At 39.7% G+C, this 71,555-nt stretch overlaps 1 protein-coding gene across 3 annotated transcripts; it reads left to right on the top strand.

The window, feature by feature from the left end:
* The first annotated feature begins 43,364 nt into the window (after positions 1–43,364).
* LOC130916319 (alpha-1,3-mannosyl-glycoprotein 4-beta-N-acetylglucosaminyltransferase C-like) lies at positions 43,365–70,879 on the top strand. Of its 3 annotated transcripts, none has more exons than XM_057836953.1 (6): positions 43,365–43,511; positions 43,582–43,765; positions 44,597–44,673; positions 67,229–67,374; positions 67,617–67,764; positions 69,334–70,879. In XM_057836953.1, the coding sequence occupies exons 4-6, from the start codon at positions 67,240–67,242 to the stop codon at positions 70,497–70,499; spliced, it is 1,449 nt and encodes a 482-aa protein (XP_057692936.1). In that variant the 5' UTR covers positions 43,365–43,511; positions 43,582–43,765; positions 44,597–44,673; positions 67,229–67,239; the 3' UTR covers positions 70,500–70,879. The 3 variants fall into 3 exon arrangements, with proteins under 3 accessions (XP_057692936.1, XP_057692934.1, XP_057692935.1); XM_057836951.1 differs by having other exon boundaries at positions 67,614–67,764; positions 69,334–70,876; XM_057836952.1 differs by having other exon boundaries at positions 43,375–43,511; positions 43,641–43,765; positions 67,614–67,764; positions 69,334–70,876.
* Positions 70,880–71,555: the final 676 nt, after the last annotated feature.

The raw sequence follows: 71,555 nt of genomic DNA, 5'->3' as shown, positions 1-71,555 counted from the left end.
AGTACCCCCCCTTACAAAAAAGTCAAAAATTGACTTTTCTCAAAAGTCAACTTTTTGGGCATATTTGGGCTCTGCCGAGAGTCCTGACATGTTTTTAGAACGTTTCCCAGCGCTTCTTGGCCCAAAAGTGATTTTTGACCGTTTTTGAAATTTTGAAAAATGCGTAAGTACCCCCCCCTTACAAAAAAGTCAAAAATGGACTTTTCTCAAAAGTCAACTTTTTGGGCATATTTGGGCTCTGCTGAGAGTCCTGACATGTTTTTAGAACGTTTCCCGGCGCTCCTTGGCCCAAAAGTGTTTTTTGACCGTTTTTGAAATTTTGAAAAATGCGTAAGTACCCCCCCTTACAAAAAAGTCAAAAATTGACTTTTCTCAAAAGTCAACTTTTTGGGCATATTTGGCCTCTGCCGAGAGTCCTGACATGTTTTTAGAACGTTTCCCAGCGCTTCTTGGCCCAAAAGTGATTTTTGACCGTTTTTGAAATTTTGAAAAATGCGTAAGTACCCCCCCTTACAAAAAAGTCAAATATGGACTTTTCTCAAAAGTCAACTTTTTGGGCATATTTAGGCTCTGCCGAGAGTCCTGACATGTTTTTAGAACGTTTCCCGGCGCTCCTTGGCGAAAAAATGATTTTTGACCGGTTTTGAAATTTTGAAAAATGCGTAAGTACCCCCCCTTACAAAAAAGTCAAAAATTGACTTTTCTCAAAAGTCAACTTTTTGGGCATATTTGGGCTCTGCCGAGAGTCCTGACATGTTTTTAGAACGTTTCCTGGCGCTCCTTGGCCCCAAAGTGTTTTTTGACTGTTTTTGAAATTTTGAAAAAAAGCTTAAGTACCCCCCCTTACAAAAAAGTCAAAAATATACTTTTCTCAAAAGTCAACTTTTTTGGCATATTTGGGCTGTGCCGAGAGTCCTGACATGTTTTTAGAACGTTTCCCGGCGCTCCTTTGCCCAAAAGTGTTTTTTGACCGTTTTTGAAATTTTGAAAAATGCGTAAGTACCCCCCCTTACAAAAAAGTCAAAAATTGACTTTTCTCAAAAGTCAACTTTTTGGGCATATTTGGGCTCTGCCTAGAGTCCTGACATGTTTTTAGAACGTTTCCTGGCGCTCCTTGGCCCAAAAGTGTTTTTTGACTGTTTTTGAAATTTTGAAAAAAAGCTTAAGTACCCCCCCTTACAAAAAAGTCAAAAATATACTTTTCTCAAAAGTCAACTTTTTTGGCATATTTGGGCTGTGCCGAGAGTCCTGACATGTTTTTAGAACGTTTCCCGGCGCTCCTTGGCCCAAAAGTGTTTTTTGACCGTTTTTGAAATTTTGAAAAATGCGTAAGTACCCCCCCTTACAAAAAAGTCAAAAATGGACTTTTCTCAAAAGTCAACTTTTTGGGCATATTTGGGCTCTGCCGAGAGTCCTGACATGTTTTTAGAACGTTTCCCAGCGCTTCTTGGCCCAAAAGTGATTTTTGACCGTTTTTGAAATTTTGAAAAATGCGTAAGTACCCCCCCTTACAAAAAAGTCAAAAATGGACTTTTCTCAAAAGTCAACTTTTTGGGCATATTTAGGCTCTGCCGAGAGTCCTGACATGTTTTTAGAACGTTTCCCGGCGCTCCTTGGCCCAAAAGTGTTTTTTGACCGGTTTTGAAATTTTGAAAAATGCGTAAGTACCCCCCCTTACAAAAAAGTCAAAAATGGACTTTTCTCAAAAGTCAACTTTTTGGGCATATTTAGGCTCTGCCGAGAGTCCTGACATGTTTTTAGAACGTTTCCTGGCGCTCCTTGGCGAAAAAATTATTTTTGACCGTTTTTGAATTTTTGAAAAATGCGTAAGTACCCCCCCTTACAAAAAAGTCAAAAATGGACTTTTCTCAAAAGTCAACTTTTTGGGCATATTTAGGCTCTGCCGAGAGTCCTGACATGTTTTTAGAACGTTTCCTGGCGCTCCTTGGCGAAAAAATGATTTTTGACCGTTTTTGAAATTTTGAAAAATGCGTAAGTACCCCCCCTTACAAAAAAGTCAAAAATTGACTTTTCTCAAAAGTCAACTTTTTGGGCATATTTGGGCTCTGCCGAGAGTCCTGACATGTTTTTATAACGTTTCCTGGCGCTCCTTGGCCCAAAAGTGTTTTTTGACTGTTTTTGAAATTTTGAAAAAAAGCTTAAGTACCCCCCCTTACAAAAAAGTCAAAAATATACTTTTCTCAAAAGTCAACTTTTTTGGCATATTTGGGCTGTGCCGAGAGTCCTGACATGTTTTTAGAACGTTTCCCGGCGCTCCTTGGCCCAAAAGTGTTTTTTGACCGTTTTTGAAATTTTGAAAAATGCGTAAGTACCCCCCCTTACAAAAAAGTCAAAAATGGACTTTTCTCAAAAGTCAACTTTTTGGGCATATTTAGGCTCTGCCGAGAGTCCTGACATGTTTTTAGAACGTTTCCCGGCGCTCCTTGGCCCAAAAGTGTTTTTTGACCGTTTTTGAAATTTTGAAAAATGCGTAAGTACCCCCCCTTACAAAAAAGTCAAAAATGGACTTTTCTCAAAAGTCAACTTTTTGGGCATATTTAGGCTGTGCCGAGAGTCCTGACATGTTTTTGGAACGTTTCCCGGCGCTCCTTGGCGATAAAATGATTTTTTACCGTTTTTGAAATTTTGAAAAATGCGTAAGTACCCCCCCTTACAAAAAAGTCAAAAATGGACTTTTCTCAAAAGTCAACTTTTTGGGCATATTTAGGCTCTGCCGAGAGTCCTGACATGTTTTTAGAACGTTTCCCGGCGCTCCTTGGCCCAAAAGTGTTTTTTGACCGTTTTTGAAATTTTGAAAAATGCGTAAGTACCCCCCCCTTACAAAAAAGTCAAAAATTGACTTTTCTCAAAAGTCAACTTTTTGGGCATATTTGGGCTCTGCCGAGAGTCCTGACATGTTTTTAGAACGTTTCCCAGCGCTTCTTGGCCCAAAAGTGATTTTTGACCGTTTTTGAAATTTTGAAAAATGCGTAAGTACCCCCCCTTACAAAAAAGTCAAAAATGGACTTTTCTCAAAAGTCAACTTTTTGGGCATATTTAGGCTCTGCCGAGAGTCCTGACATGTTTTTAGAACGTTTCCCGGCGCTCCTTGGCCCAAAAGTGTTTTTTGACCGGTTTTGAAATTTTGAAAAATGCGTAAGTACCCCCCCTTACAAAAAAGTCAAAAATGGACTTTTCTCAAAAGTCAACTTTTTGGGCATATTTAGGCTCTGCCGAGAGTCCTGACATGTTTTTAGAACGTTTCCCGGCGCTCCTTGGCCCAAAAGATTTTTTTGACCGTTTTTGAAATTTTGAAAAATGCGTAAGTACCCCCCCTTACAAAAAAGTCAAAAATGGACTTTTCTCAAAAGTCAACTTTTTGGGCATATTTAGGCTCCGCCGAGAGTCCTGACATGTTTTTAGAACGTTTCCTGGCGCTCCTTGGCGAAAAAATGATTTGTGACCGTTTTTGAAATTTTGAAAAATGCGTAAGTACCCCCCCTTACAAAAAAGTCAAAAATGGACTTTTCTCAAAAGTCAACTTTTTGGGCATATTTAGGCTCTGCCGAGAGTCCTGACATTTTTTTAGAACGTTTCCCGGCGCTCCTTGGCCCAAAAGTGTTTTTTGACCGTTTTTGAAATTTTGAAAAATGCGTAAGTACCCCCCCTTACAAAAAAGTCAAAAATGGACTTTTCTCAAAAGTCAACTTTTTGGGCATATTTAGGCTCTGCCGAGAATCCTGACATGTTTTTAGAACGTTTCTTTGCGCTCCTTGGCGAAAAAATGATTTTTGACCGTTTTTGAAATTTTGCAAAATGCGTAAGTACCCCCCCTTACAAAAAAGTCAAAAATGGACTTTTCTCAAAAGTCAACTGTTTTGGCCTATTTGGGCTGTGCCGAGAGTCCTGACATGTTTTTGGAACGTTTCCCGGCGCTCCTTGGCGAAAAAATGATTTTTTACCGTTTTTGAAATTTTGAAAAATGCGTAAGTACCCCCCCTTACAAAAAAGTCAAAAATGGACTTTTCTCAAAAGTCAACTTTTTGGGCATATTTAGGCTCTGCCGAGAGTCCTGACATGTTTTTAGAAAGTTTCCTGGCGCTCCTTGGCGAAAAAATGATTTTTGACCGTTTTTGAAATTTTGAAAAATGCGTAAGTACCCCCCCTTACAAAAAAGTCAAAAATGGACTTTTCTCAAAAGTAAACTGTTTTGGCCTATTTGGGCTGTGCGGAGAGTCCTGACATGTTTTTAGAACGTTTCCTGGCGCTCCTTGGCGAAAAAATGATTTTTGACCGTTTTTGAAATTTTGAAAAATGCGTAAGTACCCCCCCTTACAAAAAAGTCAAAAATGGACTTTTCTCAAAAGTCAACTTTTTTGGCATATTTGGGCTCTGCCGAGAGTCCTGACATGTTTTTAGAACGTTTCCCGGCGCTCCTTGGCCCAAAAGTGTTTTTTGACCGTTTTTGAAATTTTGAAAAATGCGTAAGTACCCCCCCTTACAAAAAAGTCCAAAATTGACTTTTCTCAAAAGTCAACTTTTTGGGCATATTTGGGCTCTGCCGAGAGTCCTGACATGTTTTTAGAACGTTTCCCAGCGCTTCTTGGCCCAAAAGTGATTTTTGACCGTTTTTGAAATTTTGAAAAATGCGTAAGTACCCCCCTTACAAAAAAGTCAAAAATGGACTTTTCTCAAAAGTAAACTTTTTGGGCATATTTAGGCTCTGCCGAGAGTCCTGACATGTTTTTAGAACGTTTCCCGGCGCTCCTTGGCCCAAAAGTGTTTTTTGACCGGTTTTGAAATTTTGAAAAATGCGTAAGTACCCCCCCTTACAAAAAAGTCAAAAATGGACTTTTCTCAAAAGTCAACTTTTTTGGCATATTTGGGCTCTGCTGAGAGTCCTGACATGTTTTTAGAACGTTTCCCGGCGCTCCTTGGCCCAAAAGTGTTTTTTGACCGTTTTTGAAATTTTGCAAAATGCGTAAGTACCCCCCCTTACAAAAAAGTCAAAAATGGACTTTTCTCAAAAGTCAACTTTTTGGGCATTTTTAGGCTCTGCCGAGAGTCCTGACATGTTTTTAGAACGTTTCCTGGCGCTCCTTGGCGAAAAAATGATTTTTGACCGTTTTTGAAATTTTGAAAAATGCGTAAGTACCCCCCCTTACAAAAAAGTCAAAAATGGACTTTTCTCAAAAGTCAACTTTTTTGGCATATTTGGGCTCTGCTGAGAGTCCTGACATGTTTTTAGAATGTTTCCCGGCGCTCCTTGGCCCAAAAGTGTTTTTTGACCGTTTTTGAAATTTTGCAAAATGCGTAAGTACCCCCCCTTACAAAAAAGTCAAAAATGGACTTTTCTCAAAAGTCAACTTTTTGGGCATATTTAGGCTCTGCCGAGAGTCCTGACATGTTTTTAGAACGTTTCCCAGCGCTTCTTGGCCCAAAAGTGATTTTTGACCGTTTTTGAAATTTTGAAAAATGCGTAAGTACCCCCCCTTACAAAAAAGTCAAAAATGGACTTTTCTCAAAAGTCAACTTTTTGGGCATATTTAGGCTCTGCCGAGAGTCCTGACATGTTTTTAGAACGTTTCCCGGCGCTCCTTGGCGAAAAAATGATTTTTGACCGGTTTTGAAATTTTGAAAAATGCGTAAGTACCCCCCCTTACAAAAAAGTCAAAAATTGACTTTTCTCAAAAGTCAACTTTTTGGGCATATTTGGGCTGTGCCGAGAGTCCTGACATGTTTTTAGAACGTTTCCTGGCGCTCCTTGGCGAAAAAATGATTTTTGACCGTTTTTGAAATTTTGAAAAATGCGTAAGTACCCCCCCTTACAAAAAAGTCAAAAATTGACTTTTCTCAAAAGTCAACTTTTTGGGCATATTTGGGCTCTGCCGAGAGTCCTGACATGTTTTTAGAACGTTTCCCAGCGCTTCTTGGCCCAAAAGTGATTTTTGACCGTTTTTGAAATTTTGAAAAATGCGTAAGTACCCCCCCTTACAAAAAAGTCAAAAATGGACTTTTCTCAAAAGTCAACTTTTTGGGCATATTTAGGCTCTGCCGAGAGTCCTGACATGTTTTTAGAACGTTTCCCGGCGCTCCTTGGCCCAAAAGTGTTTTTTGACCGGTTTTGAAATTTTGAAAAATGCGTAAGTACCCCCCCTTACAAAAAAGTCAAAAATGGACTTTTCTCAAAAGTCAACTTTTTTGGCATATTTGGGCTCTGCTGAGAGTCCTGACATGTTTTTAGAACGTTTCCCGGCGCTCCTTGGCCCAAAAGTGTTTTTTGACCGTTTTTGAAATTTTGAAAAATGCGTAAGTACCCCCCCTTACAAAAAAGTCAAAAATTGACTTTTCTCAAAAGTCAACTTTTTGGGCATATTTGGGCTCTGCCGAGAGTCCTGACATGTTTTTAGAACGTTTCCCAGCGCTTCTTGGCCCAAAAGTGATTTTTGACCGTTTTTGAAATTTTGAAAAATGCGTAAGTACCCCCCCTTACAAAAAAGTCAAATATGGACTTTTCTCAAAAGTCAACTTTTTGGGCATATTTAGGCTCTGCCGAGAGTCCTGACATGTTTTTAGAACGTTTCCCGGCGCTCCTTGGCGAAAAAATGATTTTTGACCGGTTTTGAAATTTTGAAAAATGCGTAAGTACCCCCCCTTACAAAAAAGTCAAAAATTGACTTTTCTCAAAAGTCAACTTTTTGGGCATATTTGGGCTCTGCCGAGAGTCCTGACATGTTTTTAGAACGTTTCCTGGCGCTCCTTGGCCCCAAAGTGTTTTTTGACTGTTTTTGAAATTTTGAAAAAAAGCTTAAGTACCCCCCCTTACAAAAAAGTCAAAAATATACTTTTCTCAAAAGTCAACTTTTTTGGCATATTTGGGCTGTGCCGAGAGTCCTGACATGTTTTTAGAACGTTTCCCGGCGCTCCTTTGCCCAAAAGTGTTTTTTGACCGTTTTTGAAATTTTGAAAATTGCGTAAGTACCCCCCCTTACAAAAAAGTCAAAAATTGACTTTTCTCAAAAGTCAACTTTTTGGGCATATTTGGGCTCTGCCTAGAGTCCTGACATGTTTTTAGAACGTTTCCTGGCGCTCCTTGGCCCAAAAGTGTTTTTTGACTGTTTTTGAAATTTTGAAAAAAAGCTTAAGTACCCCCCCTTACAAAAAAGTCAAAAATATACTTTTCTCAAAAGTCAACTTTTTTGGCATATTTGGGCTGTGCCGAGAGTCCTGACATGTTTTTAGAACGTTTCCCGGCGCTCCTTGGCCCAAAAGTGTTTTTTGACCGTTTTTGAAATTTTGAAAAATGCGTAAGTACCCCCCCTTACAAAAAAGTCAAAAATGGACTTTTCTCAAAAGTCAACTTTTTGGGCATATTTGGGCTCTGCCGAGAGTCCTGACATGTTTTTAGAACGTTTCCCAGCGCTTCTTGGCCCAAAAGTGATTTTTGACCGTTTTTGAAATTTTGAAAAATGCGTAAGTACCCCCCTTACAAAAAAGTCAAAAATGGACTTTTCTCAAAAGTCAACTTTTTGGGCATATTTAGGCTCTGCCGAGAGTCCTGACATGTTTTTAGAACGTTTCCCGGCGCTCCTTGGCCCAAAAGTGTTTTTTGACCGTTTTTGAAATTTTGAAAAATGCGTAAGTACCCCCCCTTACAAAAAAGTCAAAAATGGACTTTTCTCAAAAGTCAACTTTTTGGGCATATTTAGGCTCTGCCGAGAGTCCTGACATGTTTTTAGAACGTTTCCTGGCGCTCCTTGGCGAAAAAATTATTTTTGACCGTTTTTGAATTTTTGAAAAATGCGTAAGTACCCCCCCTTACAAAAAAGTCAAAAATGGACTTTTCTCAAAAGTCAACTTTTTGGGCATATTTAGGCTCTGCCGAGAGTCCTGACATGTTTTTAGAACGTTTCCTGGCGCTCCTTGGCGAAAAAATGATTTTTGACCGTTTTTGAAATTTTGAAAAATGCGTAAGTACCCCCCCTTACAAAAAAGTCAAAAATTGACTTTTCTCAAAAGTCAACTTTTTGGGCATATTTGGGCTCTGCCGAGAGTCCTGACATGTTTTTATAACGTTTCCTGGCGCTCCTTGGCCCAAAAGTGTTTTTTGACTGTTTTTGAAATTTTGAAAAAAAGCTTAAGTACCCCCCCTTACAAAAAAGTCAAAAATATACTTTTCTCAAAAGTCAACTTTTTTGGCATATTTGGGCTGTGCCGAGAGTCCTGACATGTTTTTAGAACGTTTCCCGGCGCTCCTTGGCCCAAAAGTGTTTTTTGACCGTTTTTGAAATTTTGAAAAATGCGTAAGTACCCCCCCTTACAAAAAAGTCAAAAATGGACTTTTCTCAAAAGTCAACTTTTTGGGCATATTTAGGCTCTGCCGAGAGTCCTGACATGTTTTTAGAACGTTTCCCGGCGCTCCTTGGCCCAAAAGTGTTTTTTGACCGTTTTTGAAATTTTGAAAAATGCGTAAGTACCCCCCCTTACAAAAAAGTCAAAAATGGACTTTTCTCAAAAGTCAACTTTTTGGGCATATTTAGGCTGTGCCGAGAGTCCTGACATGTTTTTGGAACGTTTCCCGGCGCTCCTTGGCGATAAAATGATTTTTTACCGTTTTTGAAATTTTGAAAAATGCGTAAGTACCCCCCCTTACAAAAAAGTCAAAAATGGACTTTTCTCAAAAGTCAACTTTTTGGGCATATTTAGGCTCTGCCGAGAGTCCTGACATGTTTTTAGAACGTTTCCCGGCGCTCCTTGGCCCAAAAGTGTTTTTTGACCGTTTTTGAAATTTTGAAAAATGCGTAAGTACCCCCCCTTACAAAAAAGTCAAAAATTGACTTTTCTCAAAAGTCAACTTTTTGGGCATATTTGGGCTCTGCCGAGAGTCCTGACATGTTTTTAGAACGTTTCCCAGCGCTTCTTGGCCCAAAAGTGATTTTTGACCGTTTTTGAAATTTTGAAAAATGCGTAAGTACCCCCCCTTACAAAAAAGTCAAAAATGGACTTTTCTCAAAATTCAACTTTTTGGGCATATTTAGGCTCTGCCGAGAGTCCTGACATGTTTTTAGAACGTTTCCCGGCGCTCCTTGGCCCAAAAGTGTTTTTTGACCGGTTTTGAAATTTTGAAAAATGCGTAAGTACCCCCCCTTACAAAAAAGTCAAAAATGGACTTTTCTCAAAAGTCAACTTTTTGGGCATATTTAGGCTCTGCCGAGAGTCCTGACATGTTTTTAGAACGTTTCCCGGCGCTCCTTGGCCCAAAAGATTTTTTTGACCGTTTTTGAAATTTTGAAAAATGCGTAAGTACCCCCCCTTACAAAAAAGTCAAAAATGGACTTTTCTCAAAAGTCAACTTTTTGGGCATATTTAGGCTCCGCCGAGAGTCCTGACATGTTTTTAGAACGTTTCCTGGCGCTCCTTGGCGAAAAAATGATTTGTGACCGTTTTTGAAATTTTGAAAAATGCGTGAGTACCCCCCCTTACAAAAAAGTCAAAAATGGACTTTTCTCAAAAGTCAACTTTTTGGGCATATTTAGGCTCTGCCGAGAGTCCTGACATTTTTTTAGAACGTTTCCCGGCGCTCCTTGGCCCAAAAGTGTTTTTTGACCGTTTTTGAAATTTTGAAAAATGCGTAAGTACCCCCCCTTACAAAAAAGTCAAAAATGGACTTTTCTCAAAAGTCAACTTTTTGGGCATATTTGGGCTCTGCCGAGAGTCCTGACATGTTTTTACAACGTTTCCCAGCGCTTCTTGGCCCAAAAGTGATTTTTGACCGTTTTTGAAATTTTGAAAAATGCGTAAGTACCCCCCCTTACAAAAAAGTCAAAAATGGACTTTTCTCAAAAGTCAACTTTTTGGGCATATTTAGGCTCTGCCGAGAGTCCTGACATGTTTTTAGAACGTTTCCCGGCGCTCCTTGGCCCAAAAGTGTTTTTTGACCGGTTTTGAAATTTTGAAAAATGCGTAAGTACCCCCCCTTACAAAAAGTCAAAAATGGACTTTTCTCAAAAGTCAACTTTTTGGGCATATTTAGGCTCTGCCGAGAGTCCTGACATGTTTTTAGAACGTTTCCCGGCGCTCCTTGGCCCAAAAGATTTTTTTGACCGTTTTTGAAATTTTGAAAAATGCGTAAGTACCCCCCCTTACAAAAAAGTCAAAAATGGACTTTTCTCAAAAGTCAACTTTTTGGGCATATTTAGGCTCCGCCGAGAGTCCTGACATGTTTTTAGAACGTTTCCTGGCGCTCCTTGGCGAAAAAATGATTTGTGACCGTTTTTGAAATTTTGAAAAATGCGTAAGTACCCCCCCTTACAAAAAAGTCAAAAATGGATTTTTCTCAAAAGTCAACTTTTTGGGCATATTTAGGCTCTGCCGAGAGTCCTGACATTTTTTTAGAACGTTTCCCGGCGCTCCTTGGCCCAAAAGTGTTTTTTGACCGTTTTTGAAATTTTGCAAAATGCGTAAGTACCCCCCCTTACAAAAAAGTCAAAAATGGACTTTTCTCAAAAGTCAACTGTTTTGGCCTATTTGGGCTGTCCCGAGAGTCCTGACATGTTTTTGGAACGTTTCCCGGCGCTCCTTGGCGAAAAAATGATTTTTTACCGTTTTTGAAATTTTGAAAAATGCGTAAGTACCCCCCCTTACAAAAAAGTCAAAAATGGACTTTTCTCAAAAGTCAACTTTTTGGGCATATTTAGGCTCTGCCGAGAGTCCTGACATGTTTTTAGAAAGTTTCCTGGCGCTCCTTGGCGAAAAAATGATTTTTGACCGTTTTTGAAATTTTGAAAAATGCGTAAGTACCCCCCCTTACAAAAAAGTCAAAAATGGACTTTTCTCAAAAGTAAACTGTTTTGGCCTATTTGGGCTGTGCGGAGAGTCCTGACATGTTTTTAGAACGTTTCCTGGCGCTCCTTGGCGAAAAAATGATTTTTGACCGTTTTTGAAATTTTGAAAAATGCGTAAGTACCCCCCCTTACAAAAAAGTCAAAAATGGACTTTTCTCAAAAGTCAACTTTTTTGGCATATTTGGGCTCTGCCGAGAGTCCTGACATGTTTTTAGAACGTTTCCCGGCGCTCCTTGGCCCAAAAGTGTTTTTTGACCGTTTTTGAAATTTTGAAAAATGCGTAAGTACCCCCCCTTACAAAAAAGTCCAAAATTGACTTTTCTCAAAAGTCAACTTTTTGGGCATATTTGGGCTCTGCCGAGAGTCCTGACATGTTTTTAGAACGTTTCCCAGCGCTTCTTGGCCCAAAAGTGATTTTTGACCGTTTTTGAAATTTTGAAAAATGCGTAAGTACCCCCCTTACAAAAAAGTCAAAAATGGACTTTTCTCAAAAGTAAACTTTTTGGGCATATTTAGGCTCTGCCGAGAGTCCTGACATGTTTTTAGAACGTTTCCCGGCGCTCCTTGGCCCAAAAGTGTTTTTTGACCGGTTTTGAAATTTTGAAAAATGCGTAAGTACCCCCCCTTACAAAAAAGTCAAAAATGGACTTTTCTCAAAAGTCAACTTTTTGGGCATATTTAGGCTCTGCCGAGAGTCCTGACATGTTTTTAGAACGTTTCCCGGCGCTCCTTGGCCCAAAAGTGTTTTTTGACCGTTTTTGAAATTTTGAAAAATGCGTAAGTACCCCCCCTTACAAAAAAGTCAAAAATGGACTTTTCTCAAAAGTCAACTTTTTTGGCATATTTGGGCTCTGCCGAGAGTCCTGACATGTTTTTAGAACGTTTCCCGGCGCTCCTTGGCCCAAAAGTGTTTTTTGACCGTTTTTGAAATTTTGAAAAATGCGTAAGTACCCCCCCCTTACAAAAAAGTCAAAAATGGACTTTTCTCAAAAGTCAAATTTTTTGGGCATATTTAGGCTCTGCCGAGAGTCCTGACATGTTTTTAGAACGTTTCCTGGCGCTCCTTGGCGAAAAAATGATTTTTGACCGTTTTTGAAATTTTGCAAAATGCGTAAGTACCCCCCCTTACAAAAAAGTCAAAAATGGACTTTTCTCAAAAGTCAACTGTTTTGGCCTATTTGGGCTGTGCCGAGAGTCCTGACATGTTTTTGGAACGTTTCCCGGCGCTCCTTGGCGAAAAAATGATTTTTTACCGTTTTTGAAATTTTGAAAAATGCGTAAGTACCCCCCCTTACAAAAAAGTCAAAAATGGACTTTTCTCAAAAGTCAACTTTTAGGCATATTTAGGCTCTGCCGAGAGTCCTGACATGTTTTTAGAACGTTTCCTGGCGCTCCTTGGCGAAAAAATGATTTTTGACCGTTTTTGAAATTTTGAAAAATGCGTAAGTACCTCCCCCTTACAAAAAAGTCAAAAATGGACTTTTCTCAAAAGTCAACTGTTTTGGCCTATTTGGGCTGTGCCGAGAGTCCTGACATGTTTTTAGAACGTTTCCTGGCGCTCCTTGGCGAAAAAATGATTTTTGACCGTTTTTGAAATTTTGAAAAATGCGTAAGTACCCCCCCTTACAAAAAAGTCAAAAATGGACTTTTCTCAAAAGTCAACTTTTTGGGCATATTTAGGCTCTGCCGAGAGTCCTGACATGTTTTTAGAACGTTTCCCGGCGCTCCTTGGCCCAAAAGATTTTTTTGACCGTTTTTGAAATTTTGAAAAATGCGTAAGTACTCCCCCTTACAAAAAAGTCAAAAATGGACTTTTCTCAAAAGTCAACTTTTTGGGCATATTTAGGCTCCGCCGAGAGTCCTGACATGTTTTTAGAACGTTTCCTGGCGCTCCTTGGCGAAAAAATGATTTGTGACCGTTTTTGAAATTTTGAAAAATGCGTAAGTACCCCCCCTTACAAAAAAGTCAAAAATGGACTTTTCTCAAAAGTCAACTTTTTGGGCATATTTAGGCTCTGCCGAGAGTCCTGACATTTTTTTAGAACGTTTCCCGGCGCTCCTTGGCCCAAAAGTGTTTTTTGACCGTTTTTGAAATTTTGAAAAATGCGTAAGTACCCCCCCTTACAAAAAAGTCAAAAATGGACTTTTCTCAAAAGTCAACTTTTTGGGCATATTTAGGCTCTGCCGAGAGTCCTGACATGTTTTTAGAACGTTTCCTGGCGCTCCTTGGCGAAAAAATGATTTTTGACCGTTTTTGAAATTTTGCAAAATGCGTAAGTACCCCCCCTTACAAAAAAGTCAAAAATGGACTTTTCTCAAAAGTCAACTGTTTTGGCCTATTTGGGCTGTGCCGAGAGTCCTGACATGTTTTTGGAACGTTTCCCGGCGCTCCTTGGCGAAAAAATGATTTTTTACCGTTTTTGAAATTTTGAAAAATGCGTAAGTACCCCCCCTTACAAAAAAGTCAAAAATGGACTTTTCTCAAAAGTCAACTTTTTGGGCATATTTAGGCTCTGCCGAGAGTCCTGACATGTTTTTAGAACGTTTCCTGGCGCTCCTTGGCGAAAAAATGATTTTTGACCGTTTTTGAAATTTTGAAAAATGCGTAAGTACCCCCCCTTACAAAAAAGTCAAAAATGGACTTTTCTCAAAAGTCAACTGTTTTGGCCTATTTGGGCTGTGCCGAGAGTCCTGACATGTTTTTAGAACGTTTCCTGGCGCTCCTTGGCGAAAAAATGATTTTTGACCGTTTTTGAAATTTTGAAAAATGCGTAAGTACCCCCCCTTACAAAAAAGTAAAAAATGGACTTTTCTCAAAAGTCAACTTTTTTGGCATATTTGGGCTCTGCCGAGAGTCCTGACATGTTTTTAGAACGTTTCCCGGCGCTCCTTGGCCCAAAAGTGTTTTTTGACCGTTTTTGAAATTTTGAAAAATGCGTAAGTACCCCCCCCCTTACAAAAAAGTCAAAAATTGACTTTTCTCAAAAGTCAACTTTTTGGGCATATTTGGGCTCTGCCGAGAGTCCTGACATGTTTTTAGAACGTTTCCCAGCGCTTCTTGGCCCAAAAGTGATTTTTGACCGTTTTTGAAATTTTGAAAAATGCGTAAGTACCCCCCCCTTACAAAAAAGTCAAAAATGGACTTTTCTCAAAAGTCAACTTTTTGGGCATATTTAGGCTCTGCCGAGAGTCCTGACATGTTTTTAGAACGTTTCCCGGCGCTCCTTGGCCCAAAAGTGTTTTTTGACCGGTTTTGAAATTTTGAAAAATGCGTAAGTACCCCCCCTTACAAAAAAGTCAAAAATGGACTTTTCTCAAAAGTCAACTTTTTGGGCATATTTAGGCTCCGCCGAGAGTCCTGACATGTTTTTAGAACGTTTCCTGGCGCTCCTTGGCGAAAAAATGATTTGTGACCGTTTTTGAAATTTTGAAAAATGCGTAAGTACCCCCCCTTACAAAAAAGTCAAAAATGGACTTTTCTCAAAAGTCAACTGTTTTGGCCTATTTGGGCTGTGCCGAGAGTCCTGACATGTTTTTAGAACGTTTCCTGGCGCTCCTTGGCGAAAAAATGATTTTTGACCGTTTTTGAAATTTTGAAAAATGCGTAAGTACCCCCCCTTACAAAAAAGTCAAAAATGGACTTTTCTAATAAGTCAACTGTTTTGGCCTATTTGGGCTGTGCCGAGAGTCCTGACATGTTTTTGGAACGTTTCCTGGCGCTCCTTGGCGAAAAAATGATTTTTGACCGTTTTTGAAATTTTGAAAAATGCGTAAGTACCCCCCCTTACAAAAAAGTCAAAAATGGACTTTTCTCAAAAGTCAACTGTTTTGGCCTATTTGGGCTGTGCCGAGAGTCCTGACATGTTTTTAGAACGTTTCCTGGCGCTCCTTGGCGAAAAAATGATTTTTGACCGTTTTTGAAATTTTGAAAAATGCGTAAGTACCCCCCCTTACAAAAAAGTAAAAAATGGACTTTTCTCAAAAGTCAACTTTTTTGGCATATTTGGGCTCTGCCGAGAGTCCTGACATGTTTTTAGAACGTTTCCCGGCGCTCCTTGGCCCAAAAGTGTTTTTTGACCGTTTTTGAAATTTTGAAAAATGCGTAAGTACCCCCCCCCTTACAAAAAAGTCAAAAATTGACTTTTCTCAAAAGTCAACTTTTTGGGCATATTTGGGCTCTGCCGAGAGTCCTGACATGTTTTTAGAACGTTTCCCAGCGCTTCTTGGCCCAAAAGTGATTTTTGACCGTTTTTGAAATTTTGAAAAATGCGTAAGTACCCCCCCCTTACAAAAAAGTCAAAAATGGACTTTTCTCAAAAGTCAACTTTTTGGGCATATTTAGGCTCTGCCGAGAGTCCTGACATGTTTTTAGAACGTTTCCCGGCGCTCCTTGGCCCAAAAGTGTTTTTTGACCGGTTTTGAAATTTTGAAAAATGCGTAAGTACCCCCCCTTACAAAAAAGTCAAAAATGGACTTTTCTCAAAAGTCAACTTTTTGGGCATATTTAGGCTCCGCCGAGAGTCCTGACATGTTTTTAGAACGTTTCCTGGCGCTCCTTGGCGAAAAAATGATTTGTGACCGTTTTTGAAATTTTGAAAAATGCGTAAGTACCCCCCCTTACAAAAAAGTCAAAAATGGACTTTTCTCAAAAGTCAACTGTTTTGGCCTATTTGGGCTGTGCCGAGAGTCCTGACATGTTTTTAGAACGTTTCCTGGCGCTCCTTGGCGAAAAAATGATTTTTGACCGTTTTTGAAATTTTGAAAAATGCGTAAGTACCCCCCCTTACAAAAAAGTCAAAAATGGACTTTTCTAATAAGTCAACTGTTTTGGCCTATTTGGGCTGTGCCGAGAGTCCTGACATGTTTTTGGAACGTTTCCCGGCGCTCCTTGGTGAAAAAATGATTTTTGACCGTTTTTGAAATTTTGAAAAATGCGTAAGTACCCCCCCTTACAAAAAAGTCAAAAATGGACTTTTCTCAAAAGTCAACTTTTTGGGCATATTTAGGCTCTGCCGAGAGTCCTGACATGTTTTTAGAACGTTTCCTGGCGCTCCTTGGCGAAAAAATGATTTTTGACCGTTTTTGAAATTTTGAAAAATGCGTAAGTACCCCCCCTTACAAAAAAGTCAAAAATGGACTTTTCTCAAAAGTCAACTGTTTTGGCCTATTTGGGCTGTGCCGAGAGTCCTGACATGTTTTTAGAACGTTTCCTGGCGCTCCTTGGCGAAAAAATGATTTTTGACCGTTTTTGAAATTTTGAAAAATGCGTAAGTACCCCCCCTTACAAAAAAGTCAAAAATGGACTTTTCTCAAAAGTCAACTTTTTTGGCATATTTGGGCTCTGCCGAGAGTCCTGACATGTTTTTAGAACGTTTCCCGGCGCTCCTTGGCCCAAAAGTGTTTTTTGACCGTTTTTGAAATTTTGAAAAATGCGTAAGTACCCCCCCTTACAAAAAAGTCAAAAATGGACTTTTCTCAAAAGTCAACTTTTTGGGCATATTTAGGCTCTGCCGAGAGTCCTGACATGTTTTTAGAACGTTTCCCGGCGCTCCTTGGCCCAAAAGTGTTTTTTGACCGGTTTTGAAATTTTGAAAAATGCGTAAGTACCCCCCCTTACAAAAAAGTCAAAAATGGACTTTTCTCAAAAGTCAACTTTTTGGGCATATTTAGGCTCTGCCGAGAGTCCTGACATGTTTTTAGAACGTTTCCTGGCGCTCCTTGGCGAAAAAATGATTTTTGACCGTTTTTGAAATTTTGAAAAATGCGTAAGTACCCCCCCTTACAAAAAAGTCAAAAATGGACTTTTCTCAAAAGTCAACTTTTTGGGCATATTTAGGCTCTGCCGAGAGTCCTGACATGTTTTTAGAACGTTTCCTGGCGCTCCTTGGCGAAAAAATGATTTTTGACCGTTTTTGAAATTTTGAAAAATGCGTAAGTACCCCCCCTTACAAAAAAGTCAAAAATGGACTTTTCTCAAAAGTCAACTGTTTTGGCCTATTTGGGCTGTGCCGAGAGTCCTGACATGTTTTTAGAACGTTTCCTGGCGCTCCTTGGCGAAAAAATGATTTTTGACCGTTTTTGAAATTTTGAAAAATGCGTAAGTACCCCCCCTTACAAAAAAGTCAAAAATGGACTTTTCTCAAAAGTCAACTTTTTTGGCATATTTGGGCTGTGCCGAGAGTCCTGACATGTTTTTAGAACGTTTCCCGGCGCTCCTTGGCCCAAAAGTGTTTTTTGACCGTTTTTGAAATTTTGAAAAATGCGTAAGTACCCACCCTTACAAAAAAGTCAAAAATGGACTTTTCTCAAAAGTCAACTTTTTGGGCATATTTAGGCTCTGCCGAGAGTCCTGACATGTTTTTAGAACGTTTCCTGGCGCTCCTTGGCGAAAAAATGATTTGTGACCGTTTTTGAAATTTTGAAAAATGCGTAAGTACCCCCCCTTACAAAAAAGTCAAAAATGGACTTTTCTCAAAAGTCAACTTTTTGGGCATATTTAGGCTCTGCCGAGAGTCCTGACATTTTTTTAGAACGTTTCCCGGCGCTCCTTGGCCCAAAAGTGTTTTTTGACCGTTTTTGAAATTTTGAAAAATGCGTAAGTACCCCCCCTTACAAAAAAGTCAAAAATGGACTTTTCTCAAAAGTCAACTTTTTGGGCATATTTAGGCTCTGCCGAGAGTCCTGACATGTTTTTAGAACATTTCCTGGCGCTCCTTGGCGAAAAAATGATTTTTGACCGTTTTTGAAATTTTGCAAAATGCGTAAGTACCCCCCCCTTACAAAAAAGTCAAAAATGGACTTTTCTCAAAAGTCAACTGTTTTGGCCTATTTGGGCTGTGCCGAGAGTCCTGACATGTTTTTAGAACGTTTCCTGGCGCTCCTTGGCGAAAAAATGATTTTTGACCGTTTTTGAAATTTTGAAAAATGCGTAAGTACCCCCCCTTACAAAAAAGTCAAAATTGGACTTTTCTCAAAAGTCAACTTTTTTGGCATATTTGGGCTCTGCCGAGAGTCCTGACATGTTTTTAGAACGTTTCCCGGCGCTCCTTGGCCCAAAAGTGTTTTTTGACCGTTTTTGAAATTTTGAAAAATGCGTAAGTACCCCCCTTACAAAAAAGTCAAAAATTGACTTTTCTCAAAAGTCAACTTTTTGGGCATATTTGGGCTCTGCCGAGAGTCCTGACATGTTTTTAGAACGTTTCCCAGCGCTTCTTGGCCCAAAAGTGATTTTTGACCGTTTTTGAAATTTTGAAAAATGCGTAAGTACCCCCCCTTACAAAAAAGTCAAAAATGGACTTTTCTCAAAAGTCAACTTTTTGGGCATATTTAGGCTCTGCCGAGAGTCCTGACATGTTTTTAGAACGTTTCCCGGCGCTCCTTGGCCCAAAAGTGTTTTTTGACCGGTTTTGAAATTTTGAAAAATGCGTAAGTACCCCCCCTTACAAAAAAAGTCAAAAATGGACTTTTCTCAAAAGTCAACTTTTTGGGCATATTTAGGCTCTGCCGAGAGTCCTGACATGTTTTTAGAACGTTTCCTGGCGCTCCTTGGCGAAAAAATGATTTTTGACCGTTTTTGAAATTTTGAAAAATGCGTAAGTACCCCCCCTTACAAAAAAGTCAAAAATGGACTTTTCTCAAAAGTCAACTTTTTGGGCATATTTAGGCTCTGCCGAGAGTCCTGACATGTTTTTAGAACGTTTCCTGGCGCTCCTTGGCGAAAAAATGATTTTTGACCGTTTTTGAAATTTTGAAAAATGCGTAAGTACCCCCCCTTACAAAAAAGTCAAAAATGGACTTTTCTAATAAGTCAACTGTTTTGGCCTATTTGGGCTGTGCCGAGAGTCCTGACATGTTTTTGGAACGTTTCCCGGCGCTCCTTGGTGAAAAAATGATTTTTGACCGTTTTTGAAATTTTGAAAAATGCGTAAGTACCCCCCCTTACAAAAAAGTCAAAAATGGACTTTTCTCAAAAGTCAACTTTTTGGGCATATTTAGGCTCTGCCGAGAGTCCTGACATGTTTTTAGAACGTTTCCTGGCGCTCCTTGGCGAAAAAATGATTTTTGACCGTTTTTGAAATTTTGAAAAATGCGTAAGTACCCCCCCTTACAAAAAAGTCAAAAATGGACTTTTCTCAAAAGTCAACTGTTTTGGCCTATTTGGGCTGTGCCGAGAGTCCTGACATGTTTTTAGAACGTTTCCTGGCGCTCCTTGGCGAAAAAATGATTTTTGACCGTTTTTGAAATTTTGAAAAATGCGTAAGTACCCCCCCTTACAAAAAAGTCAAAAATGGACTTTTCTCAAAAGTCAACTTTTTTGGCATATTTGGGCTCTGCCGAGAGTCCTGACATGTTTTTAGAACGTTTCCCGGCGCTCCTTGGCCCAAAAGTGTTTTTTGACCGTTTTTGAAATTTTGAAAAATGCGTAAGTACCCCCCCTTACAAAAAAGTCAAAAATGGACTTTTCTCAAAAGTCAACTTTTTGGGCATATTTAGGCTCTGCCGAGAGTCCTGACATGTTTTTAGAACGTTTCCCGGCGCTCCTTGGCCCAAAAGTGTTTTTTGACCGGTTTTGAAATTTTGAAAAATGCGTAAGTACCCCCCCTTACAAAAAAGTCAAAAATGGACTTTTCTCAAAAGTCAACTTTTTGGGCATATTTAGGCTCTGCCGAGAGTCCTGACATGTTTTTAGAACGTTTCCTGGCGCTCCTTGGCGAAAAAATGATTTTTGACCGTTTTTGAAATTTTGAAAAATGCGTAAGTACCCCCCCTTACAAAAAAGTCAAAAATGGACTTTTCTCAAAAGTCAACTTTTTGGGCATATTTAGGCTCTGCCGAGAGTCCTGACATGTTTTTAGAACGTTTCCTGGCGCTCCTTGGCGAAAAAATGATTTTTGACCGTTTTTGAAATTTTGAAAAATGCGTAAGTACCCCCCCTTACAAAAAAGTCAAAAATGGACTTTTCTCAAAAGTCAACTGTTTTGGCCTATTTGGGCTGTGCCGAGAGTCCTGACATGTTTTTAGAACGTTTCCTGGCGCTCCTTGGCGAAAAAATGATTTTTGACCGTTTTTGAAATTTTGAAAAATGCGTAAGTACCCCCCCTTACAAAAAAGTCAAAAATGGACTTTTCTCAAAAGTCAACTTTTTTGGCATATTTGGGCTCTGCCGAGAGTCCTGACATGTTTTTAGAACGTTTCCCGGCGCTCCTTGGCCCAAAAGTGTTTTTTGACCGTTTTTGAAATTTTGCAAAATGCGTAAGTACCCCCCCTTACAAAAAAGTCAAAAATGGACTTTTCTCAAAAGTCAACTTTTTGGGCATATTTAGGCTCTGCCGAGAGTCCTGACATGTTTTTAGAACGTTTCCTGGCGCTCCTTGGCGAAAAAATGATTTTTGACCGTTTTTGAAATTTTGAAAAATGCGTAAGTACCCCCCCTTACAAAAAAGTCAAAAATGGACTTTTCTAATAAGTCAACTGTTTTGGCCTATTTGGGCTGTGCCGAGAGTCCTGACATGTTTTTGGAACGTTTCCCGGCGCTCCTTGGTGAAAAAATGATTTTTGACCGTTTTTGAAATTTTGAAAAAAAGCTTAAGTACCCCCCCTTACAAAAAAGTCAAAAATGGACTTTTCTCAAAAGTCAACTTTTTTGGCATATTTGGGCTGTGCCGAGAGTCCTGACATGTTTTTAGAACGTTTCCCGGCGCTCCTTGGCCCAAAAGTGTTTTTTGACCGTTTTTGAAATTTTGAAAAATGCGTAAGTACCCACCCTTACAAAAAAGTCAAAAATGGACTTTTCTCAAAAGTCAACTTTTTGGGCATATTTAGGCTCTGCCGAGAGTCCTGACATGTTTTTAGAACGTTTCCTGGCGCTCCTTGGCGAAAAAATGATTTGTGACCGTTTTTGAAATTTTGAAAAATGCGTAAGTACCCCCCCTTACAAAAAAGTCAAAAATGGACTTTTCTCAAAAGTCAACTTTTTGGGCATATTTAGGCTCTGCCGAGAGTCCTGACATTTTTTTAGAACGTTTCCCGGCGCTCCTTGGCCCAAAAGTGTTTTTTGACCGTTTTTGAAATTTTGAAAAATGCGTAAGTACCCCCCCTTACAAAAAAGTCAAAAATGGACTTTTCTCAAAAGTCAACTTTTTGGGCATATTTAGGCTCTGCCGAGAGTCCTGACATGTTTTTAGAACATTTCCTGGCGCTCCTTGGCGAAAAAATGATTTTTGACCGTTTTTGAAATTTTGCAAAATGCGTAAGTACCCCCCCCTTACAAAAAAGTCAAAAATGGACTTTTCTCAAAAGTCAACTGTTTTGGCCTATTTGGGCTGTGCCGAGAGTCCTGACATGTTTTTGGAACGTTTCCCGGCGCTCCTTGGCGAAAAAATGATTTTTTACCGTTTTTGAAATTTTGAAAAATGCGTAAGTACCCCCCCTTACAAAAAAGTCAAAAATGGACTTTTCTCAAAAGTCAACTTTTTGGGCATATTTAGGCTCTGCCGAGAGTCCTGACATGTTTTTAGAACGTTTCCTGGCGCTCCTTGGCGAAAAAATGATTTTTGACCGTTTTTGAAATTTTGAAAAATGCGTAAGTAGCCCCCCTTACAAAAAAGTCAAAAATGGACTTTTCTCAAAAGTCAACTGTTTTGGCCTATTTGGGCTGTGCCGAGAGTCCTGACATGTTTTTAGAACGTTTCCTGGCGCTCCTTGGCGAAAAAATGATTTTTGACCGTTTTTGAAATTTTGAAAAATGCGTAAGTACCCCCCCTTACAAAAAAGTCAAAATTGGACTTTTCTCAAAAGTCAACTTTTTTGGCATATTTGGGCTCTGCCGAGAGTCCTGACATGTTTTTAGAACGTTTCCCGGCGCTCCTTGGCCCAAAAGTGTTTTTTGACCGTTTTTGAAATTTTGAAAAATGCGTAAGTACCCCCCTTACAAAAAAGTCAAAAATTGACTTTTCTCAAAAGTCAACTTTTTGGGCATATTTGGGCTCTGCCGAGAGTCCTGACATGTTTTTAGAACGTTTCCCAGCGCTTCTTGGCCCAAAAGTGATTTTTGACCGTTTTTGAAATTTTGAAAAATGCGTAAGTACCCCCCCTTACAAAAAAGTCAAAAATGGACTTTTCTCAAAAGTCAACTTTTTGGGCATATTTAGGCTCTGCCGAGAGTCCTGACATGTTTTTAGAACGTTTCCCGGCGCTCCTTGGCCCAAAAGTGTTTTTTGACCGGTTTTGAAATTTTGAAAAATGCGTAAGTACCCCCCCTTACAAAAAAAGTCAAAAATGGACTTTTCTCAAAAGTCAACTTTTTGGGCATATTTAGGCTCTGCCGAGAGTCCTGACATGTTTTTAGAACGTTTCCTGGCGCTCCTTGGCGAAAAAATGATTTTTGACCGTTTTTGAAATTTTGAAAAATGCGTAAGTACCCCCCCTTACAAAAAAGTCAAAAATGGACTTTTCTCAAAAGTCAACTTTTTGGGCATATTTAGGCTCTGCCGAGAGTCCTGACATGTTTTTAGAACGTTTCCTGGCGCTCCTTGGCGAAAAAATGATTTTTGACCGTTTTTGAAATTTTGAAAAATGCGTAAGTACCCCCCCTTACAAAAAAGTCAAAAATGGACTTTTCTAATAAGTCAACTGTTTTGGCCTATTTGGGCTGTGCCGAGAGTCCTGACATGTTTTTGGAACGTTTCCCGGCGCTCCTTGGTGAAAAAATGATTTTTGACCGTTTTTGAAATTTTGAAAAATGCGTAAGTACCCCCCCTTACAAAAAAGTCAAAAATGGACTTTTCTCAAAAGTCAACTTTTTGGGCATATTTAGGCTCTGCCGAGAGTCCTGACATGTTTTTAGAACGTTTCCTGGCGCTCCTTGGCGAAAAAATGATTTTTGACCGTTTTTGAAATTTTGAAAAATGCGTAAGTACCCCCCCTTACAAAAAAGTCAAAAATGGACTTTTCTCAAAAGTCAACTGTTTTGGCCTATTTGGGCTGTGCCGAGAGTCCTGACATGTTTTTAGAACGTTTCCTGGCGCTCCTTGGCGAAAAAATGATTTTTGACCGTTTTTGAAATTTTGAAAAATGCGTAAGTACCCCCCCTTACAAAAAAGTCAAAAATGGACTTTTCTCAAAAGTCAACTTTTTTGGCATATTTGGGCTCTGCCGAGAGTCCTGACATGTTTTTAGAACGTTTCCCGGCGCTCCTTGGCCCAAAAGTGTTTTTTGACCGTTTTTGAAATTTTGAAAAATGCGTAAGTACCCCCCCTTACAAAAAAGTCAAAAATGGACTTTTCTCAAAAGTCAACTTTTTGGGCATATTTAGGCTCTGCCGAGAGTCCTGACATGTTTTTAGAACGTTTCCCGGCGCTCCTTGGCCCAAAAGTGTTTTTTGACCGGTTTTGAAATTTTGAAAAATGCGTAAGTACCCCCCCTTACAAAAAAGTCAAAAATGGACTTTTCTCAAAAGTCAACTTTTTGGGCATATTTAGGCTCTGCCGAGAGTCCTGACATGTTTTTAGAACGTTTCCTGGCGCTCCTTGGCGAAAAAATGATTTTTGACCGTTTTTGAAATTTTGAAAAATGCGTAAGTACCCCCCCTTACAAAAAAGTCAAAAATGGACTTTTCTCAAAAGTCAACTTTTTGGGCATATTTAGGCTCTGCCGAGAGTCCTGACATGTTTTTAGAACGTTTCCTGGCGCTCCTTGGCGAAAAAATGATTTTTGACCGTTTTTGAAATTTTGAAAAATGCGTAAGTACCCCCCCTTACAAAAAAGTCAAAAATGGACTTTTCTCAAAAGTCAACTGTTTTGGCCTATTTGGGCTGTGCCGAGAGTCCTGACATGTTTTTAGAACGTTTCCTGGCGCTCCTTGGCGAAAAAATGATTTTTGACCGTTTTTGAAATTTTGAAAAATGCGTAAGTACCCCCCCTTACAAAAAAGTCAAAAATGGACTTTTCTCAAAAGTCAACTTTTTTGGCATATTTGGGCTCTGCCGAGAGTCCTGACATGTTTTTAGAACGTTTCCCGGCGCTCCTTGGCCCAAAAGTGTTTTTTGACCGTTTTTGAAATTTTGCAAAATGCGTAAGTACCCCCCCTTACAAAAAAGTCAAAAATGGACTTTTCTCAAAAGTCAACTTTTTGGGCATATTTAGGCTCTGCCGAGAGTCCTGACATGTTTTTAGAACGTTTCCTGGCGCTCCTTGGCGAAAAAATGATTTTTGACCGTTTTTGAAATTTTGAAAAATGCGTAAGTACCCCCCCTTACAAAAAAGTCAAAAATGGACTTTTCTAATAAGTCAACTGTTTTGGCCTATTTGGGCTGTGCCGAGAGTCCTGACATGTTTTTGGAACGTTTCCCGGCGCTCCTTGGTGAAAAAATGATTTTTGACCGTTTTTGAAATTTTGAAAAAAAGCTTAAGTACCCCCCCTTACAAAAAAGTCAAAAATGGACTTTTCTCAAAAGTCAACTTTTTTGGCATATTTGGGCTGTGCCGAGAGTCCTGACATGTTTTTAGAACGTTTCCCGGCGCTCCTTGGCCCAAAAGTGTTTTTTGACCGTTTTTGAAATTTTGAAAAATGCGTAAGTACCCACCCTTACAAAAAAGTCAAAAATGGACTTTTCTCAAAAGTCAACTTTTTGGGCATATTTAGGCTCTGCCGAGAGTCCTGACATGTTTTTAGAACGTTTCCTGGCGCTCCTTGGCGAAAAAATGATTTGTGACCGTTTTTGAAATTTTGAAAAATGCGTAAGTACCCCCCCTTACAAAAAAGTCAAAAATGGACTTTTCTCAAAAGTCAACTTTTTGGGCATATTTAGGCTCTGCCGAGAGTCCTGACATTTTTTTAGAACGTTTCCCGGCGCTCCTTGGCCCAAAAGTGTTTTTTGACCGTTTTTGAAATTTTGAAAAATGCGTAAGTACCCCCCCTTACAAAAAAGTCAAAAATGGACTTTTCTCAAAAGTCAACTTTTTGGGCATATTTAGGCTCTGCCGAGAGTCCTGACATGTTTTTAGAACATTTCCTGGCGCTCCTTGGCGAAAAAATGATTTTTGACCGTTTTTGAAATTTTGCAAAATGCGTAAGTACCCCCCCCTTACAAAAAAGTCAAAAATGGACTTTTCTCAAAAGTCAACTGTTTTGGCCTATTTGGGCTGTGCCGAGAGTCCTGACATGTTTTTGGAACGTTTCCCGGCGCTCCTTGGCGAAAAAATGATTTTTTACCGTTTTTGAAATTTTGAAAAATGCGTAAGTACCCCCCCTTACAAAAAAGTCAAAAATGGACTTTTCTCAAAAGTCAACTTTTTGGGCATATTTAGGCTCTGCCGAGAGTCCTGACATGTTTTTAGAACGTTTCCTGGCGCTCCTTGGCGAAAAAATGATTTTTGACCGTTTTTGAAATTTTGAAAAATGCGTAAGTAGCCCCCCTTACAAAAAAGTCAAAAATGGACTTTTCTCAAAAGTCAACTGTTTTGGCCTATTTGGGCTGTGCCGAGAGTCCTGACATGTTTTTAGAACGTTTCCTGGCGCTCCTTGGCGAAAAAATGATTTTTGACCGTTTTTGAAATTTTGAAAAATGCGTAAGTACCCCCCCTTACAAAAAAGTCAAAATTGGACTTTTCTCAAAAGTCAACTTTTTTGGCATATTTGGGCTCTGCCGAGAGTCCTGACATGTTTTTAGAACGTTTCCCGGCGCTCCTTGGCCCAAAAGTGTTTTTTGACCGTTTTTGAAATTTTGAAAAATGCGTAAGTACCCCCCTTACAAAAAAGTCAAAAATTGACTTTTCTCAAAAGTCAACTTTTTGGGCATATTTGGGCTCTGCCGAGAGTCCTGACATGTTTTTAGAACGTTTCCCAGCGCTTCTTGGCCCAAAAGTGATTTTTGACCGTTTTTGAAATTTTGAAAAATGCGTAAGTACCCCCCCTTACAAAAAAGTCAAAAATGGACTTTTCTCAAAAGTCAACTTTTTGGGCATATTTAGGCTCTGCCGAGAGTCCTGACATGTTTTTAGAACGTTTCCCGGCGCTCCTTGGCCCAAAAGTGTTTTTTGACCGGTTTTGAAATTTTGAAAAATGCGTAAGTACCCCCCCTTACAAAAAAAGTCAAAAATGGACTTTTCTCAAAAGTCAACTTTTTGGGCATATTTAGGCTCTGCCGAGAGTCCTGACATGTTTTTAGAACGTTTCCTGGCGCTCCTTGGCGAAAAAATGATTTTTGACCGTTTTTGAAATTTTGAAAAATGCGTAAGTACCCCCCCTTACAAAAAAGTCAAAAATGGACTTTTCTCAAAAGTCAACTTTTTGGGCATATTTAGGCTCTGCCGAGAGTCCTGACATGTTTTTAGAACGTTTCCTGGCGCTCCTTGGCGAAAAAATGATTTTTGACCGTTTTTGAAATTTTGAAAAATGCGTAAGTACCCCCCCTTACAAAAAAGTCAAAAATGGACTTTTCTAATAAGTCAACTGTTTTGGCCTATTTGGGCTGTGCCGAGAGTCCTGACATGTTTTTGGAACGTTTCCCGGCGCTCCTTGGTGAAAAAATGATTTTTGACCGTTTTTGAAATTTTGAAAAATGCGTAAGTACCCCCCCTTACAAAAAAGTCAAAAATGGACTTTTCTCAAAAGTCAACTTTTTGGGCATATTTAGGCTCTGCCGAGAGTCCTGACATGTTTTTAGAACGTTTCCTGGCGCTCCTTGGCGAAAAAATGATTTTTGACCGTTTTTGAAATTTTGAAAAATGCGTAAGTACCCCCCCTTACAAAAAAGTCAAAAATGGACTTTTCTCAAAAGTCAACTGTTTTGGCCTATTTGGGCTGTGCCGAGAGTCCTGACATGTTTTTAGAACGTTTCCTGGCGCTCCTTGGCGAAAAAATGATTTTTGACCGTTTTTGAAATTTTGAAAAATGCGTAAGTACCCCCCCTTACAAAAAAGTCAAAAATGGACTTTTCTCAAAAGTCAACTTTTTTGGCATATTTGGGCTCTGCCGAGAGTCCTGACATGTTTTTAGAACGTTTCCCGGCGCTCCTTGGCCCAAAAGTGTTTTTTGACCGTTTTTGAAATTTTGAAAAATGCGTAAGTACCCCCCCTTACAAAAAAGTCAAAAATGGACTTTTCTCAAAAGTCAACTTTTTGGGCATATTTAGGCTCTGCCGAGAGTCCTGACATGTTTTTAGAACGTTTCCCGGCGCTCCTTGGCCCAAAAGTGTTTTTTGACCGGTTTTGAAATTTTGAAAAATGCGTAAGTACCCCCCCTTACAAAAAAGTCAAAAATGGACTTTTCTCAAAAGTCAACTTTTTGGGCATATTTAGGCTCTGCCGAGAGTCCTGACATGTTTTTAGAACGTTTCCTGGCGCTCCTTGGCGAAAAAATGATTTTTGACCGTTTTTGAAATTTTGAAAAATGCGTAAGTACCCCCCCTTACAAAAAAGTCAAAAATGGACTTTTCTCAAAAGTCAACTTTTTGGGCATATTTAGGCTCTGCCGAGAGTCCTGACATGTTTTTAGAACGTTTCCTGGCGCTCCTTGGCGAAAAAATGATTTTTGACCGTTTTTGAAATTTTGAAAAATGCGTAAGTACCCCCCCTTACAAAAAAGTCAAAAATGGACTTTTCTCAAAAGTCAACTGTTTTGGCCTATTTGGGCTGTGCCGAGAGTCCTGACATGTTTTTAGAACGTTTCCTGGCGCTCCTTGGCGAAAAAATGTTTTTTGACCGTTTTTGAAATTTTGAAAAATGCGTAAGTACCCCCCCTTACAAAAAAGTCAAAAATGGACTTTTCTCAAAAGTCAACTTTTTTGGCATATTTGGGCTCTGCCGAGAGTCCTGACATGTTTTTAGAACGTTTCCCGGCGCTCCTTGGCCCAAAAGTGTTTTTTGACCGTTTTTGAAATTTTGCAAAATGCGTAAGTACCCCCCCTTACAAAAAAGTCAAAAATGGACTTTTCTCAAAAGTCAACTTTTTGGGCATATTTAGGCTCTGCCGAGAGTCCTGACATGTTTTTAGAACGTTTCCTGGCGCTCCTTGGCGAAAAAATGATTTTTGACCGTTTTTGAAATTTTGAAAAATGCGTAAGTACCCCCCCTTACAAAAAAGTCAAAAATGGACTTTTCTAATAAGTCAACTGTTTTGGCCTATTTGGGCTGTGCCGAGAGTCCTGACATGTTTTTGGAACGTTTCCCGGCGCTCCTTGGTGAAAAAATGATTTTTGACCGTTTTTGAAATTTTGAAAAAAAGCTTAAGTACCCCCCCTTACAAAAAAGTCAAAAATGGACTTTTCTCAAAAGTCAACTTTTTTGGCATATTTGGGCTGTGCCGAGAGTCCTGACATGTTTTTAGAACGTTTCCCGGCGCTCCTTGGCCCAAAAGTGTTTTTTGACCGTTTTTGAAATTTTGAAAAATGCGTAAGTACCCACCCTTACAAAAAAGTCAAAAATGGACTTTTCTCAAAAGTCAACTTTTTGGGCATATTTAGGCTCTGCCGAGAGTCCTGACATGTTTTTAGAACGTTTCCTGGCGCTCCTTGGCGAAAAAATGATTTGTGACCGTTTTTGAAATTTTGAAAAATGCGTAAGTACCCCCCCTTACAAAAAAGTCAAAAATGGACTTTTCTCAAAAGTCAACTTTTTGGGCATATTTAGGCTCTGCCGAGAGTCCTGACATTTTTTTAGAACGTTTCCCGGCGCTCCTTGGCCCAAAAGTGTTTTTTGACCGTTTTTGAAATTTTGAAAAATGCGTAAGTACCCCCCCTTACAAAAAAGTCAAAAATGGACTTTTCTCAAAAGTCAACTTTTTGGGCATATTTAGGCTCTGCCGAGAGTCCTGACATGTTTTTAGAACATTTCCTGGCGCTCCTTGGCGAAAAAATGATTTTTGACCGTTTTTGAAATTTTGCAAAATGCGTAAGTACCCCCCCCTTACAAAAAAGTCAAAAATGGACTTTTCTCAAAAGTCAACTGTTTTGGCCTATTTGGGCTGTGCCGAGAGTCCTGACATGTTTTTAGAACGTTTCCTGGCGCTCCTTGGCGAAAAAATGATTTTTGACCGTTTTTGAAATTTTGAAAAATGCGTAAGTACCCCCCCTTACAAAAAAGTCAAAATTGGACTTTTCTCAAAAGTCAACTTTTTTGGCATATTTGGGCTCTGCCGAGAGTCCTGACATGTTTTTAGAACGTTTCCCGGCGCTCCTTGGCCCAAAAGTGTTTTTTGACCGTTTTTGAAATTTTGAAAAATGCGTAAGTACCCCCCTTACAAAAAAGTCAAAAATTGACTTTTCTCAAAAGTCAACTTTTTGGGCATATTTGGGCTCTGCCGAGAGTCCTGACATGTTTTTAGAACGTTTCCCAGCGCTTCTTGGCCCAAAAGTGATTTTTGACCGTTTTTGAAATTTTGAAAAATGCGTAAGTACCCCCCCTTACAAAAAAGTCAAAAATTGACTTTTCTCAAAAGTCAACTTTTTGGGCATATTTGGGCTCTGCCGAGAGTCCTGACATGTTTTTAGAACGTTTCCCGGCGCTCCTTGGCCCAAAAGTGTTTTTTGACCGTTTTTGAAATTTTGAAAAATGCGTAAGTACCCCCCCTTACAAAAAAGTCAAAAATGGACTTTTCTCAAAAGTCAACTTTTTGGGCATATTTAGGCTCTGCCGAGAGTCCTGACATGTTTTTAGAACGTTTCCCGGCGCTCCTTGGCCCAAAAGTGTTTTTTGACCGGTTTTGAAATTTTGAAAAATGCGTAAGTACCCCCCCTTACAAAAAAGTCAAAAATGGACTTTTCTCAAAAGTCAACTTTTTGGGCATATTTAGGCTCTGCCGAGAGTCCTGACATGTTTTTAGAACGTTTCCTGGCGCTCCTTGGCGAAAAAATGATTTTTGACCGTTTTTGAAATTTTGAAAAATGCGTAAGTACCCCCCCTTACAAAAAAGTCAAAAATGGACTTTTCTCAAAAGTCAACTTTTTGGGCATATTTAGGCTCTGCCGAGAGTCCTGACATGTTTTTAGAACGTTTCCTGGCGCTCCTTGGCGAAAAAATGATTTTTGACCGTTTTTGAAATTTTGAAAAATGCGTAAGTACCCCCCCTTACAAAAAAGTCAAAAATGGACTTTTCTCAAAAGTCAACTGTTTTGGCCTATTTGGGCTGTGCCGAGAGTCCTGACATGTTTTTAGAACGTTTCCTGGCGCTCCTTGGCGAAAAAATGATTTTTGACCGTTTTTGAAATTTTGAAAAATGCGTAAGTACCCCCCCTTACAAAAAAGTCAAAAATTGACTTTTCTCAAAAGTCAACTTTTTTGGCATATTTGGGCTCTGCCGAGAGTCCTGACATGTTTTTAGAACGTTTCCCGGCGCTCCTTGGCCCAAAAGTGTTTTTTGACCGTTTTTGAAATTTTGCAAAATGCGTAAGTACCCCCCCTTACAAAAAAGTCAAAAATGGACTTTTCTCAAAAGTCAACTTTTTGGGCATATTTAGGCTCTGCCGAGAGTCCTGACATGTTTTTAGAACGTTTCCTGGCGCTCCTTGGCGAAAAAATGATTTTTGACCGTTTTTGAAATTTTGAAAAATGCGTAAGTACCCCCCCTTACAAAAAAGTCAAAAATGGACTTTTCTCAAAAGTCAACTTTTTGGGCATATTTAGGCTCTGCCGAGAGTCCTGACATGTTTTTAGAACGTTTCCTGGCGCTCCTTGGCGAAAAAATGATTTTTGACCGTTTTTGAAATTTTGAAAAATGCGTAAGTACCCCCCCTTACAAAAAAGTCAAAAATGGACTTTTCTAATAAGTCAACTGTTTTGGCCTATTTGGGCTGTGCCGAGAGTCCTGACATGTTTTTGGAACGTTTCCCGGCGCTCCTTGGTGAAAAAATGATTTTTGACCGTTTTTGAAATTTTGAAAAATGCGTAAGTACCCCCCTTACAAAAAAGTCAAAAATGGACTTTTCTCAAAAGTCAACTTTTTGGGCATATTTAGGCTCTGCCGAGAGTCCTGACATGTTTTTAGAACGTTTCCTGGCGCTCCTTGGCGAAAAAATGATTTTTGACCGTTTTTGAAATTTTGAAAAATGCGTAAGTACCCCCCCTTACAAAAAAGTCAAAAATGGACTTTTCTCAAAAGTCAACTGTTTTGGCCTATTTGGGCTGTGCCGAGAGTCCTGACATGTTTTTAGAACGTTTCCCGGCGCTCCTTGGCCCAAAAGTGTTTTTTGACCGTTTTTGAAATTTTGAAAAATGCGTAAGTACCCCCCCTTACAAAAAAGTCAAAAATGGACTTTTCTCAAAAGTCAACTTTTTGGGCATATTTAGGCTCTGCCGAGAGTCCTGACATGTTTTTAGAACATTTCCTGGCGCTCCTTGGCGAAAAAATGATTTTTGACCGTTTTTGAAATTTTGCAAAATGCGTAAGTACCCCCCCCTTACAAAAAAGTCAAAAATGGACTTTTCTCAAAAGTCAACTGTTTTGGCCTATTTGGGCTGTGCCGAGAGTCCTGACATGTTTTTGGAACGTTTCCCGGCGCTCCTTGGCGAAAAAATGATTTTTTACCGTTTTTGAAATTTTGAAAAATGCGTAAGTACCCCCCCTTACAAAAAAGTCAAAAATGGACTTTTCTCAAAAGTCAACTTTTTGGGCATATTTAGGCTCTGCCGAGAGTCCTGACATGTTTTTAGAACGTTTCCTGGCGCTCCTTGGCGAAAAAATGATTTTTGACCGTTTTTGAAATTTTGAAAAATGCGTAAGTACCCCCCCTTACAAAAAAGTCAAAAATGGACTTTTCTCAAAAGTCAACTTTTTGGGCATATTTAGGCTCTGCCGAGAGTCCTGACATGTTTTTAGAACGTTTCCTGGCGCTCCTTGGCGAAAAAATGATTTTTGACCGTTTTTGAAATTTTGAAAAATGCGTAAGTACCCCCCCTTACAAAAAAGTCAAAAATGGACTTTTCTCAAAAGTCAACTGTTTTGGCCTATTTGGGCTGTGCCGAGAGTCCTGACATGTTTTTAGAACGTTTCCTGGCGCTCCTTGGCGAAAAAATGATTTTTGACCGTTTTTGAAATTTTGAAAAATGCGTAAGTACCCCCCCTTACAAAAAAGTCAAAAATGGACTTTTCTCAAAAGTCAACTTTTTTGGCATATTTGGGCTCTGCCGAGAGTCCTGACATGTTTTTAGAACGTTTCCCGGCGCTCCTTGGCCCAAAAGTGTTTTTTGACCGTTTTTGAAATTTTGCAAAATGCGTAAGTACCCCCCCTTACAAAAAAGTCAAAAATGGACTTTTCTCAAAAGTCAACTTTTTGGGCATATTTAGGCTCTGCCGAGAGTCCTGACATGTTTTTAGAACGTTTCCCGGCGCTCCTTGGCCAAAAAGTGTTTTTTGACCGGTTTTGAAATTTTGAAAAATGCGTAAGTACCCCCCCTTACAAAAAAGTCAAAAATGGACTTTTCTCAAAAGTCAACTTTTTGGGCATATTTAGGCTCTGCCGAGAGTCCTGACATGTTTTTAGAACGTTTCACGGCGCTCCTTGGCCAAAAAGTGTTTTTTGACCGGTTTTGAAATTTTGAAAAATGCGTAAGTACCCCCCCCTTACAAAAAAGTCAAAAATGGACTTTTCTCAAAAGTCAACTTTTTGGGCATATTTAGGCTCTGCCGAGAGTCCTGACATGTTTTTAGAACGTTTCCTGGCGCTCCTTGGCGAAAAAATGATTTTTGACCGTTTTTGAAATTTTGAAAAATGCGTAAGTACCCCCCCTTACAAAAAAGTCAAAAATGGACTTTTCTCAAAAGTCAACTTTTTGGGCATATTTAGGCTCTGCCAAGAGTCCTGACATGTTTTTAGAACGTTTCCTGGCGCTCCTTGGCGAAAAAATGATTTTTGACCGTTTTTGAAATTTTGAAAAATGCGTAAGTACCCCCCCTTACAAAAAAGTCAAAAATGGACTTTTCTCAAAAGTCAACTTTTTGGGCATATTTGGGCTGTGCCAAGAGTCCTGACATGTTTTTAGAACGTTTCCCGGCGCTCCTTGGCCCAAAAGTGTTTTTTGACCGTTTTTGAAATTTTGAAAAATGGGTAAGTACCCCCCCTTACAAAAAAAGTCAAAAATTGACTTTTCTCAAAAGTCAACTTTTTGGGCATATTTGGGCTATGCCGAGAGTCCTGACATGTTTTTAGAACGTTTCCCGGCGCTCCTTGGCCCAAAAGTGTTTTTTGACCGTTTTTGAAATTTTGAAAAATGCGTAAGTACCCCCCCCCCCCCCCCCCCTTACAAAAAAGTCAAAAATTGACTTTTCTCAAAAGTCAACTTTTTGGGCATATTTGGGCTCTGCCGAGAGTCCTGACATATTTTTAGAACGTTTTCCGGCGCTCCTTGGGCCAAAACATGCTAGGACTCTCGGCACAGCCCAAATATCCCCAAAAAAGTGTACTTTTGAGAAAAGTCGATTTCTGACTTTTTTGTAAGGGGGGGTGCTTACGCATTTTTTCAAAATTTCAAATACGGTCAAAAAACACTTTTGGGCCAAGGAGCGCTGGGAAACATTCCAAAAACATGTCAGGACTCTCGGCACAGCCCAAATATCCCCAAAAAAGTGTACTTTTGAGAAAAGTCGATTTCTGACTTTTTTGTAAGGTGGGTTGCTTACGCATTTTTTCAAAATTTCAAAAACGGTCAAAAAACACTTTTGGGCCAAGGAGCGCTGGGAAACATTCCAAAAACATGTCAGGACTCTCGGCACGGCCCAAATATGCCAAAAAATTTGACTTTTGAGAAAAGTCAATTTCTGACTTTTTTGTAAGGTGGGTTGCTTTCGCATTTTTCCAAAATTCCAAAAACGGTCAAAAAACACATTTGGGCTAAGGTGCGCCGGGACACGTTCCAAAAACATGCCAGGACTCGGCACAGCCCAATTATGCCAAAAAAGTGCACTTTTGAGAAAAGTCAATTTTTTTTTCTTTTTTGTAAGGGAGGGTGCTTACAGATTTTTTCAAAATTTCAAAAACGGTCAAAAAACACTTTTGGGCCAAGGAGCGCCGGGAAACGTTCCAAAAACATGTCAGGACTCTCGGCACAGCCCAAATACCCCCAAAAAGTTGACTTTTGAGAAAAGTCAAAATCATCATCATATCATTATAAAAATGTTGTTTTTGTTCATTTCATTCATTTTTGTTGCGGTTTTTGTGCTTTACAACTTTTACATATATATGGCGAAAAAAGCACAGACAAGACTGAAAAATCAGTTTCTGCTCTTGCACCCCTCTTTAAAATAAACTGATGTATTTTAAGCCAAAACAACTGTTATGTTTGATAGAAAAATATGTTTATATGCTGCCATAGCAGATTCATGGCGCACTAAGCCTCAGAACTATTTTTAATTTGTCCGTTTTACCCTGAAAACCCCCGTTTACAGACGACGCGCAACCGCGTTTGTTTCTACCTAGCCATAAAAAGAAGGTAAGTAACTATATTTATTATTCAAAATGTCTTTCATTTTTAGCTTAGAATCATTGATGTCTAATGTTCAGTTAAAAAAAAAAAAAAAACGACTTTAAAAAATTATTCACTCGCATATTTTAAACTATTAAACAAATTACGTCAAAATGAAAAATTTGGCGTCTGTAAAGTCATAGATATCTACCTCATAACTATCGTTTAATTGTATTTATTTTGTTACTGTCGCATTTTCCCCAATGTTAGGTAATAAATGACTGATCAAAAAAAAAAAAATTTGAAAAATACCGTTTCAAAGGATAACTATATGAAAAAGAAAATCTCAACCAGTCCTTGTTGTCTGCGATTTCTGCATAGCGACCCTTGTTATATCATCATGTTTCACCCATAAAATCCCCCAAAAATCTGGCTGTGGCCATTCACAGCTGTGCCTTGACACTCGGTGATACATGCTACATGGAGTTTTTGGATCGAAACATGCTAAGTACGCGATAAGATCTCGTTAAAATCGTAGAGTCTTTAATTCTGCTCTGGCTTGCTCTCGCCTCCAGTTAGGGTTTTGCTGTTTAAAATTTTTTTTTTTTTTTTTTTTTAAATGCCCTCCTGTTCAAAATTTTTCTTCCCCCAGAAAATTTTAAGCTTTCCAATGATGTATCTCACGTAGATATCAGACAATTTTGAAATTTGGCCAAATTGGGGGTCTCAGAGCGGAACTTCAAGTCACCTGAGTGTTTTCCGCCATATACATAGGAAAGTCAATTACATGCAATGACACTTTCAGCCTCCAGTGGGGGCCTGCCCCCCCCCTTAAAATCCGCTTATGCGTCTCACTGAGTTGTAAACTGCTCGACCAATTTGTAACTCTTGCATACCAAACTAAGTGTATGTGTTGATATCTGCTATGATACCGTAGCTTCTTCCAAGTTTCATGGCAAACGTTAGTAAACTGAACTCACAGCTACCGTCTAGCCCCTGATATTTTTCTCGTCAAAAAAATAGTAAGAAAATCATTAATTTACTATTATCTCCTCTTTTACTTGAGATAATTGGTAATATTGTTGCTTAATAAATAAGAAAAACCACTAAACGTTTGTCTGGTTGCATGTTCAGCTTTAAATAGCAAGCAGAGCACAAATCATCAGTGTCATTCATATGCAAATGAGGCCTTATACAAGCACGCCCTCCCTTTTAAGATGCATCTGCATCAGTTCTGTGCCCGTATTTGAGTGTGTTGACAATAATGATAAGTGGCCTCTTCTTGATTAGCGGACAAGAGGCTGTCAAGATGCTTCGTCGCTGAATCAGAGTAAAACTCAAGCAAACAACCACTTTCAATATCTGGAACAGCGCTACTTTTCAACATTCCGGCTTCCACTGACTGCAATAGCATTCAATCTCTTTGGACTTAGAGGGCCAGCGGTTAATGATTACAATTCTGGTAACAAACGTGCTCTAACCATCAATCAATTAATACACTGGTTGGTTTGTGTCGAACACAAATCCACTTAAGCACTAAAATGATTGGTAAGCCAACATCATTTTGGGAATTGAAAGTTGCGATAAGGAAAAGTGTGGATGTTGTATCCTTTTGGAAAGGAAAGTGTCGAAATGGTTAATTTAAATTTTTTTTTTAAAAATTGCGAGATCTCTCAGCTGTTTGCCACCGCAGCATAAGCTACTTTCATTCTTTGCTATCAGACAAGCAAAGGTAATGATGCATCGTGTTATATTTCAGCAGCTGTGACCTTGCCAGGCTTCGCCTGGTTAGCAAGAAGTAGGTGTCAGTTATGCGGTGCTTACACATGAAAACTTCCAAAAATGAAATATTAATTGCTAGCTTCAGTGAAATAACGAGTCTCGTGATGCTTCTCGAGTCATTTGTAAAGGCCGCCGGAACCACCAGTTTGTCCATCGTAACACACACTATTTCTTCTGTGGGAGCAAATTTACACGTGTTGAGGTGCTGCTCTTTTGGTTAACAGCCGGGTTCAAATTGGCCAGCAGTTAACCTATGAATATCCATTTGTGACAATAGTGTCTATGAACTAAGTGTGGCCACGTAATGTTATCTATTGCTTTTCACTGTTTCTGATGTTTAAAGCCACTTTGACTCCAATTTCACGTCCATGTTTATGATGTTTTAATGCCGCAGCTTGTGTATTGAATGATTGATGAGAAAAAGATGTTTCTCGCCTCACAGGACAACACACTGTGTGTTTACGCTGCACTTTATTTAACCGCGTGAAATATTCATCATCCGCAGGCAACGACGTCCATTGCATTACACCTTGCAAATACAGCAATTTTTGCATTGGAAAGTTTGGACCCCATGTACAGTGGGGCAAATAAGTATTTAGTCAACCACCAATTGTGCAAGTTCTCCTACTTGAAAAGATTAGAGAGGCATGTCATTGTCAACATGGGTAAAACTCAACCATAAGTGACAGAATGTGGGGAAAAAAATCACATTGTTCGATTTAAAAAAAATATATATTTCCAAATTAGAGTGGAAAATAAGTATTTGGTCACCTAAAAACAAGCAAGATTTCTGGCTGTCGAAGAGGTCTAACTTCTTCTAAAGAGGCTCCACTCGTTACCTGTATTATGGCACCTGTTTTAACTTATTATCGATATAAAAGACACTTTTCCACAACATCAGTCAGTCACACTCAAAACTCCACCATGGCCAAGACCAAAGAGCTGTCGAAAAATTGTAGACCTGCACCAGGCTGGGAAGACTGAATCCGCAATAGGTAAAACGCTTGGTGTGAAGAAATCAACTGTGGGAGCAATTATTAGAAAATTGAAGACATACAGGACCACTAATCTCCCTCGATCTGGGGCTCCATGCAAGAACTCACCCCGTGGCGTCAAAGTGATAACAAGAACGGTGAGCAAAAATCCCAGGGCCCACAGTAACAAAGGCTACTATCAGTAACACAATGCACCGCCAGTGACTCAAATCCTGCACTGCCAGATGTGTCCCCCTGCTGATGAAAGTACACATCCAGGCCCATCTGCGATTCGCTAGAGAGCATTTGGATGATCCAGAAGAGGACTGGGAGAATGTGTTATGGTCAGATGAAACCAAAATAGAACTTTTTTGGTAGAAACACAGGTTCTCGTGTTTGGAGGAGAAAGAATACTGAATTGCATCAGAAGAACAACATACCCACTGTGAAGCATGGGGGTGGAAACATGCTTTGGGGCTGTTTTTCTAAAAAGGGACCAGGATGACTGATCTATGTAAAGGAAAGAATGAATGGGGCCATGTATCGAGAGATTTTGAGTGAAAATCTCCTTCCGTCAGCAAGGGCATTGAAGATGAGACGTGGCTGGGTCTTTTAGCATGACAATGATCCTAAACACACAGCCAGGGGGACAAAGGATTGGCTTCATAAGAAGCATTTCAAGGTCCTGGAGTGGCCGGGCCAGTCTCCAGATCTCAAGCCCATAGAAAATCTGTGGAGGGAATTGAAAGTCCGTGTTGCCCAACGACAGGCCCAAAACATTACTGCTCTAGAGGAGATCTGCATTGAGGAATGAGCCAAAATACCAGCAACAGTGTGTGGAAAGCTTGTGAAGAGTTACAGAAAACATTTGGCCTCCGTTATTGCCAACAAAGGGTACATAACAAAGTATTGAGATGAACTTTTGCTATTGACCAAATACTTATTTTCCACCATGATTTGCAAATAAATTATTTTAAAATCAAACAATGTGATTTTCTGTTGTTGTTTTTTTTCTACATTGTCTCATGGTTGAGGTTTACCCATGTTGACAATTACAGGTCTCTTTAATATTTTCAAGTGGGAGCAAATGCACAATTAGTGCTTGACTAAATACTGTTTTTGCCCCACTGCATGTGCTTCTAAATTGACAAATATTCACCTGTTTGAATCTGATAAAAAGAAGTGTGAGGCAACAGAAGGGTATGCAGGGTTATAAACTTTTATGTTGTTGGAGGAAATAAACATTTTGGCATGTCGAATGATGAGTCAGAATTCTTAAACTCTTTGTGCATGTTGATGTGAAAACATGAGATGGGTTCCTTATATTCTGTTTACATTTACTCCTTTCACTCTCTGCCCTACTGATGCTGACTTGTTCTTCTTCACAGTGACACTAGCCATCCAAATCCAAACACAAAACAGCTTGTGTTTGCATTAGGCCTGAACGATATTGGAAAAAAACTATTGCTGCGATTTTTTGGGGGTTTGCGATATATTGCGATATTATATTGCGATATTTAAAAAAAAAAAGTATATATATTTTTTTCAAGAAATTTTCACAGGATGACTTAAATAGCTGTTTGGAAAGACTTTAGATGACTCACCATCACCACAGTGTACAGTCATCCCTTGTTTTACGCGGTTAATGGGGACCAGAACCCTTCTTTTTTTTTTGTGTGTGTGTTTTTTTTGTGCCCAATGTATTTATTCAGATTTAGCATTGGAAAGAGATACATACTTTTTCTCACTTTTCCCCCCAAAGTGATTTAAAAAATGTATGTAAATAAATGTTTTTTAAGCACTTCAAATGTCATAATTATGATAAGTTTTAAACATAGCTGTCCAACCAAATCATTTTTTAACAAAAATTAAGTACTGTAGCAGATAAATGCTTGGCTTTATTAAATGCTTCTGTTTAGCTGTGACCGTTGAAGTGACATGTAGAAATTTCAAATTCCTCATGATAAATTCTGGTATTTAAATGTCTCCAACGTCCCTACAGTACACACATTCATTCCAGTACACACATTCATTCCAGCGGGGCTTCCTTACAACTGTTTAACAAGTTAAACGATGATTGACAGATGCCCGTGTGAAGTCTGCTTCTTTGGCCAGATCAAAGCCATCGTTGTGCTGCAGTGACTGAGAGGATCAAAAGGCTGGGAGAGGGAGGGTAGGAGGCTGTGCGCAGACCAGAAAGTGAGGCGTATGTGGATCCAAAAAAAGAAAAACTATCGCACGTGCTTGCGATGGGACTATCGCGTACACGCACATCGCGCACACGCACATCGCGATGGCGATGTTTAAACGATATATCGTTCAGGCTTAGTTTGCATGTACATTTTGTTGTCATAATCAGCGCTGCTGTCAATCACCTGTTATGCTCATACGAGAAAACGTCCCTGCGAGGAAAAGCATCACAACACAAAGCCCCCCTCCCTCTTTTTTGTTGTTGCAATGTAATGCTGATTCAGGCACGACATTCACAGAAACTTTTATGTTGTTACAGTATATTTCTTTAGAGAGCACATAATTTACAAATATTTCAATGTGATAAAGCCAGTGAATTTAAAAAAATGGTTTGAAAATGGAACAACTTTGAAACATGTCAGATATTTAGAGGTAAATGGGCAGTACTTCTATAGCGCATGTATCTACATGGTTACCATGCCCAAAGTGCTTTACATTAAGCTGCAAGCAGTGATGAACAACCATTGTCTTAGATACCTGACCTCTTGTCTCATTTGGACAAATTCCACAGGAGAAATTTTGATATTTTTCTTTAAACCTTCCTAGGGCTGAGTAAGAAAAAGCTGTTCCATAATGCATTTTTTTCTTAGATCTACAGATTGTTTTCTGGGAGTTGGCAGGTGATCGCACCTAAAGCGGCACCAAACGCCCCCTTAAATGCACCTGACAGCGTGTGTTCAAAGAATCACAGGAACACCTGATCTAAAATGCTAAAAAATAAATGAGTAAATGAATATTTTTATCTTCCACCCTGTTATGATTTACTCATCAAGCCAATCTGGTGTCAGGGATATTTTTTCTTCCGACTTTACCGGTGATGCAATAGAGTGCAAAATTGCAGCTTCCAAAATGTCTGACTTTCTGTTCAATTTGTGACATGGATCCTTGAGACTTTTTGCACGTTATGATTGACTAGCAGTATCGCCCGGTGTTGCGGGGCATACTAAATGTGCTGGGTTGTTGGGGCCAAGGTTTGTTAAATCGACATATAAGAAACCTCGAAATCATGGCTCCCACATGATTTTTTTCATGTATGCAGGATGGATTTGTCGAGCAGTTAGGGTTTTAGTTAGGTCCAGTGTTGCTCGGCGTCCATGGAGCACGAACACACAGACAGCCACACAAACATACTTGCCTTTATAGAGATTAAGATATCTAGCAGAAATGAATCCCTTCCGGAAAAGTGTACATTTTTTTTATATCCAGCGTCTTGTTGTTGAATACTCAAAGCCACAAGTATCATCACAGCACATCTAAAGGTGCACAATGTAAGACTTTCACTTCAATTATTAATGAAATGGCCATAATATTTCAATAGACAAGAAAAATGTTTTCTGGAAATACTTTTAAAACAGATCTCAATGGTTAAGTGGAGATTTTCCCACTTTAAAAGACGATTTATGCGTTGCAAATTTGTTCCTGTTTAGCGCCTGCGTTCATCATCAACCATTCACGAGACCACAGCACTGTACACCCATGAACTAAGGCTGTGCCAACTTTAATATACACATGTTTACATTTATTCGGTAAAAAAAAAAATCTGGATGGAGCTTTGTGGATGCTGTCAATGCATTACCAAGTACCGGTATATATTTCCTTGCCAGTGTGCTTATACATTAAGAAAAGTATAGCCCTCCCTCACTTCGGTCATTTTGACATGAACTACCGGTAAATTCCCGTGTAAAGTGACACAGGATTTATCCGTGTCATGGCTCTCAGACATGGGGAGATGTCCCGGGAATAACCCAGGTTGACTTGTCCCGTGTTGGCGACTCTATGCGGGGAGCGGGATTTTGTAACCTGGAGATTACATCATTTTTGGTCGGCAACAAAATAAACCACATATTTCCAAAGATGGACATGAACTGTCTATTCCTCGGCCCTATCATTCAGTAGCAATTTGTTTTCATTGTTTCCAGTTTAATTTAGCTATTTCCAGTTTGCCACATTGATAGTTGCGATGTTTGTTTACGACTTTTCCTCTTACCATGATTGAAAGAGGAAATGACAATCAACCTGCCATGATATTTACGTCACCAGCCTTCGTGCTGTGACACAGGAATTAAACAGCTGCTTTCACACATGCCGCTTCCCGGCTAAATCCTGGACATTATATTAGGACGCGACCTGGTTAGTCTCTGTGTCATCTAAGTCTCAGTCGACCTGGGAAATTGCTTTCAGACATAAGGGCTACCCGTTTAAATCCCAGGATTTTCAAGGAGTTCAGCGTATGTCTGAAAGGGCCTCAACTTGGTCCTCGTATCACAGCGATTTTAATCGGCCTTACTTAAGCCCCTTTCAGACTTATATCCCGGTTAATTCGCGTGTAAGGTGATGTGGGATTTATCCGTATAATGGCTTTCAGACATGGAGAGATGTCCCGGGAATAACACAGGTTGAGCACTTTCAGACTTGTCCGACGTTAGTGACTCGACGCACTCTATGCGGGGAGGGTGGCTAGTGCGATTTCATAACCCCGAAATTACATCATTCTTGGTCGGCATCGGGAACAAAATAAACCACACATTTCCAAAGATGGACAATGGACTGTCTCATCCTCGGCTGTACGACCCAGTAGCAATTTATGTTCGTTATGTTTCCAGTTTAATTTTGCTGTTTCCAGTTTTCCATGTTGATATTTGCGATGTTCGTTTACCGCTTTCCGTCTTTCTGTGAAGAAAGAGGAAATGACTATCGACCTGCCATGATATTTACGTCATCAGCCTTCGCGCTTATCTTAGGACACGACCCAGTAAATGTCCGAGTCAGTCGACCCGGGAAATTGCTTTCACACATAAGGGCTTCCCATTTAAGTCCCGAGAATTAACAGGAGTTAAGGTATGTGTGAAAGGGGTTTAAATGTTGGCATTATTTCATTGAAAACATCTTGAGTGAAAATGAAAAGATATACAGTAGCCTACAAGCCAAAAGTTTGGACATACCTCATTCAATGCATCTCAAATAAAGGTCCCAAACCCATTGATAAAGCCTACAGAGATCAAACCCATCTAAGAAAACTCATAGACACATAAAGTACAAATGTGTAAAATTTTGTCAAAATCCGCCAAGCCGTTTCAGAGCCCACAGGGAACGAACACACACACATAGACACACGCACACCAACACACACACAAAGTTACATTTATATATAAGTATGGATATGTTCTAGAGAGGGGCCAATTATCGGCTCCGATATCTGGAAATTTAACATATCCATGCCGGCCTTTTTTTAAATCTGACCAGCCGATACGAAAAAATCTATTTCAAACCGGGTTATTTCGGCTCAGATGCAGCCACGCCTTGCTCTCCTGCACCTCGAAGTGCTTCACACTATATCCTCATCTACCTACTGGTGACGCAGCACCAGGGTCAACGTGGGGTTTAGTATCTTACTCAAGGATACTTAGACAAGGTGATCAGGGTGGAAAATCGAATCCACAACCTCTGAGTTGGGGAACGACTACCACTGAACCACGCCACCCACTATTAATAGCTATTATTTTCTATTTGTGTGATTCAATAAACAAGCTTTAGGCATTTCAATAAAGTTCAATGTTTGCATTATTCAATTTTTTAACACCAATTTTGACACTTTTACTGCAAATGAATATCAACTCCAAAAATCTGTTATCGGTCCTGAAAAACCCATATTAGTCGATCTCTAATTTGTTCGCCCACTTTGGTGTTGACTAGTGGCATATCAATTATCTAGGTTTTGGATTGGTCATGTACATGTTTTTTCCAGCATAGAGGCAAATGCCAAAACTGACCATTTTCCCACTAATTTTAAGACCATCAAAAGGTCCACTGAACGTGCACCAAAATTTTGTAAAACCCACCAAGTGAGCTTTCCACTAATGTAATGTATTTTTGGTGGATATTTTTTAGATGGAAAAAAAGTCACTGACTGATCTGTTCTGAATTGTAGGAACGTGGTGTTCAAGCTGGATGAAGGTGTCAAGCAAAGTCATTGTGGATGCACAGCTGCTGCGTGATGCAAAACACACACTCACACACACACACCTAGACAGCAGGAGAGGAACCAATGAGGCATTTGGTGCAGACACACACTGTTTGTGACACCTTGTGGTGGAGGAGAGAGAGAGAAAGAGTGAGGGAGGATGGGGATGAGGAGAGGGAGGAGGATGATTAGGTTGAGCAGATGTAGCAGTATCGCAGCCAGAGAGGAGAGCTTCACTTTCTCCTTCACCCTCCTACTCCTCATCTCTTTCCTCTTCACTGTTGTGAGTCACGGACATGAGTTCAGGTGAGACCACCTTTTATTCACACCCTTCCCCTTCTTTCAACTTCTGTCAGACTTGAGCTTTCTTCTTAAGCCTCCACATCAGCAGAGAGGAAGAAATAATCACGCTGCGTGTGCATCTCGTGTTACCAGTGAAAGCTGACATGCCGCCGCAGCATCTGGACCACCGGAGAACACCCTCCTCCGCCTCTTGATTGACAGCTGTGCATCATCACACAGCTTCTGCTGACCCTGAACAGCACGCCGTGGGAATTTCCGTGAGTTAATGCTGATTCTCATTTTGTGTGTGTTTGCGATCCATTTGGACCCAATGCCGTCACGTGTTTAGTCATCTGTCCGTTTTTTACCAATTGTTGAGACTTAACCTTCAGGTTTCAATGAAGCCTCAAAAAATAAGTATCAAGTTGAGTCCCCACTAAATTTTAGGCAATTCTAGTCAGATAATAACTTGGGCTACCCAGTTGCAATATTTCGTTGCTTGTTCGCGTGTACTGTACTATCTGTAATGAATAGAATAGAACGCCTTTTTATATGGTGAAACTACCATATTTTTCAGACTATAAGTCGCATCTGAGTATAAGTCGCACCAGCCCAAAAGTGCGCAATGAAGAGGGAAAAAAAACAACAACATATAATTTGCACCAGAGTATAAGTCATATTTGGGGGGGAAATTTACTTGATAAAATCCAACACATAGAACAAATATGTCATCTTGAACACACACATAAGTCGCTCCAGAGTATAAGTTGCATCCCCCGCCAAACTATGACAAAAAAACTGCGACTTATAGCCCGAATAATACGGCAAAAACAAAATTGAGATGCAACTCCTAGCTTGTTTCAAGAATAAAAATTAAAAAGAATGCAAAAATGAATCATATAATTGCTATGCTGCATTACTAAATTATGCTAGGTCTATAATAATAAGACACTTTTTTAAAAATTGTTTTAATTTTTTTATTAAAGCATCACCGCTGTAGGTAGAATGAGCCAAAAAAAGCCAGTAAAACTGCATTTTACAATACTAAACTTGTATTAGTCACTTTTATTAATTGCTGCTTGACTGAATAGGCCTCTTTACGGTTTCAGGTCATTTGCCCTCATTTAAGACAAAAGGGCTCATGCTGACCTGTGGAAACAACATTAATCACGGCACCAGCCAACAGGTAAGACATTCACCCAATGTGCTACATGTCGGTAAAAATTCATAATAATGATTTAGAAAAAGGTTTTGTTTTGTCAGCCCGTTAAGAAAATATGAATAGAAGCGATATGATGACGGCCTCATGATTCTCTTTTTAAAATGTTTTTAAAATCAGTACAATTCTTTTTGGTCTGCCCATTATTTGTGCTGTTAATAAAACAACAAGAAAAAACATTTGATTGGCATGACTGCCACCACTTCGAAGACTGTTGTTTCAGTACACATATTTTACATGACTAGACGGTTAGGTCCTTACTAGTGCCTGCTCCAAAGTCCTTCTAAGTCTTTTCATTTTGTATTTGACTATCCCAATCCGTTAACATCTATTAGTGCATCAGAAACAGACTTTTTTTTTTTTTTTTTTTTTTACACTAGCGCATGTGTTTGAAGCAAGTTCGTAATTCCATTACAAAGAGAAGTAGAGGAGCACTCGAGCAGTCCACTGCTTATGCAGACAAATTGAAAGCATCACCATATTTAGTAGAGTGGGCACTAGAACCTCGTTTACGTTTGCCCTCATGCCGCAAAATGTCATCACTCTTTCTGTTCTCATCATCCAAACTGAGTTTGGTAAGCTCATTCTTTATTATGAAATTCTTTTTCTGACCTCTATGACCTTTGACTTCATCACTCCAAAATTTAATGAACTGTCATTTTAGAAACGTATCCTGCAAGTTTGATAATAATCCCTTTATTCGTTCTTATCTTGAACACTAACATACAGAAAAAACAAACAAACAGACCAAACCCACGTAACCCCTGCCTTCTGCAAGTGAAATGGACATAAAACATTTGTAGTAACTAAAAAAAAAAAAAAAAAAAAAAGCCTAAGGAAAAAAAAAAAAAAAAAACGGAACACACGTCTACGGAAGCGTATTGCATTCACTTGAAAAATAAAAAAATGGGAGGCTGTTTTTTGAATTAATTTTTTTTCAACCCTCCGTTTTTCTGAGTAATTTATTTTTGGGGCTGTTTTTTGATTTTTTTTTTTTCTTGGTAGCCATTAGCATTAGCAAGCTCAGGTAAAAATATTTATTTGAAAAACGGCCGCTTGAAGGTGTCGAGAGAGGTGTCTTCCAGTATTGGACTTGCAGGATGCAGTTCGCGCGAGACTTCCAAGTGCGTGAATTTTGAATAAATATTTTTTCCTCGGTAGCCAAGTTCAGGAAAAAAAAAAAATTAAAAAACAAACCCAAAAATAAATTACTTTGAAAAGCGAAGTTGGGGGAAAAAAATAATTCAAAAACAAACCCAAAAATAAATTACTTTGAAAAACAAAGTTGAAAAACAAATTAATTAAAAAAACAAACTTGAAAATAAATTATTTTGAAAAATAAGGTTGGAAAAAAACAAATTAATTCAAAAAACAACCACAAAAATAAATTATTTTGAAAACCAAACTTGGAAAAAAAATTAATTAAAAAAAACAACCCCAAAAATAAATTAATTAGAAAAACGATGTTGGGGAAAAAAATTAATTCAAAAAACAAACCCAAAAACAAATTAATTAGAAAAATGGAGGGTTGAAAAAAAATTCATTAAAAAAAAAAGCCCCAAAAATAAATTACTCAGAAAAACAGAGGGTTGAAAAAAAATTAATTAAAAAAACAGCCTCTCGTTTTTTAATTTTTCAAGTGAATGCAATACGCTTCCATACACGTCGGTTAAAAGTATTTTTTTTAAAAAGCAATTTAGTAAATCCAGTTTGCATTTGTGAATTGTAATTGTGACTAATGTAAAGATTAGTCAGAAGATTTCTCCCTCTCAAAAAATCAGCAGGATCTTGTTTGTGTTCAGTCTGTGCTTTTGAAATGGCTGCTTAAAAAAAATAGTGTTCTTGTTTTGACACATTTTATGGCTGCAAAAAAGTCAAACACATTTTTCAGCAGACAATCGTTAGCTTCGTTTAATTGCACCGCTAAAGGCGCGGGGGTGGCGCGGAAGGCCAGCGGGCGTCCCGGCAGGCTTCATTATCCTAGCCATGGCGGCGAAAGGCGGGAATACACTGTGGAGGCGGAAGGATGAAAGCGCGGTGGGGGGATAATACCTGATCAAAAGAAGAAGGTGTTGGCAGGCGGAGCTGATAAGACTGCTCAGCCTTGCCGAGTCAAACGGGCCATAAACTTGGAGTAGACCTCTATTTTTAGAAATTTGAAGAATAAAAAGTGATTCACTTCACTGAAACGTGGATGGATGTTTGAGGTCATGACATGACATCATTCCAGATCAATCGCCATTCGGTCTTTGATCTTGCCCTTGCTGAAATTTAAAGGGTTGACATCAAAGAGACACAAGTGCCTTCACTGTGAATGATGCGTGCAGCGAAGGTTGATTTGGAAGATTTCACTTTATGAGGTAGTAGCAATTGTGTGTAGATAATGTAATGTAGCACAGGATGTGTGCACTCGTGTGTGTGCGTCCATGTCGGTTGCAGTGTAGCACCTCACAGATCTTTCAGCTTGTGGTGACGTCGCCAAAATGTGGCTCTAAAACCAGGAAGACATGAGAATGTGGTATCTACAAGAGAAAAATAGATAAGTCAAGAGGAAAATTTCAAACACTAAAATAATAGGGTCTTAAAAGCAAGGTAAGAAGTAACAGAAATACAAAAACATTGGGATTAAGCTCACCATGATCGGAAACATGACAGGACTCGGAATGCAGCTCTTAGCAACAAAACAATAATCCGACAAAGACTGAAAAGAAAAATAGAACTACGATAAATACAAATGAATTGGCAATACGGTGATCCCTCGTTTTTCGCGGGTAATGGGGACTTGACCCCACCGCAATTAGTGAAAAACGAAGGGGTTTTTTTGTGTGTGTTCAATGTAATTATTCAGATTTAGCACTGGAAAGAGATAAATATAAGACATGTTTTTTCACTTTTTTCCTCAAAGTATAATGAAAAAATATTTATGTATAAATATATTATGATAAATGGTTTTTAAGCACTTCAAATGTAATAATTATGATAAGTTTTAAACATGTTACTGTCCCACTGAATTATTTTAAATGAGAATAAAGTAGTAGAAAAATGCCTGCCTTTATTAAATTCTTTATTGGGTGAATCCATTTAAATCCACTCAAGCTGCTCACTTACACACAATGAGTTTCCACAGCAACCGTTTAACAAGTTAAACGATGACTGATGCATGCGACGCTTTGAAGTACGTGTCTCTGGCAGGGTCCAACCCAAACATCTGTCAATCATTGTTAACTTTAATGAGAAACTCCAGTGCACTGCCTGATGAACAAATAGCAGTGAGAGGGAGGTAGGGAGAGTGAAATTATGCGATCGGCTTGGGACAGCTCATCTGTATATTTTTTTTAATTGACAAAAAAAATCCGCGATGGACTGAGGACGCGAAGTTTGAAGCGCAAATTTGAGAGGGATCACTGTATAACACAAACCGTTATTAAGGCAACAGTGTTTTTCCTGCCAACTTCCTGTGTATAAAAATGGTAAATTTAAATCAATTTCATCGCTGTAAATTAAAGATACACGATAATATCGGTCACCGATAATTATCGGCCGATAATGGCAATTATGACGTCACACAGATAATCCAGTTGATAAAAAAATTCAACCGATAATGCAATCCGATAATTATATACTTGATTTAGCCTCCAAATGTGCGCAACCGAAGAATTCAGCACGCCGCCTCCTCAACCCCTCCCCTCTCTGAAGCCCCTGAGGGAGGAGGGGTTGGGGAGGCTGAGTTACACAACAAGAAGTAGTTCAATATTATGGCGGCTGTTACTAAAAAAACGACGCTCTCGCCATCTGCGAAACATGTACCGTAGAAGTTCCACGAAGGAGAAAGAAAGCTTCCTCATTCAAAACCACTAACCCAGCAGCCATTTAAAACTGCATCACAAAGATTTTTGGAACGAATATGAGGCTGCTGCTAGCGGGAATGCTAAAGCTATTGTAAACGCTAAGTTAAACTACAGGGCTTGTGACGATACAGAGTCGGGCTGTTTCGGAATGCAGCCCAAGGCGGGTGGGAAATTCGCATCTAAGGCTAAACACCGGCACGACTGGAGACCGATAGTCGGCAAGCAGCCGTCTTCCGGCCTCGGGACCTCCGGCGAACACCCCGGTTTCTCAAGCGTTTCCCCACCGCGTGCGAGCAGAGCCAGGACCCGAATACGCCGCGGCGAACCGGCCGGGGCGGGCGGATTATCCGGTACGAACGTAGCTGCCGCCGAGACGAGACACGTTTTTTTTTTTTTTTTACCTAAATGACCCGAGAACCAAAGCCCTGGATAAAAAAATAATGCAGTTTATACGACCACCATTCTTCATGAAAAAGTGATGTCCAGTAAGCAAGCTTATCATAATGCACAGTGGTTAGATGATAATTTAAACATGGAGAAAACAAAGTCAGCCAGTCAATCATGCATTCAGTATGTAAAATGACGAGCGGTCAGATGATTTTGTAACGCTGCCTTTATTTTCGGCTTAACAAAACTCAGGCACAAAACAACACGCACGCAGATACCAGCTCCAACTCGGTCCAAATAGTACTGCCGTGTATCAGTTTAGCTGCTGTAAAGCAAATGTCGTGAAAGCCGCAAATGTAAACAAAGCGCTGCAGAATGGGTACATGACATCTCGCTCTTTTGAGTTAATCATTTTCACAGTGTGCAACAAAGCATATAACATTAGTAATCACTTTTCAAATTATTTAACTTATTTCTCTGCTCAATTACAGTCACAGTAGATAATCAAATTCTTAAATCAATATTCTGTCGCCACAAATATTATTCAAAATCTTTCCTTCTTCCAAGTTTTTTTTTTTTTTTTTGGATTAAGTGTAATAATGTATTGCTTAAAACAAGGCTGTTAAGATTATTTTCAGCTAGCTATTTTTCTTCCAAGAAATCTGAAATACACTTGAAGCGATGGCAGATAATTTCACTTATTGCCAATAGATTTACACTTAAAACTGACTAGTTTTAAGGAGGTGTGTTTTGCAGTGTATTAATGTTATATATGTTAGGAATGGCTTACTTTTAAAGGCATTTTTGTGCAACTTAGGTATTTACTCTGTAAGTAATTGTTGCCAAAGGTTTACCATTACAGAATGTCAGACAATCTGTCATTATTTAGATGTTTGAATTGACGACTTGTTCATATTTTATGTTGGAAAAAAAGAGCAATAAATTATATGTTTGCACAGTAATATTTTCTTTTGTGTATACTTTAAAATTTTACATAAATCTTTTAATAGAATTATCGGCTTGACATTATCGGTTATCGGTTGGAATGAGGAGGAAATTATTGGTTATCGGTATCGGTTGAAAAATGTATTATCGTGCATCACTACTGTAAATGATGAATTTGGTGTTCTGTGGTTTTCGCAGTTTTTTAATTTAATGTGCAGGCAGTCTCGGCTTAGCTGTAGCATTGTTTTTCCTGCTGCCCTCAGTCTCTTCTGTGATAAAATTGCCATCATTCATTGTGCTGTGGTTTTTGATACGTAAAATGGATCATTTTTTAAATTTAAAGTGTGCGTGCGTGTGCGTGCGCGTTTGTATGTGTGTGAGAGGAGCATTTATCCCACTGCATGTCACGTTGTAATCTTCTTATAACGCACTGCGGGGAAAAAAGCAGCAAAAAGCCGCTTTTGATTCGCATTTGGCAGCTCTAATCTTGTTCCCCCCAAATCCCCTCAGAGATGATTTTTGTCAAGATGATTCAACTGAAAATATCAACATTCCATGTGCATAATCGTGTTGGTATTCACCAGATGTTGGTAGGAAATTTCTTTTTAAAGTGAGCGTAAGTTATAATTTGACATTTTAGATAATGTTTGGGCTTGTTGTGCATTTGTAATCCCATCCTAGATTTGTTGCTGTCATTCCTGTTTTTATCTGAGGATCAGCAAGATTTAAATCTGTGAAATTATTATTTTGAATAATCTGTTTGAATAATCCAATTCAATCTGATGTGCATACTCGCCAGCCTTACTGTTTTACTGTTTTTGTTGGGAGTGGGTGTTTTTTTTTTTTTTTACCCAGTGGAAACATGAATAAATCCCTATTGATTTTGAAGGTGATCTCTAGATATCTGATGCAGCCTAATGCCATTTCATTTTCAGTGAGTTGTCTGTGATAGGAGAGGGTCAAACACTCACACTTTTTAAAGAATCAAAAATCACAACTCGGTCAAGCCGCTTTTCCAATGTTATTGGGGCATTTTGCATGCACAACTGGATTCAGGTCAGATGATTGACTTGGCATTTGCATAACTTTCCACTTCTTTGCCTTCTAAATCTCCATTCATTCCAGAACAACTCCAATCCCTCCTCAGTTGAAACATCTCTCACCACCAAACAGTGCGTCCAGACAAGCGTAAATAAAACGGAGGCTGTTTCCCTCAATGACCCGGAATAGTTGACAGCCTGGCTTACTAAAGATGAAACTGCGTTGACTTTACCTAACATGAGCCTCAAGGCGAGATAACCGATAGGATGTATGTACCGTATGTTTAATATATATATATATATATGTGTGTGTGTATATATATATTAGGGCTGTCAAACGATTAAAATTTTTAATCGAGTTAATTACAGCTTTAAAATTAATTAATCGTAATTAATCGCAATTAATAGCAATTCAAACCATCTATAAAATATGCCATATTTTTCTGTAAATTATATATATATCCTGTAAAATAATTTGTTGGAATGGAAAGCTAAGACACAAGATTGATATATACATTCAACATACGGTACATAAGCACTGTAGTGGGCATTTCACTCTACTGTCATTTAAATCTGTCTATGCTGTCCTCACTCCGAAGCGTCTACTTTTTCCAAAGCTAGACAGCTAGTGAACGACGCCTTAATAATCAGACTTCTTCCTTTTTCATCTGATTTATTAATAAAATGACCTTAAACCACAGTCCTCTTTAGACCGTAGTGAAACTACAAAAAAAAGTACACAAGCATTGCATTAGCAACAACGTTAGCTTAGCATGCTATACAGGTTCACTAAACATAAACAAAAAGCGTCTCATACAAAAAATATAACATTTCGCTTACTATAATATGTACATTCTTTACAACAACCATACTTACGGACAAATCTTGTCCAAGGATCATATAAGCACAACATTACAACGTAGGTGTCAGCCCGAGACGTCGTGCAGCCATATTGAACTGGCAAGAAAGCAATAAACCATGTCGCAAAGCGACCACAAGAGTTCGCTGTTAGACAGCACAAAAAACCTTGCTGTAAAACTTACCAAAAGGCAGAATACTGTCTGAGCGGGACATGTGCGTTAATTGTGTCAAATATTTTAACGTGATTAATTTAAAAAATTAATTACCGCGCGTTAACGCGATAATTTTGACAGCCCTAATATATACATATATATATATATATATATATATATATATATATATATATATATATATATATATATATATATATATATATATATATATGTGTGTGTGTGTGTGTGTGTATGTTTAATACCTTAGTAACAATGGTTAATATCCACCAGAACAAAAGTACTGAACTACAATGTAAACATGGGCTTATGACCCAAGTAGTTTTCAAAGTACAAATATATAACTTTCAACTCTATTGATTTTTTTTTTTTTTTTTCAAATAAAGGTGTAATAAATAAAGGTGTAATAAAGTTGTTTGCCAGTCTAGTTAGAACATTCCTTTCTTTCTTATTGCTTTTCAAAGCATGTCCCAAGATGCTTATAGTCACTGAGCTCTCATCAAGCAGAAGTTGTCATCCCCGAATGTGAGCTAGATGGAGAGCATGTCTTCCACTACTGGGCTTGTCGCCATGGAGACCAGCATCTTCCCTCGCATCTTCTTCTCACTTTTTCTGGTGCAAAGCTCCCAAAGTGGCAATCCCACTTTTTTGTTTTTCATATTGTCTCCTGTTTTCCCTCTTGCCCCCCAACCAATCCTTCCATTAGTGTTCATTTTCATGCATTCTCGATGACTAACAACAACCAAGTGTCACTTTGACATCAAACCACCTGTCCCATACTGGCGGATGATTGGCACGTCCCCGGTGATGTAATATCCCGCAGCAGTGATGGACCATAAAGCAAGCCCGGTAAAATAGAATATCTTTATTGTCGTCTCCCTGCCAGACAAAGAAGCTCCTCCTGCATGTCCTCGTGAATTATTCATGAGACACGGCATGCTTCCAATAGATTTTAATTTTTCCATGCAACACATGTTGAATTACTTAAAAAGCTATGCCAAAATGGAAAGTGTTACATTTTTGGGACCATGGTCACTATGGTGGATGTCTATTCAAAAGTTGTCATTAGCTTAACTCATTCATTCCCAGCCCAGGTTACAGAGTATGTGTTCTTGTAGTTAGTAAGTGAGCACACCTATTGACAGCAATAGACGTCCAATCCATTTCAACTAGGAGGGGCTGGAAGCAAGTATTCGATCATTTGATCTTTGGAAGCCAAATAGTTAAACTTCTGTATCTGAGGTACCAAGAGATTTATTAAACAAAACAAAAATAAATAAATAAATCAGTGTGTACCCTGGCTACTACCCATAGTTAGCTGGGATAGGCTCCAGCACCCCCGCAACCCTTGTGAGGATAAGCGGCACAGAAGATGAATGAAGGAATAAAATTCTTAGTGCAAAATACACACAGTAACACTTTTATATTCATGTCTTTATTTTCCTTTTTGTTAATTTTATTTTAATGTACCTGTTTAAAAACATTTTTTAATAATGTTTATGTCAATTATAGGGCTGTCAAAATTATCGCATTAACGGGCGGTAATTAATTTTTTTAATTAATCACGTTAAAATATTTGACGCAATTAACGCACATGCCCCGCTCAAACAGACTAAAATGACAGTACAGTGTAACGTCCGCTTGTTACTTGTTTTTTGGTGTTTGGCGCCCTCTGCTGGCGTTTGGGTCCAAGTGATTTCATGGGTTAGTACCATGAGTGAGCATGGTGTAATTATTGACATCAACTTGCCTGGCACGGCCAGACTGTTCTCCCTGTGTTTTTCAAACACTGAGAGTATAGTCTGGGACCCAGTCCATTAACGGCCTCTCGAGCAAGTACAAAATCAATGGACAAATCAGATTCGTTTATTTGCGTGACGTGTTCTTAACGAGCAACGTCACTCTTCCGCGTCGGAAGTCGTCTCCACAGCAACACAGATGGCGAACAGGAGAGCCGAGAATATGTTCCAATCCACGGTAAAATCAGTTTTAAATGACCAAAAACACATCGACACAAGTCATTGACAACAGTCTGTCTCACGCTAGCCATGTTGAATAAACTCCGCTCTCCTCGTATGTTTACTTCCGGGCGCAAGTCCCTCGTCCCGCCCGTCGCTGATTGGTCCACTCCGCTGTCTGTTTGCTGTGGCTTGCGCCGCCCTGGAAATTTTATCCGCTTAATGGTGGCCAGAATCAATAGCTGGAACAGCGGTGAGTCTGGAGTACCAGGCTAGACATCAACAATGGCGAGCTACTAGTTTATTTTTTGATTGAAATTTTTACAAATTTTAATAAAACGAAAACATTAAGAGGGGTTTTAATATAAAATTTCTATAACTTATAGTTCTTAAAAGATAAATGTTAGTACAAGTCTTTCTATCCATGGATGGCTTTAAGAGAATGTTAATGATGTTAATGCCATCTTGTTGATTTATTTTTATAATAAACAAATGCAGTACTTATGTACCATATGTTGAATGCATATATTTGTCTTGTGTCTTATCTTTCCATTCCAACAATAATTTACAGAAAAATATGGCAAATTTTAGAGATGATTTGAATTGCGATTAATTACGATTAATTACATTTTAAGCTATAATTAACTCGATTAAAATTTTTAATTTTTTGACAGCCCTAATTTATTATTACTTGTGGCTTTCTATTTAATTTGTGTTTCATTACTTCATTAATTACTTCCATAATATATTTTTTTGATAAATCATTCAATTACTTCATTCATTTATGCATATGGCAGACAACACTCAGGTGACTTGACGTTCTGCTCTGAGACCCCTAATTTGGCCAAATTTCAAAATTGTCTCATATGCATGTGTCATACATCATTGGAAAGCTTAAAATCTCAATTTTCAGGGGGGAGAAAATTTTTGAACAGGAGGACATTTAGAAAAAAAAAAAAAAATTTAAACAGCAAAATCCTAACTGGAGGTGAGAGCACGCGAGAGCATAATTAAAGACGCCATGATTTTAATGAGATATTATTACATACTTACCTTTTATCGATCCAAAAACTCCACGTAACATGTATCAACGAGTGTCAAGACACAGCTGTGAATGGTCACAGCCGGATTTGGGGGGGATTTTATGGGTAAAACATGGTAATATAACAAGGGTCGCAATGCAGAAATCGCAGACATCAAGGAGTGGTTGAGATTTTCTTTTTCATATGTTTACCCTTTTAAACCTTTATTTTTCTTCAACTTTGTTTGGATCGATTATTTATTATCTAACATATCGGGGAAAATGTGACAGCATTAAAAAAATATATATATATACAATTAAGGGATAGTTATGAGGTAGATATCCATGACCTTTTTACGGACACCAATTTTTTCATTGTGACGTAATTTGTTTAAAAGTTTAAAATATGCGAGTGAATAATATTTTAAAGTCGTTTTTTTTTTTCTTTGACAAAATATTAGACATCAATTAATGATTCTAAGCTAAAAATGACAGACATTTTGAATAATAAATATAATTACTTACCTTCTTTTTATGGCTGGGTTGAAAAAGAAGCGGTTGCACGACGTCTTTAAACGGGGGTTTCCAGGGTAAAACGGACAAATTAAAAATAGTTTGGGGGCTTAATGCGCCATGAATCTACTATTGCAGCATATAGACATATTATTCTATCAAACACAACAGTTCTTTTGGCTTGAAATAAAGCAGTTTATTGTAAAGAGGGGCGCAAGAGCAGAAACTGCTTTTTCAGCCTTGTCTGTGTTTTCCATCATATAATACTACAATTAGATGACAAAAGTGGGCCATGAAATATTATCTCGTAGGCCACTATTGGCCCTAGGGCTGCAGGTTTGAGACCCCTGTCATATATAAATACGATAAAACTATTTAGGGGAAAAAATTATAATTCATGCATGAATGGGTAAGGTGTGTTTTTTGCTGATTAGGGTTTTTATTTTTCTTAGTTTGCATAATTGCCCCACTTTCTATCAGTTAATTTGTTGTTTACTTTTCGGAACCAACCCAGATGAAGGTGCAGTATTTTGTTTTTGATTGTCACCACCATCATGTTTTGATTGAAATTAGTAGAATGATTTGTTGATTGGTATAATGTTACATATATTGGCTGGTGACTTAGTCATTTAATTAAACCAAAATTAGTCACTTACGCACTCACTTACCGGACTTTCTTACTTACTGTACTTACTTGCATGAATTCTTGTTTAGCTAAATAATTTCGTTGAAGCACTTGTGACTTAGTATCAGCATCATGTCTCGAATTTATAGCAAGAGAAATTTAGACCAGACCGCAGAAGAAGCAGTTACATTCTAGTATATCCAATGAGGACAGGGGCATTTATTTTCACTGTTTAGCCATCTTGAGCCAAGTGTAGGGTTGGGTTGCATACATTTTTAAAGAGACATACTCCCTCCTGCATCAACAGGACGAGAGTAATTGCTGGAAGGGGAGAAAGTAACTGCATGCTCCCCCTCCTTCTTTCCCTCTGCCACCTTTTGATGAATAAGTAAACACGTACAAGAAGGCAGTTGCTTTAAAAGTCTCCAAGTGGGAGGACCGACGACCGGCTGTTTACTTGCTGATTGCTTGCAAATGCACACACACCTACACACACGCGCACATGCACACACACATGTGTTGCTTGGAAAAGCTGTGTCAGCGCTTGTTCCTGCATTTCAAAGCAGCCCATACTGATGCAGAATGTGGCCAAAAAGTGATTCAATGGAATGGATTACTTTATAATCTTGTATATTAGACAGAGGATGGGAAAGGAAGAATGGAATCCTCTGTTATTTAATCCAAACCACTGAGCATTTACAATATTAAGAATCCTGTTATACTAATTGAATTTATTGAACCTTTCTCTTTTTAATTGTTAAATCCAATCTATTCTAACTCCCAGTCAGTGGCAGTGAAACATGATCACACAATATCAGCCGTCCCTGTTGAATTGGATTTAATGTCATTGGCAGTGAATGAGTTCAGGGTTACAAGCAACAAAATAATCCAGTTGTAAATTATATTGCTTACACGAGTGAAACAAACTGCAGAGCAAAGAAAAGGTCCAGCGAGAGCAAATTCATCACATTGGATAACCAACTTTTTTATTTTATATATATATAAATTTGTACTGCACAAATGACATGAAAAAAATAAGGGTTTTATAACCCCCCCCCCCCCATTTGTTAAAACTACTACTGTACAAAGAACCCTTTTATATAGCTATAGACAAATTTCCAAGGTACTTCCGCTTTACTTCCTTATGTTTGCTTGCAACTTCCGTTTTAGAATTTCTCCATCCAAAACAGCAGTGGAGCTGGAGTAACATTACTCATCAAAATCCCGACACGGGGAGGACAACACGTTCATGAAGGCACATGTGGAACCAAGCTCGTGCCGGGTGTTTTTGTAGCCATGTTACTGCTGTGTTATGAAAGGTATGTTCTTCCTACTCCTGCATTTTCATGTGTCCGGTGCTCCAAAAATACTGAAGCTAAAGTCTTGCGCATGAAACGACCTGTTGCCTTTGATATTGTTATTACGATGATGGTTGTAATTATGATTATCTTTAATATTATTTTCAATTTCTGTACCGGCTGCTAGCCTGTTGCTAATCAGTACATGTTGGATGACACAATTATGTCAACGCACAAATGTGTTACAAGTTTTTGGTTCGTTTGTTTACAGGTGAAAAACACTGTTAGGCATGGGGAGACAAGTTAATGTGCCTCACATCAACACTTAGTGTATGTTGATGGACATATATCGAGACTACGTCGTTTTATCCAGGGGCGGCCAAGAGGCTGGGGCAGGAGGCAGTGGCTCGCCTTGCGGTGGACCGTCAGCTCCATCCCGAAATCTAACTACGAGTTTTTTAACTCCTGCAACCTTAAGATACGCTATTAGAGCTAGAATTCCCAAAGACAGCAGGAGAAAGCCCATGTGGAGGCCGTATTGTCAGGTGAAAGTTTGCCGATGCTCCTGAGATCTGCTGTTTCGTATCACATTCTCGTATGCTATTTTTCCAATAATTTTATGAATTGTGATTTATTGACCTGTTTTGCACATTCACCAATCATTTTAATAAAACAAGAAATGGAATCATGTTGTCCAAATGTTTTATTGCGATCAATATCTGCAATAAAAAAGAATAACATACTTTTTTTGTTTATATGTACATACCTTGTAGTACTTTCTTGGAACAACAAAATCCATGTCAGCCCTTCTGCATTCGGCAAATGCCATATTATTTGTAATTTTACCTCATTTTGGTCACTCAAGTGGCCGGTGTATCAATCCTCACGTCAACACAGGCTGACCGGTTGATATAATTTTGTATACGAATGATCAACGAAGTGATAAGAAAAATCATACATTCTCATCTACGTCTCATCTACGTCGTGCTGAATCCATTTTTGGAGATTCCGTGGGTTCTCTGGCTTGGTTTTGCAATTTTAACATTGTCAACACAATGCTTACTTCAACCGCATATCATGTTGTTCTTTCTAAACCGGAAGGTCGGAGCAGACATTTGGTGGGTGGGTATAGGTGCAGGTGGGTATAGTTTTTTTCCTCTTTCATTTCTCAGGTTTTGGATCTGGACTCGATATCAACAGATCCTCAAAATCAGGTGACTCGGACTTGCTTGGTGTGTTTGGTGTGACTCACATGTAAAAATATATGATAGGGACATCCCTAACTAAGATGAGCACTGATCGTGTAGTTATACATTTTCTTGACTGTTAACCAGTTAGAAATTGCCCGTTAACAACCTTTAACAGAATAAGTGGAGGATAAAATAATGGAAATCTTGAAATAAATTCTATTTCATCATCAAAATAGTAATGACCTTTACTGCCTCCAAAATGAGCAATTTTAGATTTTGAGCACAGAAAAATAGATTTTCGAGCGCATAAAAATATTGAGCGAGCAAATAATGATTTTGATTTGAGCTCTTAAAATAATATTGTGCAAAAACAAAAAATCTGCTCTGGGCTCCATAACTGTGGTTTTATCCGCTCAATTCCCCGCTCCTGCTCTTGCTCAATCTCAGGAACCCTACGCTCGCTGGCTTGTTTTTTCTGCACGCTCAGTTTTGCAGACACTTCACAAATGCGCCACGAACCCAACCAATCAGAGAGCTGGCGGAAGTACACCGGTGGCCAGTGTTCTTCACTTGTACGTATGAGCAATGAGCGTTCAAGAGGAAGCCTAGCATTTATCACCCGGAAATGTAAAGTCATGTGGACTTTTGATACATTGCTCTCAGTAAAATGTCTGAAAATGATACAACATTGTTTTAGAACCCGGAAATCCTCTTAAAGAGCTTTAATTTGACATGCAACCAAATTCACATCTTTGATGTTGGCATTATTTCATCCGAAACTTTGCAATCACGTTCATCTTGCTGAAAATTCACTTTGCTGTGGTTTGTCGGTGAAAAACTTGACTTTTTAGCCGAGATCTCAAGATGCACTTGTCATTACAATTTTGAAAATTCGGAAACTATGAGTTTTTGTCATTGCTCTTGGGTGGAGTCTGATGAATCACACAGAAGTGGGGAACTAATAACACAGCTGCACAAGGCCAAACATCTTCTGTGTGACGGTCACGCCCCGAGGGCTGAACTTTTTGTAGTAACAGACACAGTGAGTCATGTGGCATTGAAAACCGACTCAGTTTTGTCTCCATGATCTTTAGTCCAATACATCCATCCTTACTGCATCTATGGCAGTAAAAGCATCATTCTCACAATAGCAGATACTCACCGTAGCGGAAATTTAATGTCTAACGCCTGTGACGAGATGCTTGCTAAATCATCCAAAGGCCATCAGAGCTGCATTTTAAACAACAACCGCACCGCACCGAGCGGGAAAATAGGTCATGTGTGCTTCCTGACACGTTTGTGAAACCACCTTGCATGGAAGCGTCAATGTGAATCTAGTTATTCTGACACCTTTATTGACTCGTGTGTATTTACTGCATCTTGTTTTTCGACACAAACTGTCATCCATGTTCTATGGCATGTTTGAAACCTGGCGATTCCTCATTAGGGATGCTTGAGAACTGGAGTGGTTGCTCACCTTTCACAGGGCTTATGGAGAAAAATAAGCGTTCAAACTTTTGGCAACGTAGATGTTATCCATATATGTGAATATGAATGTGAAATCCGGTTTCCATTTCCATGCCGTACTGATCAGAGCAACACTGTTAGGTGGAGTCAAAGCGGCTCAGTCTTGAACGTGGAACTGTAGGGGCTCCTTGGATGACGCTAATGTGGATAGACGCTCCTCGGCAGTGGTGGCTCTGACCCACATTATTTAGCGTTCTGCCCTGAGGCCCGCCGAAACGGGACAGAGAATAACGGCCAACTAGGTCTTTTCATTTGTATAACAACAGTCTCTGGGGATTCCAGTACATGCAGTTAAGTGATTGAGCCGTAATGGTGTATGCAAACTTAGACAATTAGCAGTACTTCAGTAGACTGAGAAGGTGTCTTCACAATGTTGTTTTTATACACTCACACACCAGCCACTTTATTAGGTACACCATGCTAGTAACGGGTTGGACCCCCTTTTGCCCTCAGAACTGCCTCAATGATTTGTGGCATAGATTCAACAAGGTGCTGGAAGCATTCCTCAGAGAGTTTGGTCCATATTGACATGATGGCATCACACAGTTGGTGCAGATTTGTCAGCTGCACATCCATGATGCGACTCTCCCGCTCCACCACATCCCAAAGATGCTCTAGTGGATTGAGATCTGGTGACTGTGGAGGCCATTTGAGTACAGTGAACTCATTGTCATGATCAAGAAACCAGTCTGAGATGATTCCAGCTTTATGACATGGCGCATTATCCTGCCGAAAGTAGCCATCAGAAGTTGGGTACATTGTAGTCATAAAGGGATGGACATGGTCAGCAACAATACTCAGGTAGGCTGTGGCGTTCCAATGATGCTCAATTGGTACCAAGGGGCCCAAAGAGTGCCAAGAAAATATTCCCCACACCATTACACCACCACCACCAGCCTCAACCGTTGATACAAGGCAGGATGGATCCATGCTTTCATGTTGTTGACGCCAAATTCTGACCCTACCATCTGAATGTCGCAGCAGAAATCGACTCATCAGACCAGGCAACGTTTTTCCAATCTTCTATTGTCCAATTTCAATGAGCTTGTGCAAATTGTAGCCTCAGTTTCCTGTTCTTAGCTGAAAGGAGTGGCACCCAGCGTGGTCTTCTGCTGCTGTAGCCCATCTGCCTCAAAGTTCGACGTACTGTGTGTTCAGAGATGCTCTTCTGCCTACCTTGTTTGTAACAGGTGGTTATTTGAGTCACTGTTGCCTTTCTATCAGCTCGAACCAGTCTGGCCATTCTCCTCTGACCTCTGGCATCAACAAGGCATTTCTGCCCACAGAACTGCCGGTCACTGGATATTTTTTTCTTTTTCGGATCATTCTCTGTAAACCCTAGAGATGGTTGTGCGTGAAAATCCCAATAGATCAGCAGTTTCTGAAATACTCAGACCAGCCCTTCTGGCACCAACAACCATGCAACTTTCAAAGTCACTCAAATCACCTTTCTTCCCCATACTGATGCTCGGTTTGAACTGCAGGAGATTGTCTTAAACCCTGTCTATATGCCTAAATGCACTGAGTTGCCGCCATGTGATTGGCTGATTAGAAATCAAGTGTTAACGAGCAGTTTGACAGGTTTACCTAATAAAGTGGCCGGTGAGTCTATGTCTCTGTTCCGGGGATTGGTTTTGTCAAACCTTCCTGTTGATTGAGAGCTTGACTTGTGTGCGTACATCTTTTATGGTGTGGAGACTATGGGCTCTATTTTCTTAGACAGTGCGGCTGTGCTCTAGCATGAAGACTAGATAATGATCAGGAGTGAGGATGAATACTCTAATTAATTTGTCACATGTCGTTTTTCGCTTTGGCTGCCATTGACAGTGATAGACGTCCTGTCCATGTGGATTGGGAGGATGGCAGCAATATTCACTGAGACGTGATCATTCAGTGCTAGCCTTCCCAATTAAAATGGATTGGACATCTATCACCATTCGGTAGGAAAATGAAGCTCTATTTTTTTGTCTATAGCGATGCTTAGCATTCCAGTAGATTGACAGAGCCCGTTCACAATGTTGTAGCAGAGGCTAAACACGTTATTGATGTGTTCCCGCAGTGAGCCGACAGCCCGCAAAGTCAAAGCAAAGCCAAAGCATCAATCACCTCACATGAGTCGCCTTTACAAGTGTGCCATCCATCTTGATGAGACTGCACTGAGAGCAGGGGTCCTCCACGCAGGGCACTGCCACTCTCCCCGCGAACCGGGATGAACGTCTCTACGAAGGGCACCTTGATTGAGGCACCCTCTTTTACCGCTAAACGTGAAAAACATGATTGTCATTCAGAGCCACCCGCCATTGTTGTCCTCAAACGCTAAGAAGGTAATGATCGGAAGGAGGAAGAAGCAAAGACATAAAACAAACAAAATGGCAGTGATGTGTCATAAAGTTGAGTCAACACACACGGCTTCATTTATTTATCGACACGAATTAATTTCCATATAGATGTACTGTGAGCAACCACTGACTAGTGAGAGATTGGAAGGGGGGGGGGCGCACTAAGATAGCGAACAATGAAAAATGATTCAGGAGAATCTTTTAGAGGCATTCAACATTTTGGCCTTTGAGAGATGCTTGATCCGATTGTCAGTAGAGATGGGATGCTCGAGCCTTCCTGCTCGAATCTGATTCGAGCAAATGAAGTAGAGGTGTGTCAAAGCAGTGTTCCGAAAACGGCGTCGAGCAAGCCAAAAATCACGTGACCACTGCTGACAAGGCCTCGAACGTCACAGATGTGTCAGCGAGTCACACTGTTTCCACAGGAAACTGAAAACACGATGGGAGCCCGCCCGCTCAATCGGTGGGAATGCGCCTTTTTGGAGTTTCAAAAGGTTCCCATTCACCGTGGATATTTACTGTGGGACCACTGGACTTACGAGGAATTGAGTAAACATCTTGTTTTGTATTATGTCAAATATTAATACAGCGATTACAAAGTAAACACTACAATCTTTCTTTAAATAAAGGACTACTTACTTTTGATCATTGATAGGCATGTAAAAAGCTCTCCTCATGCTCATCAGCAGCACGTTAGCTGCACAACAACTGCAGCCGCCCTCGTCCGGGGAACGAACTGTAAATTGCTCTCCGCTGGGCGGTTTCCCGATCCGCGAAGACAATCGACAACCCAGTCGTCATGTCAATAAGTCCAGGCTAGTTATGTGTGATTTTCCGCTTTGAAGACTTTAAAACATCACTCGGTTCAGGTTAGCATGTCGGCTAGCTGTCACGTCTTTTGGTTTGTTTACATTCTCCGAAGCCGGGGAAGAGAAATTTCTCGTCATCTGCGCTTTGCTAAATTGTTGTATATCGTTGAATCGTCTCAAAATATGATTCTAATTCACATAATAATGCCATTTATGACTTTTTTTCTCCTGTCGTATGCTCTTTAAATTTCATTAAATTCATTCACATTGTTATACACTAGATAGTGGCATACGTTTATTTAGAATAGATACAAATACGACACAACCACCCTCCCAGAAATTATTCTTAATTAAAAAATAAAATATTTCACAAACCTTTCCTTACTTTTATTCGGCTCAATTATTTCCATCTTATGATTTTGGAAACCCTTATAGTATGCAATAAATAATATCCCTGTTCCCAAGCACTGTGCTTACTCTACTGTAATATTTACAAAAAAACAACAATACAGAGTTACTCCCCGACATCTAGGACGAGCCACTAACAAGACTAGCACCGTCGTGTATTACAAATACTGCTTTGTATACGTCTTCACAGACAAAGCAATGACATGGCCTTAAAAAGGTCAACTTTGTGTAAATCACACTAATGACGACACGATCTCACAGTTGAAATAGATGACATCCACTTAATTCTATTGAAGATATGTAATGCTGAGGCAATTTGACTTTAGTTTTAAAAGGAAACATGCACTGTTTATCCAGTAGATGGAGCTCTTGCAGTGTGTCAAACGCCTTGAAACACTGATTCAATTTAGGGCAATTGTCTCAAACGTGGTTCATTGTTTCGGAAAGCTTCGGTTTTTCCATCCCTAATTGTCAGTATGTGTGTACCACTCTTAACTCATTCACGCCCAGCCATTTTCACCGGTGCAACCGCCTTTGCTCCCGGCCATTTTACTGAATTTTGACTGATTTTGCAAGGCCCACAGGAAATTCTGTTCTATTGCTATTTAAACATGGACCCCACCAAAAGAACGATTGGTGAATATAGTGATATAGTGATAGTGTGATAGTGTTATAGTGTTCTCAGTTGGTCTTTGTGACATAATAAAGGGTACACAGTACATGCGACGAAAGCTTTGTGATGCATGAGTGTGATGCAATATGCTGAAACATTAATTGCTGCAACATTAATACATGCAATACAATGAAACATTAATAGCTGAAACATTAGTACATTCAATATGATGAAACATTAATAGCTGAAACATTGACACATGACAGGACTCTCTTCTTTCAGCTGGAAAAAAAGTTAGTTAAATATCTATTTCCATTCTTTAGAAATCAGCATTAGAAAATAGCTGAGTTTGAGCAATTTTCCAATTTCTGATGAAAAATTTCTGAGAAATTGAGCTTTTTGTAAAAGCATACATTTCAAACATAACTTTGACTTTAACACAGCTATGTTTGGCTTTAATGACATTCCAAACATCTAAATAATGTTTTCCTTCTACAAAATAACATAAACAAGACAAATAGACATTTTGATAGCAAAGTAACAATTTATTTGCACATGGCTGGATTGTTGGGCTGGGAGATGGTGCTGTTGTGGCCGCCGCGGCTGTCTCGGCGGATGGGGTGGACTTTTCCCTCGTCACCGCCTGTAGTGTCTCATCAAAACGGATTTTTTGTAGTCTTTCTTTTGTGGTGACCACTGCCTCGTGGTGGAGTTCGCCTGGGGAACTTGTGTGGGGTTAGGGTTCCTGGGGGGGAACTGGTTTGGCCGTGCGCGTTTCCCGCTGAGTCGCGGGACACTGGAGGGTGCAGGGGACGCGAGGGGCCGAGCACGGCGGCACGCATTCTGCTCCGCGAGCAGCACGGACTCAACGGTATCATCCGCTGCACTGGTGGTCCCAGTCGTTCGGCTCGGTCGTCCAACGCCTGGCATCCCGGGCGTCCTCCCGGTTGTTCTGCTCTGTCATCCACCACCTGGCATGCTGTCGCACTTGATCGTTTGTCGCCTGGCGTCCCGGACGTCCTCCCGGTCGTCTTGCTTGGACTTCCCATGCCAGGCGTCCTGGACGTCCATTCAGTCGTCTTCCTCCGGCGCCCCGGCCGGTTGTTCCGTTGAATCGGGTTGCGGGTCTTACCAAATGTTCCACTGCCCTCCAGTGGCCAGTTTTATTGCTTTAAAATCGATTTTCAGCATTGTGTGATGGAGCAGAGTTGCATTCGAACATAGAGAACACGTAAAAGACGTATAAATAAATTTTTGGGACACTGAAACAATTAAAAATAGAACGTATTTATACGTTTTTGGGAGCAAATGAGTTAATTAAAGGGATCCACGGAAAGAAAGGCTTGTACTTCTTAAAAGATAAACGTTATTATGAGTTAAAATAATTTGATAATGAAACCCCTCTTGATGTTTTTGTTTTTATACAATTTGTAAAATTAGCAAAGTACTACCGTGCGGTTTCAGCTTGCTTTGTTTAGATCAGTGGTTCTTAACCTTGTTATGCTATCGAACCCCACCAGTTTCATATGCGCATTCACCGAGCCCTACTTTAGTGTTAAATAAAATATGATTTTTTTTTTTTTCAAATCCAAGACATATAGTTTTTCTACTGGTGCACAAAATAAACCGTGCAGAACAAAATGTACATAGTGCATGAACTCACAACAAATTACATACCTGCTTTGCGATCAGGTACGCAACTTCATATGATGTTGTGAGGATTGGTTTGTTAATTGGGTACAAATCAAAGAGCAGGCAGAGTGGCCTTATCTTCGAGTTTGGCTCTGTTCACCTTGAATTCAGCAAACTTTGTGTTCATATATTCCCTATCTCCATGTAGCTTTTCGAAGTGTTCCTTTAGTTTTGCCAGTGAGAGGCTAGAGTTGCTCAACTTAGCATTGCAAATCATCTAGCTTGGATGCTGTCTCCAACCCCGTTCTGTGATACATGAGAATCCATATTGAATATATTCGTCTGACCACTTTCGTTTTGCTCGACATAGTTAATATGGATTCAAATATGAAGAAAGTAAATATACAACGTACTACGCTGACTTTCAGACGTTGTATCACTCCCGAGTGCACTTAATTCTTCGCAGCACTGATTGGCCAAGCAATGTCATGTGATCATCTGCAGCCAGTGACGGCCAAGCGGGGCATGCCATCATGTATAGACAGGATGAGTCGGTGTGTCTTGACCCCAGCGGCAGAGGCTCCACCGAACCCCTGAGACCGACTCACCAAACCCCTAAAGTTCGATCGAACCCAGGTTAAGAACCACTGGTTTAGATGCATACAGACAGAACATACTTCAGATTCCTTAAGAAAATACTTAAACGTAGCAATATCAAATAAGGGTGGTTTAAATATGCTAAGTGACTCATGTGGTCAACAGATCAACAATCTGCTTTAAAGCTACCACTAGAAAACACAATGCCTAAAGGTATGAGGGGGAAACACATGCAAAAAGTATTCTGAGGCAATGAAAAGGTGATAAATGACTCAATAAAAACACAAACAGTCAGCACTCGCCGCTTTTAACCGATATGCGGATGTGACATCTCGCCGCATAGAAAGAATTGGAGTAACCCGGTAGTGTTCATCTAATGACCGTGACAATCTACGTCATCGCCCCGAGCCTCCATTGCACACATAAAACATGGCGCCCTCCGTAGGTCAAAATATGTACTAAATATTATAGATTTGTAAATCAATGGCAATATTTTATGTGTTTCTAATAACATATTTCAGTAAAAGAGAACAATTGTGGCTTATTAGGGCCTAAAAGTCTTTAAGTCTGATGTTCCCTTTTAGAGTGCATAATGGAAAGTCATTTCACCAAGCATTCTAGTTTAGTTTTACACAGTATGCTAAGGAATAGCAACCCTCTCTGTGATAAACAGTAAATGGATGGAAACACAGCAAGCCTTAATGAATAACGGCTGCAACTCCTTGTCATGATTTCTGGTAGTGAGAGGCCGCATGCTGAGGTTGATGTGGATGTTTGCGGACAAGATGAGGTGTCTGAGGAAGAGATCCACATTGCCTCTGCTGGGCTTCCTAGTTGCCTTCTTGCTGCTCTTCAACCTCTACGTGGACATGGATGGATATGTGCTGGTGAGTGGCAGTCACTGTTTAAACTATTTTGTAATACCAAAGGAAAATCCTAAAAAATAGGTTGTTAAGAGGAAACGAAGAAGGTGAGGAACTTATCATTGTCTCAAGCTCAGTTTCCTTACGTGACCTGTAAGAACGGATGCTACTGCGTCAAGCTTTCTTATACTCCACCTGTCCCTGCGTAATGTGCATTTTCTCACCAAAATACTATGTTTTTCATTAGTCTTTTGACTTTTCAGCAGGATACAGAAAAGCGCCAACTGGGCGAGGCATTGATGCATCCCGCCAGCACGGAGCGATACATCCACACCTTCCGAGACCTGTCTAACTTCTCTGGGACCATCAACGTAACATACCGCTATCTTGCGGGGGTCCCTTTGTCAAGGAAAAGTAACCAAATCACTTGAGTATTTGATGAGTTGTGTGATATGTTGTAATCATCAGAGTACCTGATCATCAGTTCGTTTGTTTTGGGCACACTCTGGTTTGAAATTCTAATCATATTACTTGCACCAAATGTCAAAGTAACATTAACCCTTTAACACCTAAGCCTATTTTGGCCGAATTTGCATGCCTTTGATGTTGCCTTTATATTTCAAGGAAAAAATTGTTCACAATGGCCAAGTTGGGTCCCTTTTTTCAGGATACCTTGAACTTCATGTCCAAACTGTTTGTTTTCCTCACTGACCGATTTTAATCCACATTTTGGACCCAAAAAGACAAAAAAATGCCAAAATCTTTTTTCAAAATGTGTAATGTTGATGTCCCACTGACAACCAAACGTGCTCGACCAACCGTTTTGAAGCTTGATAATATTTATTTAACTTGCTAGGATAAACATTCAATAGAAAAAAATAAGATTGAATAGTTTTATGTTTGACAATTCAACACAAGCAGCAGGTATGGTCATAGGCGTTTTTGGCCTTTACACATACTATGGTCAAAACAGGTTATATGCAGTGCAAAATAGTAAGAAAAAAAATTATTTATATCATCCAACACAAAAAGGGTTTGGAGGACCCTTATCAAAGGTATACATGTATATGCAATCAGGCTTCTAGAACACACATCTATATAAAAATTGAAAAGATTCATAGTGAAAAAAAATACATATATAACATTAAAAAAAATAGTATTTTCAAAAATATTGACAAGAAGTTCCGTTCAATTCAAATTTTTTTCAGGCATGTGACCCAGTAAAGGGTTTTTTTGTTTTTGTTTTTGCGCACTCAATAAAGTTTGTTTTTGAACAGGTCACTGAGCTGCGTCACATACAACATCACACAGCCTACTTTTCCGCCGTTTGAGCGCTACTGTCACTTCTACTCGCCGAGATGCCGACTAATCCGAGGAAAACAACGACAAATACAGCTCATCCTATTCCTCGAGTTAATGAAAAAATGCATTAGCTTGCGCTAAATTTAGTTTTCGATTCATTTTGCACGTTTCAAAGTCGCTCGCTCAATCCAACCAGCCGTTGCTTGCTTTGCGTGTCTCCTTTTCCTTAGTTGGCGCCTAGCTTGGCAATTTATTAAAAATGTTCACATTAGGTTCGTCCTTCCTGACATCACGACGGCTCTTGGGACATGTAGTCTTTTGTGCTGCTTTGGTTTTGAAAAAGGAGAAGAAATGATGGAAATATGGAGATAGACACATGGTCCATGCAGCGTTTTAATGCATATTTATGAGTGCAATAAAACTATCAAACTCAAATGACATTATCTCCCGTTTTACTTGGTCGATTGACTTCAAATAAAAACTGGTGTGGACATCAACTTCTGTACTTTCAAATGAGAGCAACCAGGGGCACGTGGGTGACGTAATTACAGTGTTACGAGGGTTCAAAGATGATATGCGTAAACGTGTCGCATCTGACACGTTCGGTGTTAAAGGGTTAATCGTAACACATCTGAAACTGTCAAATCATGATCGACATGAGTTATCCTTTGTCATTGTTAGAGTATCTGACCATTGGGCTGTCGTCAGTGAAGCGGAAACGAGGGAACTACCTCCTAGAGACACTCAAGTCGATTTTCGACCAATCCAGTTACGACGAGCTGACGGAGATTTTGGTAGTGGTCCACCTGGCTGACTTCGACCCACTGTGGTGTGAGAACCTGCTGCAGGAAATAAGTCGCAAGTTCTCGCATCACATCATCGCCGGCCGCCTGCTGGTGATCCAGGCCCCCGAGGAGTACTATCCGTCCCTGGACGGCCTAAAGAGGAACTACAACGACCCCGAGGACCGGGTCCGCTTCCGCTCCAAACAAAACGTGGACTACGCCTTCTTGCTTAACTTTTGCACCAATCTCTCTGACTTCTACATGATGCTGGAGGATGACGTGCGCTGCTCTCGTAACTTCTTGACGGCGCTGAAAAAGGTAATTGCCTCTCGGGAGGGCTCCTATTGGGTGATGCTGGAGTTCTCCAAGCTGGGCTACATCGGCAAGCTTTATCACACGCGGGACCTTCAGCGCCTAGCACACTTCCTGCTTATGTTCTACCAGGAGATGCCGTGCGACTGGCTTTTAATACACTTCCGTGGCCTGCTGGCCCAGAAGGACGTGATACGCTTTAAGCCGTCCCTCTTCCAGCACATGGGCTACTACTCATCTTACAAGGGTGTTGAGAACAAGTTAAAGGATGACGATTTTGAGGAGGATGCAGTGGACATTCCTGACAACCCGCCGGCGCGCCTCTATACAAACATCCCTGTATTCGAGAGCTACGACGCTAGCAAGGCCTACAGTGCCGTGGATGAATACTTCTGGGGAAAGCCCCCATCCACAGGGGACTTCTTTGTGGTTGTCTTCAACAAGTCGGCCAAGATCAGCAGAATCAAGATCACAACAGGGTCGGAGGACAGGCAGAGTGACATCCTCCATCACGGTGCTGTGGAAGTGGGCCAGAGGCGTGTAGAGGGCAAGCAGGATGGCCAGTGTGCCTCCTTCATAACTCTGGGGGAGTTCAAAGGAGGCAGGGTTGAGGTCCAGGACGTAAACAGGAAAATTGGCTTTGACGTGGACTGCGTACGCGTCGTGGTGACAGCCAGCCAGAAGGAGTGGCTCATCATCAGAACCATTAGTCTATGGACCGCACAGCCCGGCGGCCCGTTGATCAAGTGACAGATCAAATCATGAACGTATTTGTGTTGGATGACTGCTGGGAGAATCTGGGGAAAGTCTATATTTTCTTGTGTATTATGTTTTTCAACAAATTTTCCCACGAGTGTAAAAAAAAAAAAGCAATCCGTAATCCCCATTTATACTTCGTTTTTTAAATATAAAGCCTGAAATAAGTTCATCTGTGTCTGCTGTCTTGTTTTGGAAGTTTGGAAATCAAACTGCTTCTAAAGCAGGTGACACACTAATACTGACATTCCCCCAAAATTTCTACATTGGTCAGGAAATCATTCGAAGATATTCTACAAACAACTAATAAACAGAAAAACAAGCTTCTGCTCTGAAATGGAATGAGTTCATCACTAGTAGACGTCCAATCCATTTGAAGTGGGAGGGATGGCAGCGAATGATTTGGTGCCATCCCTCCCACTTCAAACGGATTGAACGTCTATGGCTGTCAGTGGCAGCCAATGCCAGGCAATGAGGTAATTTGGGGCCATTTAAGGTCATTTACCTGTTGATTTTCAGTTACTTCCTATTGATTTTGGGGTATTTTATGGGTCACTTCCTATTTATTTTGAGTTACAGAACAGGAAGTGACCTGGGAATCAACCAAATGAATAAAGGGACACGGATGATTTCTTTTCCGTCAAAGCAAAAAAACAATAGAGGTCGAAGCAAAAAAAATTTTTTTACATCGAAGCGAAAAAAATATATATATCTGTTTTTTTTTACATCGATGCATAATATTTTTTTCCACATCGAGGCATTTTTTTTACATCAAGGAGAACAAAAAAAACGTAAAGAAAAAAAAGTTAACATCGAAGCAAAAAAAAAAAAAAAAAATTGGGGGAAGATAATACCTAGACGAACGCCCTCTTCTCTTACCCATGTTCTCTGCATTTGCTGGACATTCATCGGTAACCATGTAGCAGTGAGGAGTATAGCAATTGGTTGGTAATGAAGTCAACAAGGACCGCCAAATCACAGAACGTTTTTTGACGAAAATATCCAGTTGAGTTTGACTCGCTCCAAATGACTTCTGCTTATTTGGAAACA

This window comes from Corythoichthys intestinalis, chromosome 5 (genome assembly GCF_030265065.1).
Source record: "Corythoichthys intestinalis isolate RoL2023-P3 chromosome 5, ASM3026506v1, whole genome shotgun sequence".
Classification (NCBI taxonomy): Eukaryota; Metazoa; Chordata; class Actinopteri; order Syngnathiformes; family Syngnathidae; genus Corythoichthys; species Corythoichthys intestinalis.
This window is presented reverse-complemented; position numbering and strand designations above follow the sequence as displayed.

What these genes read in the sequence shown, in the direction of transcription:
- LOC130916319 (XM_057836951.1), top strand. Translation starts at nt 67,240, where the DNA reads ATGCTGAGGTTGATGTGGATGTTTGCGGACAAGATGAGGTGTCTGAGG. An exon ending in ACATGGATGGATATGTGCTG is followed by an intron (nt 67,375 to 67,613) that starts GTGAGTGGCAGT and finishes TTGACTTTTCAG; the next exon opens with CAGGATACAGAAAAGCGCCA. An exon ending in GGTCCCTTTGTCAAGGAAAA is followed by an intron (nt 67,765 to 69,333) that starts GTAACCAAATCA and finishes TGTCATTGTTAG; the next exon opens with AGTATCTGACCATTGGGCTG.